Here is a 61537-nt window from a genome sequence, read left to right as displayed (position 1 = left end):
GAGGGTGAAGGGATCCTGGCTGGACAAGTGCTGGGTGCTCAGGTAAGAGCAGAACCTTTCCTCTACCTGGGGGAGAGGGAGCACCCACCCTCCTTAAATGAGGGAATGGGTGGATTTGGGGGAAGGACTGAGCTCTCCACACCACTGGAGTGGCCTGAAGACAAGGAATTGGGACAAACAGCTGGGGTGCCCCATGGCTCACTCTGGGTTTCTGCACAGTGTGGGTGCCCTGGGGACGCTGCTGGTAGGGGAGGTGGCTGGTGCTGCCCTGCAGGACCCATTGTGGGGGGGCTGCAGGAAACTCAGGGGGAAAATGTCATGGGCTCTTGGTCACCCCTCATCCCACAATGAATTGCTCTTGAAGTGTGATTTTGGGGGTAATTTCCTACTAATGTAAACACAGCAGTAACCCAGCCTGTTCTCAGTCACACTGGTCTTACTCCATTGGCTTTGGCAGTGTTACTCCTAGTTTACAACCAGAAAAGTCACGTCCCTGGTAACTTTAGGTTCCCAGCAGGGCAGTGATGGATATTGCTGGGTTTCCCAGTGGTCCATTCCACACTGTCTACCAACCCATCCTCAGCTTTGCAGGGTAAGAGCTGCCCTGGCTGGACCCAGGCGTGTCTGCATGGTGCAAATGACTTCCCCTCCATTTTCTGTTCATGAGGTGGAGGCAAAAGAAGCAGCTACTTTTTCTGTACAGGTCCTGGGTAATCCTGACTTTGTCAGGTTTTAAATGGGCAGGGAAAGGGAAGTTGATTGCCAGCAGTGTAAGAGCAGAGTCAGGCACCGCCCCCTGCCACCCCTGCCCAGGGTGGGTGTTTTGCTGACTGGCTCAGTATCGCTCATCCCTCCCAGCAAAGGCGAGTTGCTGGGGAGGTTGCGAAAAGCAGAGCTCCCAAATATGTGAAAGCATTCTTGACTCTTTGCCCGGAGCCCACCAGTTCCTTTTGAAGATTAAGATAGGAGTGATGAAGGCAATTCACCTCCGAGCAAACCAAAGGTCGTGTGAAAGTATGAACCCACTTGTGTTTTGTAAAAAGTTCAGCTTGACAAATGGGAGCAGCTTCCTCTGGAGCAGGGGCTGCTCCTGGCAGTCAGCAGTTGGGTTTGTGCTGACTCCAGTCAGAAACACTCAAACTGTAAAGTGTGGGCACACACACACACCATGGATGTGGGATGTGTTCTGCAGCTGCACCAAGGGTTGATGCTGTGGGGCAAAGCCATCCCCTGAACCAGGAAGTGGCAGAGCTGCAGGATTTGCCCACTCTGCCCTTCTAGGGTGTTCCTACCCAAGGGATGTCCCACCAGGATAACCTCTGCTAGGGACATGCTCAATCTCCAGCACCTTTTCTCTTTGGTTTGCCAGCTGAAAACACCAAGAGGATGTTGGTGGGGTTTTGGGGTTGTTTTTTTGGTTTTTTGGGTTTTTTTGCAATGGCCACTAATTGTATTAATAATTCAATATCTACAAAAAATGGAAGCTTTCCAATCAACTCTAGCTACTGATCATCTTTCAATACACATTACCAAGTTCTGCTGATTACCAGCTGAGCCAACCATAGCAGGCTGGGAACAGGACTGCCTGCTGGGAGGCAGTGTGTGCTCTGCAGGGTTTGACCAAGTCCAGTTTGAGGAACCTGTCCTGATGTCTGGGTTCTGCTGCTCACAGCCCTGGGGTTGCTGTATATGGAGGGATATTTCCCATGTGCCTTGGGTAAACAAGCACCTGCAATGATAAAGATGCATTTAAAAAAAAAGAGGAACACAGCAGGATGTGAGCTGAGTTGTGCAAGAGCTCTGGTATCCCCAGCACTGGGTGGAGGGCTCTGCTCTTCACTTTACAAATAACACCCAGTTTCTATGTCTTTATTCATGCTTATTCATTTCTTGCATCATCACCCAAGCAGCTGAGGATCTCGGTGTGTGGTGTGGTTCTGTATCACTATCAAGGGAAAAACAGCATCCTGTGTTTTGTTAGGACACCCACACATTGTGTTTGGAGCTGCCCTGGTGCTGGATTGGGAATCAGAGAGGATCAAGACAGAGGAAAATGAAATTCTGCCTGTATCCTGGCAGTGTGAGAAGTTCTAGTGCAGTCAGTGAAGGTCCCCTCTGGCTCAGCTTTCTCACTTCTTGTCCTGGCTTGCGCCAGAATAAAGGTGATTTTCTGTCTTGTACTTTTGCTTTCAGCTCAGTCTCTTGTAAGAGACACCTATTTCCTTGGTTAGTTCTTTGGATTTGTATAACTAAATTTCTGTATAACTAAATTTTGTATAACTAATTTCAACTGATGAGACTGGTGCTAAACCCCTCAGCCTGTGTGAATGTCCTGCTGTTATCAGCTGGCAAATGTCCTTGGCCACAGAATTGGAGTTTAGTGCTGCCATGTGTTGTGCAGAGATTTGGAGCTACCTTTAGTACATCAGGGTTGTCTTGCCTTGTACCTTTGACTGTGATCTCTGTGCAAGGGTTACCCAGAGTCCCTGGAAACACAAACCCATGGCTCCAAAACAGCCCAGGCATCAACAACTGCTGAGCAACCATCCTTTGATAGAGCTGCTGCTCTGTACCAACCACTGACTGATTTAACTGGGAAGTATTTTGTCTCCCTGTAGTTCTGCTCCTTGTGGTGTTGGACACAACAGTTCTCAACATGTTGTGTGTTCCTGTGGGCAAAGGACTTGAGTTGCCTCTGAACTCATAACCAGGAGTTTTGATCCAGTGGGATTTTCATCCCCTCTCTTCAGGCTAGAGTGTGAAGGGGATGTAGGGTTGGTTTTTTTTCTAGCAAGAGAGACTATATGGATGGTGATGTCCTTTTTATTGCATGGCTTTCTAATCACATTGGCATAAAAGATGAGAAAAATAGTTGAGTGAAAAATGTCATCTCTCTACCACCTGCTGAAGGTGTTTCTAGCTTATTCCCTTCCTCTTTAATTCAGTAACCATCCTGGGTTACCAACTCTGGGCCAGATCTTCAGCATGAACAAACTGGCCCAGCTCTGTCCCTTTAGCTAAAGCAGAGAGATTGATGTTGGCTGGGGAGCTGGTTCTGGCTCAGTCAGCAGAACTGCTTAAGGAGTTGTCATGTTGCCACTGCACATTACAAGCCCAGGATATGATCTGGATGTGGCTCCAGAAAAGCCCATTACCCACCCGTGCTGCAGCAAGGGCTCTGGGTGGCACCAACCTGTTCCCTCACTTGTCTGTGGCTTCTACAAAATCTGCAGCAGGGGAAGTTCAAACTCTAGAAATAATAGCAGTGTTGTTATTGTGTGCGCCTCCAGCTCTTCAGAGGAATCAAGAATTTTAGGAGAAAGAAACAGGGCAAGAAATATGAGTCTGACTAACTGAAAAAATAATGTTACTTGAACCTGGCAACAATGAGCCAACGGGCACCGAGGGACAGGATCCGCCCAGGCTGAGCTGAGCTCTACCTCCACCCCATGACAGTTCAGTATCCCTGCAGGAAGGAGCAGCTCAACACAGAGCGACCGCAGCAGAACCGGAGCTCTCCCTGCAGTTGCCTTTCTTTTATCCCTGCCGGTGTCAGAGCTCCTTGTGAGCTGTCACTTGGCTGTTAAGAAGTAGTGGAGCTGTGACCTCTGGTGCTGGTGGCAGGGTGTCAGTCAGGGTGGTGTGTTTAACCCCTTCCTCACTGAGGGTGGGGCCCTCCTCACCAGGCATTTCCTGCTGACAAACTCCAAGATGGTTTTTTTTCTCCCTTTTTCCTCAGCTTTAGGTCAGGGAAGCTCCAGTGAAGCCAGGGGGTGAAAGGACAGGCAGAGGGGTACAAAACCAAGGAGATAGTGCTGCAGGGCTCTGTGTCACTGTTCTCCAGCTGAGGACAGAGGCTCTGCTGTAAGAAGGGAAGCTTTGTGTTTCCTCCTCTCTCTCCCTGCAAGAACTCCTAACTTCTAATCAAATCAAAAAATACTGCAGGTGAAATGTCTGTGGTACCAGCAGACAGAATTATGTGATAGTTTTACACACACACCAGAACTCACAGAACCTGTTTGTCAAATGCACTGACAGTCTGTGATTGTTTGCAATGTCAAGGCCATTAAAATGGCTTTTTTCTCCTCTTGCCTTTAAAAATAATCTTGTAAAATATGGATGGACAAGTTGAATAAAGGGCTGGTAGGCAGCCATCTAGTGCTGCTTCTGCCACGCGTCTGCTGTGTGGCCCTTTGGAGGCCATTCAGCCTGGATTTGCAATGACATTGGACCTTCTGAAGGTGTCAGGAGACACCATGCTCTGCCCTGATAAGATTTTAGGCCTTTGGTGCTTATCATAAACTTACTGTCTCCTGGTCACACAAAGTCCTACACAAAGCCACACAAATGTCACCTGCTACAGAGTTAAATGCTTTTTGAGAAATGATGTATCCTCAGGTGTTCACATGCCTTTGCAGGTGGGCTCTCCTAATTTCTGTGCTTCATTGTTTTTCCTGGTGAGTGGACAATTGTGCTGTTTAGTCACATTTAGTTTTGCTGTCTCTAGTTCTGAGAACAATTCTTATTTTTACCTGTGACCCACTCCCTGTCCATCACCCTGTGTTTGAGAAAAACACAGCACTTCAGCAGCCCTTTGTGATCCTCGAGGTTACACTGCCCAGGTGAACCAAGATCTTTCCAAGGTGGGATGGCTGAAGCAGAAAGAGTCCAGGCTGTTAGGGGACAAAGAGATTTGAGGAACTTGTCCCACACTGATGGGGCTTTATGTCTGGAAATAAAAGCTGTGGTTTTTTGTTACGTGCCCTGGGGAGGTGGATGCTTTATCCTTCTAAGCCAACATCTTTGGGAAACAATATAGGGGAAAAAGGGTCCAATTGTAATGCCACAGCCTGCTCTCTTTATTACAAAAAAAAACAAACAACTTGCCAGTGGTTCAGCCTCTGTAGGGACCTGGCTGCTCAGCTACTCCTGAGCAAAATAACTCTGAAAAGACACCCATTCCAAGTGACTCCAACTGGGAGTTCCTCCCATTCTCTCCCACTGGCTGAAAGGGGAGGGGGAGCAGGGTCTACCCCGAGCAGTTGGGTGTGGAGGGTTTTTGTGTTTTCTGACCTTAGAGACTGGCAGATCTTCTCTCATATTTAATTTGCCTTTTCCTCTAGCCCTCTGTCCTCATCAAATGCCACTTGGCATTGCTTCTTTCCCAGCCTACAGCATCCCACTCTTTTTACAAAACCCCTGCTAGAAGATATAACTGCTGAGAGATGTAGTAAAGATATGTCTGTTGGGTAAGGAGAGCCATGGGCTTTCTCGTGTTCTCATTCTTCTCCATGGTCAGGAATTTATTGTTGATCTTAATCTCAGGCCAGGCAATGTCACTGCATGGTGACAATAAATTCACTTGAACAATTTGCTGATAGGAACATTTATTTGTCTTCTCATAAGGACACCAAGGGGGAAGAGGGCTTGGGAGGAGGCAGTTTCCTTTTGTGCCTCTCAATCTCTTTGAAACAAGCAGGAGGATGGAATAGGTGGGAATGGGAGTTCTGGCTTGAAGGAAGCACTTGAAAGGTTTACAAGCCTCTTTCCAGCTCCAGTTCCCAGCCTCATGCTCATGTTTTACCCATCAGGCTCCTGGAGCTGCTGCACAACCACAAGTACCCCTGCCCAGTGTGTTCCCAGATTTGACACTTTATGGCCAGTGTGCTCCCCCAGGGATGAGTTTAGGCTCTGGCAATGCAGAAGGAACACAGCCCAATGCTTAAAGCCTCTGCCTGGGATGTGCAGGAGCCTTTTCCAGGTCATGTGTGCTCTGGCTTCTTGCTCTGTACAATGGGGATAAGAAATCACCCCTACATCATAAGGGTGGTGCAGTGTTTAATGACTATTTGTAAATGTCTTGGAGATCATCTGATAAAGGTACCTCTGATACACTGCTCCAGGGTGTTAGCAACCCACACTCCCCTTCAAGGCAGCACACTGCAGCTCTTCTCCCTCTGGGCCAGTTCCTGTGTACCTGGGGCAATAGCTGGCCACGTTGGTCCCACGTGGGACACTGTGGGATCACTTCTGCTGTCTGGTGTTTTCATGTGTCCCAGAAAACTGGCACACCTTCCAGGCTGGACTTACCCAAAAGGAGTTTTCTTTGCTTCTGGTAGGTTTATGTGGCTGGTAGGTTGGAGGCTCTGGAGTAAATCTGTCCTTGTTAGGGCTCAGTGGGTCTTTGACCTGAAGCAAGATGGGACAGCCTTGAGAGACACAGTGAGGAAGGAATCACTGATGTATCAGTCACCTACAAAACAAAGAGGAAAGGGATGTAAATACCAAGCAAAGACACAACAGTGGCACTGAGGAAGGAGAGTGCATCAGTGGGTGAATGTAATAGAAGGAAAGAGAACTGGTGTAGCAGGACTGTGTGGGGAAATCACTGCTGGATTTGAAAAGTGCTGTCCTGGGCAGAGCTTATTTCAAGGGACACTGATAAGGCAACACTAAACTTTGTCCTGAGCACAGGAACAAAGCAGAGAAATTAGCAATTTTAAAGAATCAAACAAACAAGAGGAGAACTCACAGGTGGTATAACTTGTAAGATAAGCAACAAAGCTCTGTGGCCTCACACTCCAGGTCTGAAACCTCACCAGGCAGTGGGCCAGGAGGAGACTTCTCTTGCAGCTGAAGTACTGTGGAGCTGGGTACATTATGCACTAATGTGGCTTCTGCTGAAGCCTCTGGCACTTCCACTGAGTTGTGGGGTGTTTGAGTGATTCCTTAGGGCTACTCCAAACCGTCAGGATGGTTTCTGGATGGTTGTCTCAGCAGATTCCAAGGGACCTATCTGCAGCTCTTGGAAAGGAGGCTCTGTAGTGTCCTGACTTAAAGGTAACATCCCTTTCAGAAGTTCTGAGTGACCTGAATTTATGGGAGATGAAGCTCTGCACCCCACAGAATCAGAACCAAAACCAGCAACCAGCAACATTGTTTCCCCCAGCTCAAGGCTTATGCATGTGGAAAAGGCCATTTTCCATATGTTCACATGTAATCCTCTTGTGGTTTAGGACATAAACACTGTCAGAAACATTGCTGCTTTGGAGGTTTGTTTCAGAAAAAGTCAAAAAGGCCTTGTGAATGCCTTTGAATTGACTTTACCTGTAGGTAATTACCAGCAAAGGAAAGCCTACATTTAAGATCCAGTTGTCTCCATTGTGAGGGGCTCTAATGGGCTGTTGGGAGTACAAGAGCCCCGCAAAAAAACCCTATGGTGCCAAAGGCACCCATATGAGTTACCCAAAACCACAGAATAGATCCTTGGTGAAATGGGACAAAGGATTCTTCAGATTGCCAGGATGAAGCTAAACCTCCTGAAACATTCAACAGGATTTAAAGCTTTTTATTGCTGGCTGCTGAAATTGACTGTTTCTAATCGGGCTGTATCTAGAGGAAACATCTAACAGTCAAGGCTGATTCAGTGATGTGTTAGAGTCCAGTTTATGCACAAGAGTGAGAAGGCAGCAAGAAACTTGCATAAAAGATTCTGGCACAGTAAGAATGATGCTTTTTCCTTGCTTATTTTTTTTTCCCTTACACTTCCTGTATTCAGCTGGTGAAATGCCTACAAGAATCATGTTTAACTGGATTTAATTTAATGTTGGGTTTGGTCCCAGAGCTTTGGCAATAGTGTGGGATGCTATTTTCTTGTTTCTCATCCATTTTTGCTTCAATATTCATCAACTCTCAGTTGCTACTGCCTCAAAAGCAGATCCTCCAGTTACTAGACAGAAGTTCCTTTTGCCTGAGTGAGAGCAGTGACCATGTAAAGACTGCAGGATCTGGCCTTCTTTTTCTTCTCAGATGTCTCTTTGTCTATAGTAATAAATTATCAGACACTGCCATCTTTTAAATAGATAGTTTCCTGTTCTGCCTCTTGTAGGTTAGATATTATCTCCTACAGTAAATCATGAGTCAGTGATTAATTCAAGAAGGCTGTTCCCAGAAGCAAATTCTTACAATGTTAAAAATAATATGATGCGGATACATTAGAGTATGATATAGAAAATAATTATGGCCTGCAAACGAGTTTAATCAACTTAGGACATGCTGGGGCAGATCCTCAGTTGCAGTGAGTCATTATAAGAAAGTTCAGAGTCTTGGCATATGGGTTGTGTGAGTGAACACAATTACCCCACGTCAGCTGAGTCTGGGTAACTCTGTACCTGTGCTCCTTGCACACCCAGGCTGTGAGGTATGACATGTTTGTTTAAAACACCTTTGCTGATGTTTAAACTGTCTCAAATTACTTTATAAAAGCTTGAATTGCTTCAAGAACATGCATGCAGGCTGTTAAGATGTCTCAGCTGATGAGTGGCAACTTATTAAATTGTGTTGTCTTGGCTCTGTCTTGAAAAGCTTTGCAAAGTCATCAGATTTTGGGACGAGTCAGCTTGCTGTTTCTCACCACCCAGTGGATGTGTCTTGGATTCAGGTGCAGTTTCAAAGGGCACAGCTCACTAGGAAACAGCTGGGATGCAGAGGTGCTGTGCAGAAAAAGACAAAAACCCTCTTTAAAGAAAAACAAAACAATCCAGAAGCCATCACAGCTACAGTGAGGCACCATTGGAGGGACAGGAAAGTCTATTAGCAGTGTGTATATTATTATAAACTATCTGATGATTGTTAATAACACTTTGTGTTAATTCAATCTCCTGCATCTCAAAACAGAGGCTGAATTCCTGTGGACTGAAGCTTACAACACCCCAGTGAAGCCTGGTGACCATGGCACGGGTGGAGAGCAGCAGGCAGAGAACAGTTAAGTGCCTTACACAAGGGTGAATCAGCAGGAGGTTCAGGCACTGAACCTTTAAAGCTCAGTCCTCAGCTGATCCAAACTGGCACAGCTCCACAGCAAGTGGAAGGGCACAGACAATTACATCAGTTGTCTGCATGCAGAGCTGATTCCCAGCTCTGAGGTTGAGCCTCAAAACCCAGTGCCTGCTAGAGGTGGAATGTTCACCTGCCTTGGGCTTCTTGGCAGAAATTCCCTACAACCAGCCAAGGCATATCAGGTTTCTGGGATGAAAACTCATGGGATGCTCTGGGGGCTTTCTGTATCCAAGCTGGTGCTGTGAGAAGGCCAGGGCTGTCCCAGGGTTGGGGATGTGTCCATCCTCCCTTGGTGCTGATGGATGAATTAATGTGTGCTCCAGGTTCCCAACAGCTTGGGCACAGGATAGGAACCTGGCACAAAGCTGCAGCTCCTCACCAGAGAGGTTGGGTACAGACAGTTCCTGTGTCTTCTGGACCATCAAACATCACAAAAGTGCCCCAGACAAGCAGTTCCCCCTCTCCCTTGCAAATCTAACACAGCACTGATTTGGGTGCTGCAGTGGAGATCTCAGTCTCCCTAGCAATGGGTTGTAGAGTTTTCCCTGTACATCCCTGCTCTTTGTATTTCTTGGCACAGACCAAAACAGAACAATTCTTTTAGGAATAACTCTGAGAACTGTGAACCCAGAGCAGAGCAATGGTCTATGGAGTCCTCAAGTGCCCATATGGACTGAAGGAACTTTTAAACCCTGCTTGCTGGGTCTTACTGGGTTTTCACAACTGCCAGTCCCACAAATTAATTACTATTAATATTTTTCTTTTATTTCTCTCTTTGTGGCTCCAAACAGCTTTCATGGTAAATTACCATCAAAGTTTACAAATTTGGACAATGACTTCCTTCTTTTAAGCTTACACTTATTGATTCTGAAGTTTATGCTGATATTCTGGTTTATACAATAGGGGTGAAGCTCACAATCTCATTTTTCTTAATTATCTCATACATTTCCAGCCATCTTATTTGCCTTCTCTCTAAATTAGACATCTTCAGTGTTTTCAGTCTTTATTGGGACTCTAATGGGCTTATTTCTAAATTAAGTCTATTTCTGTGTGTCTATTCCTTTCTTTAGAGTTGAGGTGGCCAGAACTAAACACAGCATTCCAGCTGAAGGTGTGCCAGCAGCATAGATGATGGCATTACTGTGTTTCCTGGATTGTTGTTCAAACCATCACTTGCACCCCCAAATTTTATGCTTTAGCTGTAATTGTGCATTGAGGTTGATGTCTTCATTGTTTCAAAATGACAATCTTTTAATGCAAGGCTCTGGTTGCATGGAAAACTTGAGTATTTCTGAGGAGGAGGAAGATCACATTTCTCTGCTGTCTACATGGCAGTTTGTATGGACTGGGAGCCACAGAAAATCTAAAATGTCACCTGGGACACCTGAGACAGAGCTAATTAATTCAGTGTGTGGGCAGAATGCATTATTTGCAGTCACCACACCTTTCCTGATTCTGTTCTCTTTCTGGGCTTTTCAAAAAGAGGATTGGGCAGAATTCTATTTATAGAGCCAAATAAATCATAACCTGCCTGTGTCATACGTGCTGTCTCCAGCTTTTCAGGTATTGTGCAATGAAGTGCTGAATGCCTTTGGTAGTATTCCCTACTTCTGCCAATCCCAAAGAAAAAACAGTGGGGTTTGGGAAGTCTGGGACCATACAAGGTGAAAGACATAACTTTGTACTAGCATAAATGTGAAATTATTCCAGTATGGGGGATGAAAAGAGCTGAAGTTCATGATTTTTGAGAGCATTTTACCACTATGTGAACCTCATTAATTACCTTGTCTGAGAGTTACCTATGGGAAATACTCTGGAAGTTACTTAGTTCCTGTTCTGAGGATTTGAGAGCTGGATTCTGACAATGATAAGATGCCCCCCCAAAAACCAGCACAGACTCAACAGTGAGAGAAAGACACTAAGATACATGAGGCTCAAAGAGCAAGGCAATGTGGAGTTGAGAGTAAAGAGAGCTGTTTGGGCATTATTCCTCTCCTGGAAAGACACAAGACTGAGCTAAGCTTTTGCAGGATCAAGAAGGGGCATGAAAGATGCAGGGTTAAAAGTGGGGAAATGGAAGCCTGTGTAGGACAAGTGTTGGGCTGATTAAAAATCACCCTCCAGACAGACCCTGTGCTGATGGCCACAGAGCAGCAACCCTGGAGTGACTTTGTCTTCCTTAAGAAACTACCAGAAGGGAGAAGAATGGAGGCTTCTTGCTCTGCTTGGTCTTGCAAAAGAGTAGACTAGACAGAGAGGAACTGGTGGGAGTGGGCAGGCAGTGCTGTCTACTGGAAAAGATGCTGTTGATTTATAGTGAGATCATGGGCAAATCACTTCACCAGTCTCTTTTTCCACTGGAGCTGAACTGTTTCCTGCTACATGCACAGGCAAGTGTAATAGTGCTCCTGCAGTGGTAAAGATAATGAAACCCAAATATCTGCCACTTCCATGAAAACTGGGAGAGCATTGCAAGGAATCAGATCCCAGATCTCCAGTTCTTGTTATTTGAAGGTGTAATCCTTGTGGATTTGGCCTTCCCCATGAAATTATAAAGCAGATGGTCACAAATAATCATTTTCCATATATTTTTGCTTTGTAGGAGAATGCTTCAGGACAACCCAAAAACTGAGGCATGGGATGAAGCTTCAGCAGAGCTGCTCTGACTTACCTGGTGTTTCAAGTTATCCCCTGTGGGATACTCTTGGGATGCCAAACTTAGAGATGGAGATTTCTGAAGATGGGGTTGGAGGGCTTGTGCACGTGGAGAAGGCAGAGATTCTGAGCTATTTTTTACCAACTAGAAGCAGAACAGCCACTGCTCTGGTCTTCAGCCTGCATCACCAAGTGTCCCTGCCATGTGGAAGCCCTGCCACATGCATGAGGTTCTCCACCCTGTGCTCCAGGGATGAGAAGGTTGTGCTGAGGGAAGCAAGATTGGGCCAGTTTGCTAGAACTGGCTATTAAAGTTGCAGCAAAGCAGCTGATAAAAAACTGCATCTGCAAGCTGCATTCCCTGTTGCCCAGGCTTGGCTGACCAGCCTGCTGAGGCTTGGAATGCATCCCATGCTCAGCCCTGCTCTGTAAAGAGGAGTCACTCCTCTGGCAGCACGTTCCTGATGAGCACCTTCCAGGAGTGCACGTGTCAGGGAAACAGCTTCAGAGCCCTTCTCCCATCCTGTGCATCCAGCTCAGGGTTTGGCATGCCCAGCATCACCTCAGTGGTGTTGAAAGTTATTGGAGATCAGACATCTCCACACCCTTGGAAATTTACCTCTTGCTGAAGTGACTACACACCTCTGTGCCCTCTGAATGCTTCGAGGTGCTGAGTTGTGAGGGAAGTCCAACAGAACCACCTTGCAAAGTCCCGTGGTACCAGAATGGATGTTTGAAGACAGTGGTAAACTTTGCAGAGTTACAGGAGTGGGTCAGCTCAGCTGGTAGGTATTCTAGGTCAGGCAGTAAGGAGTAAATAAGCTCTTTACACTGCCTAAATTACAAGTAGGTAACCTTGACTGACCATCCTTCAACTATCCCTGACTACCCTGCTAAAGGAATGTGTTCCAAAATGGCCTCTGCTGACACAGTCAAGTGCTTTTGATGGAGGCAACTAAGTCAGCAGCCCCCAAACAGTCTGGTGTTAATGGACCTAATGCTTCCCCTCCCCTGCCTGCTGCAGCAACTTTTCTCTAGGGATAAAGCTTTAAGAAAGAATCAGCCAAGCCCTTGTGTAGCTTGTGGTTTGGCTCCCTGCCTGCTCCGCCCTTCAAGGAGGAAATTCTCAAAGGGAAGGGAGTGCTTTGGGAAGCCACCTTAAGACTCTGCCTCTGCTTTTTTAGTCAGAACTTAGCATCAGGTCATTGGGAACTCCTGGAAGCTGACCAGACAGACTGATGGCGCCTACAGAAGGCATTTAAGCAACTTCTCTACCTTGATCATTTTCCCTCATCTTTTGTCCTTTATGTCCTTGATTGCTGTTATTCAATCCTGAGATAATATTCTCCTGATATCACTGAGATGGGAGAGACAAGCAAGGAGGAAGAGATCAAAGGCAGGAGAAGAAAGAGAAGATGCCACAGGCAGAAGAAAGAGGGAAGATGCCAAATGCTTCCTTGATTTACCTGCTTTACATACCCAGAGCACAAAGTTTCAGGAATTTTTCGTGTATATAATTTTCAGAGTTCTGGGGCTACCACGTAGTCTCCAGACAGCAGGAGACTGCTAGCAGGGACCATGGGTTCCTCTTTCCACCAGCAGAGGAAGCAGCTGGAAGGCTGGATCCAGAAAGCCCAGGAGGCCCTTGGCACCTTTCAGTGTTGGCCGGACTTAAAAAAGAAACTGCTGAGTGCAGACTGGAGAAAGTCTGGTTTTAAAATATCTGTCTGCTCCCCTCTGCTGGCCAGACCGCAGAAGTACCAATAGAATTCCTACAAATCTGGGAATAATCAGGGAAAACAGCAGGAAAGAGAAGGAGTCATCCTGCACCACCACTACACACCCATTAACTCCGCTGCTCAGACTGAATTTGCTCCAGATTTTCAGAAGAAATGCAGTAGAAATGTGTCCTGGGGAGCTCAAAAAATGGGGCCAGGGCCACAGCTGTGTGGGTGAGAGATGGGGAGATCGTTCAGACAATCCCTGTGGAGCAATTTCAAGGTTTAAAGCAATAATATACCTTGACTGGTTTTTCTCATCCTGTTCCCAGTCGTGATTATAAAGTTGATTTAGCAGCCTTGACCTAAACTTAGGTGCTATCATTGTTACCAAACAAGATCATTATGAGTTGCAAAGAGATTCAAAGCAGTGTTGTTACTCACTTGGCTATACTGAGATCTCTGAGAATTAAATCCCTTTTTTTCCTGAGTTTGAGATTACTTCCCTATGGTGTTTATGAGGACTGGAGGAAATCTTGAAACCTACAAAGAAATGCCAGTAATAATTCTTAAGTATGGAGACACAGGAAAGAGGCAACTACAATGGCACTTTCATTTTATATAAATTGTGTAAGATAAAGGCAAATTGACATTTATGCAGTGTTCAGCAGTCATTTCTGCACTTAATTTCCCTGCTCAAGAATCAAAGGTGAAAAAAAAAAACAGTCCTTTGAAGGACTGCTGTTTATGAATGTGTTGTTAGGGTGACTGCTATTAAATCACTTCTGCATGTTGTCCTTAATTACTCAGTCATTTTAACAACTCACTCCATGGGACTCACCCTCTCTAAACTGAAAATCCGAGGGAGGACTCAGCACCCTGTGGTGAATTCCGGCCGTGGAGCTGCTGCTCGGTGCTACCCAAGAACCGGAGGCTGGGAATCAAAGCCTGTGTCTGGGACATGGCAACAACCCAGAGTTGGTGAGGTAGAAGCTACGACAGGTTTTCAAGTTTTTTGTTTCCACAGACACACCATGACAAAACCCACGGCCCCTCAGCTACTCAAACTTATTGCCACCAGATGCACAGGTGGAACGGGTTTGTTTTCTCCGCGCAGTCCCCTGAAGCATCCCCCGCCAGCTCTCTGTGCACAGGACGGGTGCTCGGGGGTCCGAGAAGGGGTGACAGGAGGCGGGAGGGGAGGGAGCCTGAGGGGGGAGCCTGAGGGGGGGAGCCTGAGGGAGGAGCCTGAGGTGAGAGTCTGAGGGGGGAGCCTGAGTTGGGAGCCTGAGGAGCGATCCTGAGGCGACTCCCGCAAGGGAGCTGCCGGAAGTGCGTCACCAGCCCGCCACTGGCGCGGGGCATGCCGGGATTGATGAGTGCCTCACCGACTGAGGCAGCGCCGTGCGGCCGGTACCGGGCTGACCCTACCGGTACCGCGCTCACCCTGCCGGTACCGGGCTGGCCCTGCCGATGCCTGACCGTGCGCATCGGGACGCTCCGGTCTTCAGTACCGGCGGCTGAGGCAACGTCCAACCCAGCTGCCGCCCAATGGCTGCGCCTGTTATTTTGCCGGCAGGCGCCCAATCACAGCCGAGCTCTCAGAGCCGCCGGTCGCGTCCTTTGATTAAGGTGGCGCCGAGGAGTTTCCGTGCGCATGCACCTTAAGGTGGCGGCGGCGGCGGGGACGACCCCACCGGGGTCCGGTGCGAGGGGGACGGGACGGGGGATGTGCCCCGCCGGGTGAGCGGGGGGTTCGGCCGCTGTGCGTGGAACCCCGGGCCGGGAAACGTCCCCTCCTCTCCACAGCACCGAGGCTCCGGGAGCGACACAGCCCCGCCCGCAAGGAGCGGCGGAACCCGGCTCCTCCCCGCGACCCTGCGACGGGTTCGGCCCCGAGGCCACGCCCGGCATCCCCCCCGGCAGCCATTCCCCGGTGGCAACCGCTGCCTGAACCCGGAGTGACAGGGCTGGCGGCAAATCGCAGGGGCCGGGCAAGGAGCGAAGGCGACGCTGGGCCGAGCCCCGGAGTTGGGGGCCGAAGGTGCGGGTGATGGGGGCCGAGCGGCGGGGGCGGAGCGCGGGGGCCGCTCCCTGAGGGAGGAGGAGGAGGTGAGTGCGGGGTTCTGCGAGGTTTTAATCGGGAACAAAGTGGTGCTGAGATCCGGCCCCGGGTAAGGCCGCTTGAAAGTCCCCCGGGGACACCCTCAACCGGGCTCGGCACTGCCCGGGAAGGGCTTCCTGAGGATGGAGGCGGCTTTGTCCCCCGCCTTCCCCGCACAACGGGGCTGATGATGTCCCCCGAGCCTTGTCCCCTCGGTGCTGGAGCACTGGGACAACCTCGGGGTTGTTGTAATAATCCCTCGTTGGCCCTTGCAGTTCGGGAGCTGAGCATGGGATGGGGGTTGCTACCTGAGGATGTGACCCCAGACCTGCTGAGCCCCAGCCATTTCATCTCTCTTTGAGGAGACCCAAAAAGACACTTGATCACACCCCTGCAGTGTTCACACCAACATCTCCCTCTGTACTGAAGGGTTTTTCCACCGGGATCCATTGCTGGGGGTCCTGGAGGTCTTTGGTCAAAGGAGCCACTCCAGTTTGTAAGGACCTGAGATGGGTTTGCTGGGAGCAGAGCTTTCCAGACACCTCCAAAGAGTCTGGCTCGAAGGATTTGTGCTTCCAAACTCTTCTTCGCAGCACTTACACTGAAATGACCTCAGTTTGCAGGCAGAGCAGCACTGGCACCCCCAGCACGTGGGGATGGTGTGACTGCTGTAATGAATGCTGTGTCCTGAACAGAGAAATGTGAAGCAGGGCTTGGAGGGCTTCAGAGGCTTTTTGATAAGAACTTTCCAAATGGCAAGGCCTGATGTTAAATGCCAGCTGAAGATGTCATGCTTGGGGCTGAGCCAGTGTGTAAAGCAAGGTCTGTGTGAGTTCTGTGATTCAGACTTTGGTGAGAAAGCATCTGAACTTTACTTTCCCTGCTGATATGTGCAGTGGTCAGTTTGATTGCAAGGACTTTTCTCCTTCAGGATTTTATTGCAAGTTTCAGACCATTGCGTTCATTTGATTTAATTCTTTTTTTTTTTCTCCCTCCCCTTAGCATCACCTTGGAGGAATTGCTGCCCCACTGATGGGCTGGAAATACTGTCTCATCTAAACTGCCAGCAGTGCTTGTCCTGTCTCAGTGCAGCCTGCTGGGGGGAGAAAAGCAGCAGGCAGGCTACAGAGAATGTTTTTTTTGTGCTTCACTGAACAGACAAAAGGAAATGGATATGAAGAAGTGCTACCAAGTTTCAGATGAGGTGGATGCAGCAGGGTTCAGGTCTCTTTAAAAAGAAGTTTCAGCATCAAAGAAAAGCAAACACGCCAATCAACCAAAATGGAAGGAGGCAACAGTCCAAATCTGCAACTTCAGCAGCTGCCATTGGCCACAGCAGCAGTTTCTGTGCAGCCACACACCGACTCCTTTTCTTACAAGGTCAGACCCCAGTCTATCCCTAGGAGGCCATAACTATTCCAGTGAGCTGAAAATGCCACTGTATTTTGGTTAATTTTTCTCAGAAAGTGTGTACTGTCTGTGCATTTATCCATGCCTGGAGATCCCAGTGCAATACATGCTGTGTATATAAGCAGTTAAAGAAAGAAAGAGAAATTTTGTCTCTGGAAAAGGCAGACAAAGTGCAGAATTCTGTTAGGAATTTTCAGACTAACCCATACATCAGTAACTAAGACCAGATGGTCTGGGCTGCTGCATATTCAGATGCTTTAATCTCAGGTGGCTCAGCCCATGGTCCTGCAGGGAGCCTGCAGCTGAGGCAGGATGTGTTGCTGTAGTTCCTCCCTGTGCTCCAACTGGAAATGGAGCCATTCCCAGACCAGGCTGTACAAAAGCTGATCCTGAATCTGGGCTGTACTCAGGGGCTTCTCAGCTGAGGCACCAACTCCTCTGAGTCTCCTGAAGTCCAACTGCTGAACCAGCTGCTGAGCTCTGGCTACATGTGTGGTCACACATTTTTCTGCCAACTTGACTGCCTGTTGTGGGAAAACAACTCGTGGTTTTGACTGAGGCTGCTTGGGTGGATCTTATTTTCATAAACCCTGATAAAAAGCTTCTTGTTCCACTGATAAGAACTTGAAACTTTTAAGTTCTTTTCTTACCGTGTATGAGAAAGTCAAGACATACCTAGTGTGGAGGGAGGCATGGGGATGTGAGCTCAGTTCTCCCAAATAAATCAGAGGGAGTACTTAGAGAAATGAAATGAGAAGTGGCATCTGATGAGTTCAGGGTGGTTGTTGGAAGAACTCAAAGGCTAAATGGGCTGACTCCTCCTCAGGCTCTTCTACTCTCTCCAAATGTATGCTTCCTTTGTGACTCAGCCTGCTTTACATCTTTTTTAATTCAAATTCTGTCTTCAGTGAGAATTCTTGCTGAGGTGGGAATGCTAATATGGAAGGGGTTGGGAGCCTGCTAGGAGGTGCTGTCAGTTGCCTTTTGCTTGGAATAACTGGTTGATATAAAAAGCAGCATAAAATCTGGGATAGTCAGGCTGCCTCCTCAAATGGGCTGAATTACCTCCTGAACCAGCAGATGCTGTAAGTGAAGAGGAGCAGAATAGTTCTTAAAATGTGACCCACAAGATGCAGAGGTTACTGATCCACCCTCTGCTGGATTTCAGGGCAAGGGATGTTTTATGAAAAGAGTGTTTCAGAGGGAAGAACAAGTGAACCTGTCATTGTGTTTAGCTTTATCTTTTTCCCCTCTGAGAAACTGCTTGGAATGCAAATATATGCACAGTAGTTTCTCTTGTAGAAAGTGTCTGTTAAGGAAGGGTTTGTCTTTCACTTGTGTTTCACAGATTTGGAACACAGCCCCAGGGAACTTCACTGAACTGCCCTAGATCCCATAGAAAGAGACAAAGATAAACAGATTTTATTGATTTAGGAGCTGTTTTGAAAGACTGCTCTTTTCCAGGTTGTGCAAAAAGCTCCAATTTCCTTCAGGGTTCAGTGGCTAAATTTAATACCTGTGTGTTTACTTTGTTTTTCCAGGAGAACTTGATTGGTGCATTACTGGCTATTTTTGGCCATCTTGTTATCAGTATTGCACTCAACCTCCAGGTGAGTATCATGAAGCAAATATTGATCCTGCCTCAAGCATCCTGCATTAAAAAGCATCAAGCAGACCAGAGATTCTTTGCCTTTGTTTTGTTGTTTTTTTTTAGAAATACAGCCACATCCGACTGGCAGGTTCCAAAGACCCCCGAGCCTACTTCAAAACCAAGACATGGTGGTGTGGGCTGTTCCTGCTGGTGCTGGGTGAACTGGGAGTGTTTTCCTCTTATGCCTTTGCTCCTCTTTCACTGATTGTGCCACTCAGTGCAGTCTCAGTTATAGGTAAGGCAGAAAGAGGGAAAAGTCTGTGTGTGTTCCAGTGTGTGATTGCTGCTCACTGGACTAATACACAACTCATTGTTTCTCCCCTGTTCCCCCCCTTTTTTTTTTCATAGCTAGTGCAATCATAGGAATTATATTTATTAAAGAAAAATGGAAGCCCAAGGATTTTTTGAGTAAGTTTCACAATTTCTTTTCATTTTTCCCTCTCTGTTTACAAACTGTCCAACACTTAGCATGGTCTCTCAAGAGCCAGAGGGATGGCAGGATCTCCATTAGCTATAGTACCTCTTCAAAGAAATGTAGCATTTCATCCACTGTTAAAAATGGATTTTGTGGGGGCTTTTTTTTGACTTGTAGCTGAATCTCCCAGATTTTAGAAATATGTGGGAATGGTTTGTTTGCAGGATTTGAGAATCATGGTTCTCCAGGCTGAAGCTGCAGCCTAGGGCCTTGAATGCAAGTGAACCAGCTGAATTTTATACATGGACAAGTATGAGCTGAGTGTGTTCATTCTCCCATTTCCTAGAAGATGGGTTGTGGGCAGTGCCAGGCAGGAGAAGCCCCAGATCTAGAACTTGTAGCTCCTGGCTTTTTAGCAGATGCTACCTGGTATGGGCTTTTTTATTTTTTTCCCTCAACTTGCAGCACACAGATTGCCTACAGCCTTTTTTGGTTCTAATATTTTCAAAGTGGGGTGTGAAGGGCAGAGGAATGTGCACAATGTCATTCATGGTGATCTTAATTCCTTACATCCACACTAACCCACTGACTTTGTTCTCTCTTTTTTCTTCTCCTTTGCTTGCCAAAGGACGTTATGTTTTGTCCTTTGTAGGCTGTGGTTTGGCAATTGTTGGAACTTATCTGCTGATAACATTTGGACCTAACAGTCATGAGAAGATGACAGGAGAAAACATCACTCGGCATTTAGTGAGCTGGCCATTTCTGTTGTACATGGTAAGATGGCCCATAAAGCATGGGACAGTTTTTGTCCTCTATGCCTCCTTGGGAGTTTCATTTGGAGCATTATTTTTCCTTAGGTTTATTATCAACATTCCTTGGACTTGCTAATGAGCCTGTGCCAGCTTTTTCCTGGGGTCACTCCCATGCTGCATGTACGATGTGGAACTCTCCCATTCTTATCCTGAATTATTCTGTTAGGACTTAAATATCTTGCCCTGAGAAGTTTTAAAATAGGTTGCTCTGTCCCTGCTGTGGCAGCAGTACTGATGGAAGCTGAGAGCAACTGCTCCAGAGGTGTCCAAATTCTGTGCTTGCGTCTGGGCTTTTCCTGCTCTGACTTCCTCTGGAGCTATCAGTCTCTCATTTAAGAAGACTATGAGAAAAAAAAAAGGCAGAAAAAATTAGTAGGATTTAACAAACATCTTTAAGTACTTAAAGTGCAGCTTACAACCAATTAAAGACCTCATAAACATGAGAACATAAACAAGATCAAAAAATTCCTGCATATTATAAAATGATTTGCCTTAGAGTGGCTTCTGTGAAGAGATGAGCTATGCTTTGCAGCAGAAAACATTATTCTGTAAAGGCAACTGCTCCAGAGGTGTCCAAATTCTATGCTTACCTCTGGGCTTTTCCTACTCTGATTTCCTCTGGAGCCATCAGTCTCTCACTGAAAAATCTGTGAAATCTCTTGGCTTTTACTGGAGATGAGTTTAGCCCTTAAAGATGTGTACTGCAGGGATCACTGGAAGAACCTTGTTACAGGAAATGGGCTGAGGTCTCTGATGTGAATATTCAGTCAGGATTATGTGAACTGCAGCTTTACTGTGAATGTAATGTCAAAAGTGTCCCACATTTCCTGTTCTGCAAGAAGCAACTGAATATCTCATCTGATTATAATTTAAGATTATGCAGAACTTGATCTGTGATTGAGTGAGATCCTCATTTACCTTCAGTTTGCCCTTTTGTGTAGTTCTAATGTTTGACTGGCTCAGAACCCCATTTATTGCCAACCCCATACATGCTGCATCTTTTAATATTCTCATTTCTATCTTTTGTAGCTTGTGGAGATCATTATATTCTGCCTGCTACTGTATTTTTACAAGGAGAGAAATGCAAACTACATTGTAGTTATTCTGTTGCTAGTAGCTTTGCTGGGTAAGTTGATATGAGCTTCTAAGATGTAACTCTGGCTTGTAGGAGTAAACTGAGTCATCTGTGGCTTATAGGGAATTATATTGACCTGATCAGTGTCATAAAATGCACCAGTCCACTCCAGAAATGGTACTACAAATTAGATAAAGCTAATACCTTGCAGTGGTGTTTAGTATCTTTGCAAGTGATCTTTGAGCAATGAAGAGTTATTTCCCACAAGGATGATGAACCTACAGAAAGTGCAAGGTATTTATTAGTGTTCTAGATTTGAAGCTGTGCAAGCAAAGCATGGGATGGTGTCTTATCGTGTCAGTGGATGATTTGGTGGCTAAAAGAGAGAATTTGACCTACAAGAATCTTTTTGGCTCTGGGAAGATTTGCTGCATGGCTAAAGAAATGAGAAATACTCTGCTATGCCAGCATCTCCCTCTTTAAGTTGGGAGAGCCTCTGGGCATGGGGTCAAATGATGCTTTTTGATGATTTCTTGAAGGTCAGCGTGGTGAAGTTGTTGGGAATAAAACTGGCAGAGTTGGGGCTGAAGTATTCAGTTTCCATCCCTTGTTTGCCCTGGTGAAAGAAGGCTTCAAGTTCTTGCAGATCTGGGGTTTGTTTGCAGAGTTCCTGTCCCATGAGCATGTGTCAGTGTTTCAGCTGCATCTTGGGGGCTGTTCACAGGTTCCATGACTGCTGTGACAGTGAAGGCTGTGGCAGGAATGATTGTTGTCTCCATCCAAGGAAACTTACAACTCGACTACCCCATATTTTACATCATGTTGGTGTGCATGATTGCTACAGCCATCTTCCAAGCAACGTAAGACATTAACTCTCTTTTTGTCTCTAAGACCTGGCCCTGGTAACTGCTTCACACTGTGCACATCCTTCCCAAATCAACCTCTTGTCTGTTGTTATATTGCAGGTTTTTAGCTCAAGCCTCCCAGCTCTATGACTCCTCTCAGATTGCCAGCACCAGCTATATCCTGTCCACTACTGTAGCCATCACAGCAGGTAAGAGTCCAGAAAAATCAGTGTGCTGGTCCTTCCTGAAGGCTGAGCATGCTCTTAGATGGACCTCTGGAAGACAGAACTTGAATACACAGCTACAACTTCTCACTGTGTAATTTTATCTAAATTTTGTTAGAAGGGTTATAAACACATTTGCTTCCCCTGTACAGAGGTGTTACAATTCTCTCTTCCTGATAGTCTAGCATGCAGCTACTATTTTAGACACTTCTCTTTCTGAACAGTTTACTCCAATGTCAACCCTGCCCACACAGGAATAGTTTTGTACAAAGATGAAGCATTTTAACTTACCTTAGGCTTCAACCCTGATGAGCAGCCTTTAGAAGGCTGTTCTAGACAGAGGAGCAAAACTGGGAAAAACAAACAAAACCCCCAAAACCTTAAGACAGAAGAAAGTGCATCTGCTTGACAGTGACAAATATGAGCTGTGTAAACAGTAATGCTCTGTGAGGTATATGAGGGCAATAGCTTCCCCTCTAAATTACAGATTTAATGCTCTTCAGTGTCATCAGAGTATGACCTGCTGTATGGCTAATGGTTATTTCCAAGCTGTGTGCTACCCCAGTGTGGAAAGATTTGCTGTGCTGCTGGACAAATTTTCTTGCATCTGTGTTAGTTACACAAATATAACTATTATATTTAACATAACTATTATATTTAATATAAATATTATATTTAATATAACTATTATATATATTGTCGCTTTATTCTGGTAGTGAAATTCTCAAAGATCTGTCAATAGTGTTAAAGTAAAAACCAGGTCACCATTTCCTATTTTAAGATTGTTAAAAAACCACAAAGGTGCTGACTATAAAGATAGGAATTTGACATGGTTTGGTTTGGGGGAGGACTAATGCTGGAGCTGTAGCACTGATGGCTCATATAAGTTGGGAAGAATGGTGTCATGAGTTTCTTTTTAAGAAAGCAACTGTTTTCTGTTTTCTTTTTAAGGAGCAACTTTTTATTTGGACTTCACTGGTGAAGATGTTCTCCATATATGTATGTTTGCACTTGGGTAAGTGTTTCAAGTTTCTTTAATGGAAAGCTAGATAGTATTACTTCATATGACTTAAATTTTTAAAAATACCTACCTGTCACTCAAGATATATTGGAGGTACATATTGTCTTGGAGAGGAGGACAAACTTAAACCACTTTCTCTGTTAGACAATGGCCTGTAGAGCTCAGTCTTTTATCTGAGTGATGATGGATGCTCTAGAGGAATTGTGTAATGCAAGGTTACACATAATTGTACAACGTTAAACATTAAATCCCTTACTGCCTGTACTGGAATCCTGTTTCTTAGGGCATGGGCACTCACACAATGCAGATATGATCAGTAAAACATGGGCTGTGTAATTCAGTATTGAATCCTGGTACAGTGTCTTGCTGTGATTACCTTTTCATAATCATGGGACATTCTGAAATGTCTTTCAGGTTAGTACAGGAAAAAAAAAACCACAATTGGGAGATTAATGTTATGAGCTGTGCCTTTCTCTGTCAACATGCTGTAAAAATCAAGCTTGACTGTTAAGTGTTTACCTATGGGAAGCCTCTCAAAAGGTTAGGCTGCTATAGCCTGGAAATTCATCAAAGAAAACCAACTTTTGATTTGCTTCCTTTCCCTTTTAGCTAGTCAAGGTTAATTAATGAATGTGAAAACTCTTTGTTTTGATAAAGATGGAACTGATCTGATGACTGGGTGGATTTCAGTCCTGTAGAAGAGGGTTATTCAGTTTAGACAGTTCCCTGTCAGTTTGACTTCACCATTCTTTTGCTTCCAGTTCTAAAATTTCTCTGGTACTACATGATGGGCACCTAGAAGAAGCAACATCCAGTATTGGCTCCTCTCCCTTTTCACAGTTACCTCAGTGGATCTTGTTTTCTCTCTCAGGTGCCTCATAGCATTTCTAGGAGTCTTCCTGATCACAAGAAACAGGAAGAAACCTGTACCATTCGAACCTTACATATCAATGGATGCTATGCCAGGTAACAGAAAAGCTATGGTGGATTTTCAGCCTTTCTCTTGTAAGTGTTGGGCTTCCCAGTGGAAGGTGAAGCTTTGGGCTCTGTTAAGTTAATCCAGATGTCTCAGTCAGCTGTGGTGGTTTCTGGTTTTCCCTTCTCTTGTTTGTTTGTTTGTTGCTTGTGAGGGATATGTCCCTGTTTTGCATGGAGCAGAAATGGGGTGATGTCCCACTTAGATGTCACTTTATCCTGGTTCCTCTGACACCAGGAGGATGTCACATTGTGTCAGAACAGACTTCTGCAGTTGGCTGCTGTCTGGGAAGATGAAGCAGTTTTGAGCCTCAGCTTGGGCTGGGTTCATCACCCAGCAGGAAGAATTGATTCCTGGGGAAGGCTGAAGTATGCAGCAAGAGGTAGAGTCAGGGGGAGCCCAAATTTCTTTCAGGAAGTACAGCTAGTCTCTCTCTTTTTGGGGAACTGTGTAGAAATGTGCAGCACTTGAGAAATAACTTGCTGCCATCCCTCATTCACTTGAAGCTTATTTCTCCATTAGTTGATTTAGTGCTAAGCAGAAAAACCATGATGCCTTTCATTTAACACTCAATGAGTTGCATATCACAAACACTTTAATTTACTGATTTAACAGAGTGCAGGAAGAATGCACTTTTCTTCCTAAGCACTGAATCTCTGCTTTTGCTCTTTTCAGGCATGCAGAACATGCATGATAAAGGGATTGCAGTTCAGCCTGACCTCAAAGCTTCTTTTTCCTATGGTGCCCTAGAGAACAATGACAACATGCCAGAAATTTACACTCCAGCTACACTGCCCATCGTGCAGGAGCAGCATGGTTCCAAAGGAGTTTCTGCTCCACCTTACCGGGTGCTGGAGCACAGCAAGAAGGAGTGAGTGACCTTTAAGGAACTGATTTGAATCAGCAGAAGTAGGACCTTTATTTATTTCCCCATTAAAACATAAGCCAGTGTAAAGCCAACCTTGATACGATTTAAAGCTCGTCTCAAACTTCACTTTCAAGGCTGATTATTAAAATAAACAACTCTCTACAGTTGAGAAGTTGAAAGAAACACTGAATAACTCACAGTTCTCCATTGAAAGCTGCTGCCTGGAAGCATGAAATGGTGAGTGCAGCATCATGGCAGCATGAAAACCCTGAGATCACAGAACTGTGGGAAGAGAAGTGACAGTGCAATTTTCAGTCCTGCTGGGAACGAGTTTGATCTCCAAACAGTTTTTTTTAAGAGTTGGTCGCAGAGAGAGGAGGGCAGGATTGAAACCTTTCATCTACAGAGACTGTGGTGGGTTTCCAGAAATGCTTTCAATCCTCCTGTCTCTAGTGTGACCACCAAACTACCTTAACATGGCAATAAATACAATAGTTTTCAAGCATGAGCACTGACACTGTGTCTTTAGAGCAGCATAATTGATTAGAGTTAGCAAGCTACATTATTCCTTCAAAATATGAATCTTGGGCACTTCCTTTACAACTTTTCTCTAGCTAGTGTTGAACATCTTCACTGAGAATGGGAATTGTTCTTCCAGCACCACTGGTAGCTGAGAACAAAGCTTATTTGCTTGTTTTCTGGTTTCATAGCAGGAGCTTCAGGTTGGATTAAATGGTGCAGGGGGAACACTGTTAAGTGTGAGAAGAAGAAGAAATGAGAACTGTAATGTGATTGGTAGCTGGTGGAATTTTTTGTGGTTCTTGATGAGGTCATAATTCTCTGTCACTTATTTTCTTACTGGTTAAGGCAGGATTTCACTAACTTTGTTTAGTGGTCTTAAACACTTAAAGGTCTTGACATTCCTTAGGTTAAAAGTTTGGTCTAAATGGTGTAGGCTGGGATCCCCTCCCTTTTTTTTTCTTAAAAAAGGATACTAGTCTGACCTAAGCAAAAAAAAAAAAAAGTGTGCACAGTCCAGCACTCAGTGAGGACTGTAAGAATAATGGGACATTGTGTACTTATGATATTTATCTTTCCAGCTTCCAAGAGATGGCTTGAAGCTGATATGAGGGGAGAATAGACACAAGGGAGGGGAACTTGTCAAATGAAAAGGGCAAAGTACAACATTTCCTGGCATATGCAAGTTATGCTGGCACTTGAGATCATCTTCTCCAAAAGCTTTTATTTTGCTGGGAAACAGAATTTTAAGTCTCTTTGGTGTGTTTTGGACTGTATGGGTAGTAGAGTGTCTCCTGAACTTTAGGAGACTTTGTTTGAGATGAATAGTGCTTGTGTTCTGTGCATTTTTAAGTGGCTGCTCTGATACCAAGGCATTTAGGAGGATTTGGGGACTTGTAACAGTGGCTTTTTACATTTTTATTTATTTATTTTAAATTGACTTAGGGCCAGTTTCTGTTCCCACTACCAAAAATTCCCAAGAACTCAATTGATTTGTATATAGTTACCCCAGGTTCTTGCTGTTATATATGTCAACAGGACTGTTCTTTTGCAGATGTTTGCTTTGCCAGCTGTGAATAATAATTTAATCTAGAAACAGCTGAGATGGCTTTAACATTTTTGTGCATCTTAGAAAAATCAGAACCTTTCCCCCTGCAAAGAGGAGATGCCTGGTGTCTGTATGTGGACCTAAATGTGAAATTTCTTCACCAATCTGGCATGTCTGCAAAATCCAGATCTTATCAGGGGCAGCTCATACACTGCAGCTTATGAAACCTCAAGAAATAACAGCTTTTCTTTTCCCCTCAATACTTTTTGTGTTTAAGTAAGATAACAATGCTAATGGGCTAATACTGCCAGAACATCCATCTTGTTGGAGTTGCAGTGACACTGATTTACTACCTTTTGGTTTTGTATCCCTGGCAATCAATTGTGAATTTATGTGCAGCTTTTGTTCATTAACAATACAAACCAAAGCACTACAGGGGAGGTTGAATGGGAAGGGTACAAGAATGCTGGCTTGCCTTATCTCTCCCCTTTTAATCAGTGAGGCAGTGGCTGTTTTGACCTATTAGCTCTGAAACTGCAGAAACAGACTGATTTAAAACAAGCTGTGCTAACCCATGTATTGCTACAAAATCCACTTCTTTCACAGCAGTAAGAAGTGTGTTTAACTATTACAGATGTTGCTGTAGCATTTAAAATCTGCCCTTGACTGACGTGCAGGCTTTATTGCCAGGAAGTGGTTGTTCAGAGCCATCCTGAGAAGGGCAGGGCACAGCAAACAGCAGAGTGCACCTTGATTTCCAAGTGTGCAGCATTAAGAGCTGAAAAAGTGTGCCCAAAACCCAACTGACTTGCTGTCTCCTTTACTGAACTGGTAGGATAGCTCCTTGACTCTATCTCCCAGCTTCCTTATCAAATGTGAACTGACATCTGTTGCCTCCACACCATGTGGCTTTTCAGTGCACCAGAGCACTTAATACCTCCTGAGTGTCTCTCTTACATGTAACTTAATGCTGTGGAATACAACTCCTGTGTTTGGCTGAATGTACAAAACAATCTGCCCACAATGTTCTCTTGTTCACATCAAAATGTGTAAATAAATTGAGCTTTACAGGATTGGATCATAAGGAAACCTGCTTAATTTTTCATGAGCACTGTTGCATGTCTATTCTATTTGTCTTTTAGGGTAAGACCTTTGGAAATGAAACTGAATAAAACATTTTGGTAAAATCTATAGAATTCTGGCCTGCTCCATACTCTTGGTTATAACTTTCAGCAGATGTAAATATCTTGAGAAAAGTTAAGGCAGAGTTTAATTTACTACCAAATGTCCTGTGTGCATTTGAAGAACTTGTCTTTTTAAACAGGATGCTTGTAAATGAAGAACAGATTGCTACAACTCATGTCTGGGCCTGCAGCATTACTAATCCTTGCTGTTTTACCTGAGTCTCCCAAGTTTTTGCTGTTGGTTTTAGGAATCATGCAATTTACTTTAAAAATCTTAGTTTTGTGGGGTTTAAAAAAAAACAACAAATCTTAGCATTCACAGTTTCGGGGAAGAGATTGAAGATGTGATCCAAGTATAGGAGAGGGGGATGATGATCCAAGATGAGCCAAATGACAAACCCAAAAGCATTATTCTCTTGGTGGCCTGACTCATGATTTTTGCATGCCTGCCAGCCAACTCACTACTGAAAGTGAGACACCAGCACCTTTCTGAGACAGCAAAAACCTCTCTTGTTAGTTGGGAACACTACACTGTAGGGGCTGTCATCCTTCAAACAGAGGATCTCCCGTCTTTGATTGCAGGAGCAGACAGCTCAAAGGCATTTCCTAACAATGTCATTACAGCATACAAACAGCCATAAATTAAGAATACTGATAACCTGGCTTAATCGAATGCTTGCCAACCTAATTAACACTCAGCAGATGGGTTTCAGGCCAGGGGGATAAGCAGAAGTTAACCCCCAGGATACTCTTAATTAAATGTATCTCTTGGGGTCCCAAACCACAAATGGAGAAAACCCAAAAGAGCAGTTTTAACACCAAAGTTAACACCACAGATGTCCCTGGAAATGAGTATTAAACACTGACTTGCACTTTCAGCAGCAGCAGCATACCTAAACTCCAGAGGCTCTGCTAAATGTAATATTTTGCTAACATACATCATTTAAAGGTTAGTTTGTTGTAGGAGACATCTGTGGATGGGAAGAGGTGGCAATCAAGGCAGCTGTCAGGGTCATTACTAAGATACATTTTACAGAAGAGGTGCTACTACAAAAAGAGGATTTAAAATACCCCTGAAAATGGATACAAATCTTGGGTGCTTGTGATATTGCAATATATTGCTGGGCAGGGGGAAAAATGTGGTATTGACGATCTGAAGTATGTGATTGCAGCAAGGAAAGGCCAAGGTAATTGAGCCTAATCAATTCTTTTCTAAATTTGCACTGTATCTAAATCACAGAATCTCTTACCCAGATGAGTAAGAATCACCTTACCTTTCTAGAAATTAATTCTGCTGTGTCCTGTTGTCTTATGAGGGAAAGATCTGCAATGTGAACAAATCACAAGCCTGGTAAATGTCACCAGCTTAGTGTTACTTTCTGCGTTTTTTTCTCTACCTAAAATTCAGAAAAAAACCCACATTTCAACCACAAAAATGTATTTATGTCAAAAATTCTGCCCTCTGGCTTTCCACGTGAGGACAAACCTGTTGAACTAAATGTGTCAGGGAAATTCAGTAGAAGTTTGCTTTCTGTGGTAATCTGACTACGACAAGAACAACAAAATAGGAGGTTGGTTTGTGCTTTTTTTTTGGGGGGGGGGGGGGTGGTTTTTTTGTTTATTTTGTGCTTTCTTTAGCTGTAAGTGCAGAGCAGCATCTGTTTATCACACAGCTCAGATGGCCACTGTCTCAAACCACTGCAGCGCTGGGTCAAGAGACGATTTACTCAGAGGGACACAAAATGTCATCACTGTCACCGCCCCGAGCCCAAATGCGAAGTAAAACCGATTCAACTCCAGCAGCATCCCAGGGCTTTTCCCAGCAGAAATCCCGCCCGGCACGAATGGCACCAGGGCCATCCCCATGTCCTCTCCTCCGCCTTGAAGGTCACCCGAGCGTCCTGCGGTGACACCGGGAGCTGCTCCTCCCTCAGGGCTCAGGGAGCCTTTCCCACCTCTGTATTCGGAGCAGGCTCCCGGCTCGGCTCTGAGGCATTTCCCAGAGCCATTTGCTGCTTTCCAGTCGATTCTCATCTCGGAGCTCTGGCCATTCCCAGGGGGAAAACCCCAGGAAATCCCCCCTTTCCTGGAGGCCGGGCAGTGGGTGGCCACCTTTCTCCTTGCTGCAGGATGGATACGCGTACAACAACACCGCTCCACTCCCCAAAACGCTTCGTGCCCTTTGCCATGAAGATCCCCGGGGGCCGTGGGGAAGGAGGGGGAAGGCGGAAGACCCCTCACACCCCCCACCCACCCCCCCCCCAGAAAGCGCGGGGCGGCTGCGGGAGGGGAGGCGGATGGCGGGAGCGCTGATGGCGGGACGCTCCTCACACCCGGGGGCTGAGGCGATGGCAGCCGCTAGCCCACCTCGGAATGGGGATGGGAAGGCAGATGGAAATGGACGTGGAGATGGGAGATGGCAACGATGATGGGGATGGGGATGAAGATGGCGATGGGGCTGACGCATGCGCACCGCGCACCGTCCATCCGGGCCACCGACACCCCCCCTCTCCCCGCAGCACCCAGAGGTGATGCGGGGCCGCGCACGCAGCCGCGTTCCCGCCGCTCCGCTCCTCCCGCCGCTCCCCGTTCCTCACGGCCGCCGGCGGGCACTGCGCGCTCCCGCTCCCTGCGCCGCGCCCTTTCTCCGCCGCTGCTGAGGGGATCCCCGCCGAGGAGCAGCAGCAGCAGAAGGACGGTGAGCACATCCCTCCCCCTTCCCCACCGCTGGCCATCTGTTGCTTCCCCATTCCCTCAGCCTCCCCTTGCTCGGGAGTCCCGTCCGGAGGAAGGGGGGGTGGGGAGGAGAGGAGAGGCGGCGAGGCCCAGTCCCGCGGAGCAGCGCTGAGCACCGCCCAGGACCTCTCAGCACCTCCCGGTGCTGGCGGAGGGCGCGGTGGGGCCTGGCCGAGCCCCCCCCACCCCCGCCCCGGTCCTGGTCCCGCCGTGCGGCTGCTGCTTGAGCCCTCAGCGGCTGCCGGGCGGGGCGAAGTTGTTTTTTTCCTTTAGCAGTTGCTCGTTAGGCAGATACAGCGGGTTTTGGGGTGTTTTCAGAGCGGGGTTCAGCCTTCCCCCCCCCCCACCTCCTGTCTGTCACATCCCGGCTTCTCTTTGGACTCGTTGTTGCTCCCCCTTTCCCCGTTCACTCCTCCGGGATAGATTTCTGGGGGTTTGCGAGCTTGAAGCTGAGTTTAGAAAATCCTGAGAGCAGGTTTGAATCTTCAGGTGGAAATTGGTGTTCCTGCTTCTTGTATTCGGGGTTTTGGGGCAATCGATGCGATAATGTCAGCTGCTGGATGCTGGGAAGGGGGTCCAGACGGTGGGAAGGTGAAAAAAAGAACTTGAAGCTGCGTTTCTGCACTTTGCTTACATTTCCGAAGGCCTCAAGCTTTGTAGGAAGTTGAAGAGTTTGTTCTAGGTGTTTACAGGCAACTGTCACTTGGTGTTTAAATAATAAGCAGGTATTAATTCTCAGAAGAAGGGACTTAGTGAAAGGTCTTATCCAAGTGGCTTTAGTTCTTGGCATCCATTCAGTCCTACTGTGTAAGGCCATTTCATCTAAAAATCTAAGAAGGAGCAAGTGACCAACTACCCTGCTGATGAGTATTAATTACACAGTGAATTTGCTTATGATTTTGAATTGTTTATTGAAATTGATGGTTGTGACTTTTGGGTGATAGTAATAAGTTATTTGGCATTTGTGTGGTTTCATTTATCTCAGGCTTGCCTTGTCAATAGGTTGAGAGGTCAATTGGCTGAGAGCTGGGTTGTTCAGCCTGGAGAAGAGGAGGCTCAGGGGAGACCTCATCGCTGTCTACAGCTCCCTGAAAGGAGGTTGTAACCGGGTGGACGTTGGGCTCTTTTGCCAGAAGACTTTCAACAAGACAAGAGGGCAGGGTCTCAAGTTGTGCCAGGGGAGGTTTAGGTTGGAGATGAGAAAGAATTTCTTTCTGGAGAGGGTGATCAGGCATTGGAATGGGCTGCCCAGGGAAGTAGTGGATTCTCCGTGTCTGGAGCTATTTCTAAAGAGCCTGGATGTGGCACTGAGTGCCATGGGCTGGGAACCACGGGGGGAGTGGATCAAGGGTTGGACTTGATGAGCTCTGAGGTCCCTTCCAACCCAGCCAGTTCTATGATTCTATGATTCTAGGTGTTTGTCACCTTGCCAAGGAGGTAAGAGAATGTCCCTTTTGCAGAGGGGAAACTGAAGCAGAGCAGTTTAACTGTTGCTTTCTGATCATTGCACAGGTAAAATATTTCTACCTCATCTGCTAAAATATCACTTCCCACGGTACTGTTTCCAGTAGCAATTAATTAACAATCATACATTAGTCTTAGCTGTCTCATCCTTATGTCATGGAAGCTATTACGTATTCTTGCATTGCTCATTAACCGTGGTGTTTTGGTAGTGATTTGTGTGAAAAACATCTGAAAAAAATACAGAATTATCTGTGTAGCTTCATGCTTAAAAACCTAGAGCTATGATGCATTCTTAAAAGAAAAACAAACAGAACTGAAGTAGCTTTTATAGCTCAGTGCTTCCTACAGAAGCTTTTCAGGTTTGTTTTTTTTTATGCTAACAATAAATACCATAGTATAAATTATATCTTATATATATAAATTGTTGATTTTGCTGCTGAACTATTTCCTTAATTTTGGACTATGATTGCTTCCTCTCCTTGCAGACTGCTTGCAGGAAATTCAAGAGAATAACTGCTTTGTTTTCCTGCAGCTTAATAATGTTCAAGTTTCTCCTCTTGCTCTTTAAAGGAGCAGGACAGTTTGTGGTCATTCCATTTTTTTGCTAGTTGAGGAAAAAAACCCAAAACATTCTACTTCATGGTGTTTAAACTGTCTAATCCATGGGATGTTTAAAACTGTCCCAGCTCTCCAGTCTCATTTACACACATCATTTGAGACCTGTTTCCTTTTTACAGGGCAGAAAGTACTTACACTGAAGCATTTTTTGTTGCTGTATTTAAATGCTGCAGCATGATGAACCCACAGGCAATGAAACTTGAAGGCAGTGAGAGTTTGCTGTGTGAGTGGTAGGTGCAGTCTGTGTTTTCAGTCAGGATTCTTAAAATTCTTCAAAAATCTGGATTCTTAAACTTCTTCAGAAATGCTGGAGAGCACCTCTCCTGTGCAGCAGCCCATGCCTGGGCAGAATCGGGTGTGTTTCACAGCACCACAAATTGCTGTTGAACAAAAGCAGCATTTTCCACATAGCAAGGCTATTTATGGTCTAAAATGTTTTACTGGGAAGATTTTTTTTTGTGCTGTACAGAAGGCCAGGAGCACCAGGGCTGTCATCTCAGCTCTGTCCTGCTCAGAGTCTGGTTTAATCTGTGTGCATTTTGAAGGTGGGTATACAGTGGTAGTTGTTGGTTGCCTGTTTCACAGTATAGGAACTGCAAGTTTAATTTTTTTTTAAATTTTAAGATGCTAATGAGACAGTTTTGCTTACATCTGTTGAGCTCTTCATGCCATCACCAAAATGGTAGTGACCTTGTAGCCATCACTTTATCTCTGTCTGCTTCCTAGGTTATTGGAATTGTTTGATGTTATATAAATAAAATCCTGGAAGAAGCTAGATCCTGGGGTGGGGGGTTGTTGGCTTTATTCCTTTCTTTTTTTTCTTCCATCCTCTCTTACAGTAGATGAGGTTATCCATGGTATCTGAGCTCCCTGGTGTTTGTTTGCAAACATTTTATTTGTTATTGATCTCTCCAATTTCTATGTTATTTTAGCAAAGACCTCTTCTTAATTGTTTTGTTTACCTGGCTATCATTCTTGCCTTTTTTTTTTTTTTACTACTTCATCTTTGTATGTTGTCATCTTTTCATTTATGAAATCACCCCCATTCTGCCTACACCAAACAGGCATGGAAGTACCAGGGATTTCTTTGGTCCAGAATATAAAGTAGCAGATTGTGAGGGGTTTGGGACCTCCTCATGCTGGATCTTGGAACTCAATTCTTTGAATCCTTTGGCAAAGGAAGGAAGAACTGGGATTTTTTTTCTTTTTTTTTTTCCTATAATGCATTCTTTATGTCTGTAAGTTGATATTTAGCAAGTGTCTTGACACTTTTTGTTTTGGTTTTTGGGAATGGCAGATCCCTGCTAGGAACTGGAACATAAAGAGGACTTGGCTTTGAGTGAACAATGCTCAGAGATACTATGAAGTCCTGGAGTGACAGCCAGTCAGACCTCTACAGCAGTGATCAAGAAGAAGAGGAACAGATGATTTTGGAGAAAATGAAGATGATTTGGAAGAGATGATGGATTTAAGTGACTTGCCTACCTTCTCTTTTGCTTGCAGTGTTCATGAAGCAGTGTTTGAGGTACAGGAAGAAAAGGTAAGGTAGAGAGGGGCATATTTGGGGGCATAGTATTAGTATAGATACAGATGGTGACCTTTTTGATTGTGGGGGGATTTTCAGTGTGCTTGCTGCATATTGTGATTGGAGGGAAAAAAGCAGTCCAAAGTATTTAACTGGTAAGCTCTGATCAGAATGAGTACAGTTACCAAAAGAGGCAGATAGTTCTACACTTCTCTGACATTTGGAATTTTTTAATTAGATAGACAGTGCTTCTACTGTGGAAAAGCTGTTCTCATTTTGGGGTTTTTTTTGGTCACTATCCAAGGTACAAAATCCAAGGACAGGTGTAAATAACATCTAAAAGGAAATTGAAAGGACAAAGAATTCTGTTAAAAGAGCATTGGTAACTTTGCAGGGTGGTGTGTTCTGACTTGAACACCTTTAAAGTGGCTTATAAAGACCTTGTAATAAACTAAATTTCCCTTAAGCACCCAGTACCTTAGTTTATGTAATTTAAAAACCTTAAAGATTTTCATAGTATTTTTGGAGATGCTTGGGTGAAAGCCATGGGCAAGGACCAGGATTCCTGGTTTTATCTGCACTTTCAGTAACTGTCGCTGGGTGGCAGTTTGTGTGTAAAGTTTCTCTAGTCACACCACTACACTTGGAACTTCGGATTTAGTGAGGAAAAGCAATACTGCAGCACTGGATCCAGACTTGGAAGGTTGAAGATAACCCAGAGAAGTTTGAAATTTGCAGGTTTAGAAGGTGATGAAGGACACTGAAAGGACCTGGGAGAGGGAAATGTGCTTTCACTGAGTGCAAATGTTCATTTTGTGTTTGGAGAATCTTTGTACTTTCATCTCTAGGAAAAGATTTGAAGCACTTTTCAACTGTCTAACGATAACCAAGTTACATTCCAGTTGTTTAAAAAGCTTTCGAAGAGTGAGGATAAACTTCAGCAATCCAGAGGCAGCAGCAAGAGCACGGATAGAACTGCATGAAACAGACTTCAGTGGCAAAAAGCTGAAGCTGTACTTTGCACAGGTATTGTGTTGTACATCTGCCCCTGTTTCTTCTTTGTTCTACATTTGCCCCTGAGTTTCATTTGTAGCAAATAATCTGAAGTTACCTTCAGCCTTGTTCTTCCCCACTGAGGGGTTCTTTTCACTCATTGAGAAATTCAGGCTTTAGGGGATAACTTTGCTTTTCAGCTTGAGCTCACAGAGTTGTAATTAATGTGGAACAGTCACTGAGTAGTGACAGAGATTATCTTCCCACAGCCATAAACAGAACTGTGCTGAAAGAAAATCAGTGAATCCAAAGATTTCTACAGTAGATGTTTGACAGATATATTTTTGATGATTAGCAGCTTCCACATGTCTCATGCAGCTGTGTTGTCAACATTTACACACACCAGTTTCTTCCCTGAAGGATTTCCCCAAGGTGTCACACCAAGAACTGACAAAAGCTCCAATACTTTTATTTTTAAAGCTAGGGTAAATTAAGCTTCACTAATACATGGGCATGAATTGTGGAAGTAGACTAAGTAAAAAGAGAATTAATATTTGTCATTCTGTACCTCCTGGTTTTTGCCTTCAGGTGCAGGTATCCAGTGAAATAGGTGACAAGTCTTACCTCCTTCCTCCCCAACCTGTTAAACAGTTCCTGATATCTCCACCTGCATCTCCACCAGTTGGATGGAAACAGAGTGAAGATGCAACTCCCCTGATAAACTATGACTTGCTTTGTGCTGTCTCCAAGTTGGGACCAGGTAGGAATAGTGACAAACAAACTGCTTTTGTTGTGCTCAAAACTTCAAGAATAGCTGTCAAGGCAGTTCTTCTACTTATCTTTGGTTTGTGAGAAGAAGCTGATGTCTTCAGTGTTCCACAAGAACTTTTCTACAATACTTCTTCCCTCCCTTTAAATGTCAGTAAAAAGGTTGATTGTATTCCAAGTATAATCTATTAGAAAAGGGGACTGGTTTAAAACTCTTGTCAGGTCTGGTGAAGCGTAGAAGTCGAGCAAATTAAACATGAGATGGGAATAAATTAATTTTTGCTTGATTTACTGATGGCATGAAGAGTTTTTGAGATAAAGTGGCTTAATGCTGTTCCTCGAGGCTATGCTCAGTGTGTCTTTTGGTTTGATGCTCCTCAGGGGAGAAATACGAGCTTCATGCAGGAACAGAATCAACTCCTAGTGTAGTTGTCCATGTCTGTGAAAGTGAAACAGAAGAGGAAGATGAAATAAAAAATCCCAAACAGAAGATCCTGCAGACCAGGCGCCCAGAGCCTCCTGCAACCATTCGGAGTGAATCAAAAGCCTTTGATTGTGGCACTGGAGGTAGGGGGGTACCATGCACTGTTAAACTCTGGGATGCTCAAGGTAGTATCAACCCCCAGACACTTCCTGAGTCCCATGTGTTGATGTCTGTACTGCTGCTAATGTTCTGTATAGCGACAACAGATTTACTTGTAGTTGTCTCTCATGTTCAAGACTTTGGGATGCCAATGCTCTGAAAAGCACTTTAATTTTAGGGACTTGTCCCCCAAGCGTAGCAAATCCACCTGACTTGAAGTAGTGAAAAAATAGGAAGTCTGGTTGTGTTTTGTTTTGGTTTTTAAAAGCTGTTACCCCTTTTCTTTGTACTGTACAGTGTGATGTACCAAGTGCTGGAATAGTATCTTTACTCACTGTCACAATTGGATTTAACAAAGTTTCATTGTACAGCATTTAAAAGTTGATCTGTACTGGTACAAACAGCTTCCAGTTTAATAGAGTGTTAAGTGCAAGCAAAACCTACTCCTTCTGCTAAAATTCCCCCTCAGCTAGTGATCTTCAGAGGTGAGAATAATCTTTGCTTTTAGAAATGCCAAGTGTGTGTTTTTAATTTGACATGAGGCACAAATACATGTATGGAACTGAATTCCAGTAGTTTTCATGACTACACAGGGAATATAATACAGGAGGAAGAACTACAGGTGGCTGAGCAGACAGACTCCCTCTTGTCTCCAGCACTACTGCTGCTGTGAGCTGATGAGGGTTCACCAAAAGGGACAAGGTGATGGTGCACCAACAGGACAATGGTTTTTGCACTGACACTTCATTAGGAGGGAATTATGCAGAGTGAAATGTGGATACAGCTATTAAATGTGTTGTCTGTGATCCTCTCTGAAACTATAACATTGTTCCTCTACAGTCCGCAGAGATGGTCTTCATTTATAATAACTCCAGTGACTGCTAGGTTATGATTAAGTTATTAAAGAGATAAACATCTAAGGTTAACTTCTGACTTGTGCACCTAAACTTCTTCAGTCTGTTTGGGATTAATTTTAAGACAATCAGTTGCCTGGCTCAGGCAGTTTTTATGCAGTTCAGCCCTCGTTTGCTGTTTCTCATTGAGACTTTTTTCTGTGTGGCATCCTGTCCTGTCTGACAGAGCATCTGCTGCTTCTGAGACCTGGATGCAGATCTTTCATTTTGTATCTTGTGTTAAGTGTTTTAGGAGGAGGAATACATGCCTCAAGCAGAATGACACAGGCACCAATGCTTTTATGCTATTTTATAATCAACCTTTTTTAGTGTAGACAGGTTCTTCTTTTTTCTATTAAAAAAAAAAATTATTTGTGAACAAACCAGGCTGCTGAAGTTTATATAAATAAATCACTCAGAAATTGGCCTTTTTCAAATTCATTTCAGTGTGTTTTCAGTTCTACATGATGTGCTTATTGAATTTTAGAGTGTGTTTTCACTTGATGAAGAGCAGAGAGAAACAGTAATGATGGATTTGCTTGGGCATAGCAGTTTTCAACTCTGTGTTGTGCCAGCTTGTGGATCCCTTCCTGCCACCAGCTTCAAGCTGCAAAATTGGGATCCTGCAGGCAGGTCCTTGTTCCAGAGGCAGGAACAGAATATATGAAAAAAGGAGGAAAATGGGTTTGTCTCCACAGATGTGATACTTATGTATCTCTTCAGGTCTGCAAATCACTCAAGTCTGACTTCTCTGTCTCATTGCTCCACATTATTAAACAAAACCCAACAAAAGACTCTTCCATCAGGCTTGTGCATTTTCAAATTTCCAGAAGTCCATTTTGGATTTCTGTGGTGTTTATATTTTGTCTGTGGTTCCGTTTCTACCCTGTTGTTAGAAGTTGTGAGTAGGAGTAAGTGGAAAACCTTCAGAACAGTTTTATAAGGCAAATCAAGCAACTAGTGTTATCATGTATCTTGTGTAAAACCTGTAGCAACTTGCATTCCAACATCTCTCATGGTGTAAAGACATTTAAAATAAAAACAATGCAGTGCCATTCATTATGTGTTGGTTTGTTTTGTTTTTTAACTGTATTCCACATTGCCCCAAGTTTGATTTATGAGTTTTCCAATGGTATTGTGTCGTTGTGCAATTGAGGGAACAGTCATAAGTGTAGTTTGTGGTTTTCCATAAGCAAATTACTGGAAAAATAGTGCTGAAGAAGTTCAGCAGAAAAGAGCTGGGCTGAAGGAGGACTGAGGAGGTTTTTGTGCTGGTTTTGGTGCCTGTCTGTCCTGGTTGGGCCAGGATAAAGGTGATTTTCTGTCTTGTGCTTTCAGCTCAGTCTCCTGTAAGTAGTTGCACTTGCTGAAATTAACAGCAAGTTTCTCAGTCAGTGTGTGCTCTGGGACTGATAACACTGATGTTTGGAGTTACTGCTAGAGCCTGGTGTGCAGAGCCAAGGACACTGCTCAGCTCTGAGGAAACATTTTACCCTCCATGAGGAATAAAGAGGTCCCACCTGCAGCCTCCTTTGGGGAGGAAGGGACAAGAGAGATGCCAGAACTGACCAAACAGACGATTCCATCCCATACACCTCATACTCAGGATAATTTGAGGCATCACAAGGGCCAAGCCATGCTCCCAGCCTCCTGCTCTTCCTGCCTTTCCTGCTTCCCTTCCTTCACCTGGCATCCTGGGAGGATTCCATCCCTTCCTCTGCCTGTGCTCCTGATCCATCCCAGCCCATATCTGTGTGTTCTGCCTCCAGCTCCCAACTGCTCCTGACCCCAGGATTCCAGCCTGGACTTTCCCAGGGCTGCCCTGCAGCCTCGGTGGTGACGTGAGAGTTATTGGGGGAAAGGGGGAGGAATGTGGTTTCCATTTTCCTGTATATTTGTATAGATTTAGTAATTTTTCCTATTTATCATTCCTGTTTCATTAAAGTTGTGTAGTTTAGTTTCCAACCCATCAGTCTCTCTCCCTTATTCTCTCTCCTTTCTTTATCAAGGAGGGAGACAGAGATGACCAGAGAGCAGCTTGTCACTGGGTTTAATTCCCTGGCCAGTGTTAACCCTGACAGTGTCACAGCACAGTTCTGTTGGGATGTTGTGAATTTTAATGGAGAGTTTGACACCTGCTTCAAGTCCAGTCTGGGTTTGCTGTATGAAGTTCTGTGAAGTTATTTTGAAATAAAGAATGACTTGTTTTCAAAAACTCCAAGGTCCCTTTTGACAGGAAGGAAATTGTGAGGCTTTGGTACAGACATCAGGCTTTGTTCAGCATCCCAGTGGACATCAGCTCCTTGTGCTGCTTGTGCTTTTTTACCCTTCTCTTTCCCAGATGAGACAAAGCTCAGCAGTGTTTTTCTGTTGGCCAGTAGAGGGAGGCTTTGTGCCCTTTTCCTAAGACGTTGGGGCAGTAGAATTGAAGCATTTAATATAATTAAAAATCCCATTCCTTTACTGTCTGGGGAGCTGTGGAGCCTCCTTTCTGTGACAGTGCCTGGGGACCAGTGATGGAGATCAGAAGTGATAGGACTCCACTTCCACTCTGTCCATAATCTCCAGGGTGACAGAGCCTTCCTTATAAAATGAATGAAATTCAAGCTTGTTTTAATTATGTGATGATTCAGTAATGACAATCAGCACCAGTTTCTCTTTATCACTGACCTGCTATTTACTGGTGTGCCATTTTTAGAAGAGGCATGCACAGAGGCACCAACTCAGTCCTTTCTGAGCCTGTGCTTTGTATAAATAAATATCCCAAATTCTTTAAAGCATTCTTCTGGGGAAGCAGCTGAAAAATGTGTGGTCTTTTCTTTGGGTCTGTGTATTCTGAAAAAAAAGTTGCTGGGGTGTTTAGGTTTTATTTTACAATAGTGAAGAATGGGCCCTGTTTTTGCAAGTCCTGTCATTACCCCTTCTCTTTCTACCTTGTTACTCAACTGCTTCCTTCTAAAAAGACCTCACACCTGAAATGTCTCTTCCTTAATTTATTCCCTGAAAGGCCTAAATTTTCCATTTTTGTCTGGTTTTGAATTACTGATCTTTTTTTAGTTCAGAACAGAAGATTGTCTTATGAATCTTACCATTTCTGTTGTTTTTTTACTTGCTCTGCTTAATGTATAAAACTTTCTAGGAGGTTTTCATGGTCCAGTGTGCTTTAATGTGGAAAGAGAGCACAGCCAAGCCTCATTTCCTTGGAGAAAAATGCAGAAGTATTTCCTTTCCTAAACCAAGCAGGAGGAGAGCACCTGGCTGGATCTGTGAGCCTTTGTTCCTGTGTGGGCTTACACAGCACCTGCAATACATCATGCTGGGACTTCCTCCCCTTCTCTACAAGCCAAGGTCAGCACAAGGGGGCAGGGGGCCACAGTGGAGCTGGGTGGTGACACAGGAGGGAGTTGTGGTCCTTGAACCTCAGAGGAACGTGTTCTTCTGCAGCTGGTTACCTCTGTGCTTGTGACAGCTTTGTTCTGAGCAAGATAAAATACATTTTTTTTCTCCTGTAGCTCTTGACTGAGCTGAATCTGAGTGTGACTGTGGGGCTGTCCCCCTGCCATCCACCATCCACTTGAGGAAGGTTTCCACAATGGATGTGTCCATGCTCTCCACCTAAAGATGGGAGCTAGAGACATGGTGCTGGTATCACAGTTCCCATCCCCGTGGGGAGGCAGGTGGCACACTGTGCTTTGGTCATTGAGGTATTTTGTCTTCAAGTTGTTTTTGTGCTGAGTTGCACTAGAGAACAAGCAGTATTTCCATCTTAACCAACACCTGAAATCCTCTTCTGAACAAAGCTGCTTGCACTGGAACGTGCTGAGGCGTGCAGAAGGGAATGTTTGATTCCCTTGGTGAAGCCAGCATATCCCAACTATAGCATCAGGGGAACCCAGGTGTCAGCAGTGCTGGGGTGAGGCACAGAGAAAGATACAGGAATCTGTTGTTTTGCTGTGTTACATGAAATATAATTAAATCCTGTATCCTTCCTGACCCCGTGGCCAGTGGCCGTGTTCCTGCTCACATCTGGTGGCACAGCAAGCAGGGACTTGAGGTTTAACACGGCCAAGTGCCGGGTCCCTGCACTTTGGCCACAACAACCCCATGGGGAGCTCCAGGCTGGGCACAGAGTGGCAGAAAAGGACCTGGGAGTCTGGATTGCCAGGAAGCTGAACAGGAGCCAGCAGTGTGCCCAGGTGGCCAAGAAGCCAATGGCATCCTGGGCTGGCTCAGGAACAGCGTGGCCAGCAGGTCCAGGGAAGGGATTCTGCCCCTGTGCTCAGCCCTGGGGAGGCCACAGCTTGAGTCCTGTGTCCAGTTCTGGGCCCTCAGCTCAGGAAGGAGATTGAGGTGCTGGAGAGGGTCCAAAGTAGGCAACTGGGCTGGTGAAGGGATCCAGCACAGATCCTGTGAGGAGAGGCTGAGGGAGCTGGGGGTGTTGAGGCTGGAGAAGAGGAGGGCTCAGGGGAGACCTCATCACTCTCTCCACTCCCTGAAAGGAGGTTGGAGCCAGGGGGGGGTTGGGCTCTTTTCCAGGCAACTCTCAGCAAGACAAGAGGGCAGGGTCTCAAGTTGTGCCAGGAGGAGGTTTAGGTTGGAGATGAGGAAGAATTTCTTTCTGGAGAGGATGATCAGGCATTGGAATGGGCCTGCCCAGGGAAAGTAGTGGATTCCTCCGTGTCTGGAGATAATTTGCAAAGAGCCTGGATGTGGCACTGAGTGCCATGGGCTGGGAACCACAGGGGGAGTGGATCAAGGGTTGGACTTATGATCTCTGAGGTCCCTTCCATTCCCAGCCAGTTCTATGATTCTATGATCTATGATTCTATGACTGGGGACAACAGGAAGGGACTCTGGTGAAATTATGGAACTTTCTCCTCTTTCCACATCACTATGGGCTGCCTGACCAGTCGCTGGTGTTTCCCTTTCTTGTACTATTTTAAATTTATTAAGGACTATTACTGTAAATGTTATTATTAACTGACATGCAATATTTGCACTTCTTCCAAGTTGTGAGTGCGTGCTGTTGAATAGAAGCCCCTTCTACTTCAGAGAGAAATTTACAGCCCAGGGAGAGTCTGTAACAGGGAATACCACTCCTCTTCCCAGAACAGATCCTCATGTTCACTCTTGTTTATGCAGGATGAGGCAGTAATTGGTAAAGAACCCATCAAACAAAATGTATTCCTTGAAAAGATGAATGGTGAGTAATAGTGAGGCTGTCAAGACTGTGGTTTTAAGGATCTGTGATACCTGCATGGGGTTTTAGTGTGATTGAGGCAAAGGAATTGAGTTGGAAGTGACAAATGTGGGTCTTTGGAGCCATACAGAATTTTTTTGCTAAGTAATTGGATCTTGAGACTCTGAGAAAGTGAGAAAAGCCCTATGGTTTTGTTCTGTGGGGTTCACCATAGAAACCAGTCCACTGTGAACAAGAACCTCAGGAGAACACAAATGTTTCTTAAGGAGGTATTTGTTTCCTGCACCAATGGTGCTGTTTTGTTTGCTCCTCACCATCTTCACTTGGATTTGAGTAGTGGCTCATAAAATGGGATGTGTGGCTGCTGCTGTCTCTGCAAGCACCAAGGTGACAGGCACCAAGGCAAGGCTTGGTTTCTCTGTGACATCTTTTATCACTGCCTCCCAAGTGCTTCACATGGTGACACTTCTGTATCTGCTCAGAGTTTATTTCTCCTCCAGAGGAAGGTGAGTGAGCTGTGGGTTGTAGATGTGTTTGCTGCCCTTTCTTTCCCTGCCTCTTCCAGAACACCTCGAATAAGCAACTCAGAGAAATTCCATCTATTCAGGAGTGTTGAGCTCTGCTGACTCCAGCTCAAAGCACCAAGAAACCAAAGATGCAGCAGAGCTGCAGAGACCCAAATGCCTGCCTGGTTCTGGTCTGCCACTTTCTGGTGTTATGTGTGTACCCAGATGAAGAAGCTGAGATGTAGGACAGGGGAAATGTCTTCTGCACAGCAGTTCAAGCACAAACCATTAATTGAGGCCAGACCAGAGGGCTTCTGATTTCTGGTGGGAGCAGTGTCAGGGGTCAGACAGGGGTCAGACCTATTTCCTAAGTGTGAGTCGTGCATGAAAAAATGCAAACAGGGACTGTGGTCACACGCTTCTTCCCCACATCATTAGTGGGAAATGCAGAATAAAGCCAACTACAGGTTAAGGGCAAGAATTCCTTTTCAGTCTGATGCTTTCGATCCTACTCCTGAGCAGACAAAACCACTTCTGGGGACTTTGGGCTCTATGTGCTTGGGATTTATCTCGGAAAGTGCCTGGGAGACCTTTGGGGCATTTGAAGTTCTCCAGAAGTCTGGATGTTTTCTCAAAGCTTTGGAGATCCGGTTGAGCCAGGAGCCCGGCAGGAACTGATTAGGTTCTGGCTCCATGAAACCACTCAGCAGTGAGGAACTGAGTCCCAGCACTATCAAGCCACACAACTGTCCCAGGGACAAGATGGGTTTTTCAGAAGGCAGCAGCCGTCGTCTCAGCTCCGTGTCCCTTCCCCCTCTCTGCCCGCTGTACCTTGGGATGATTTCCCCACCTCAGAGCCGGGCTGGAGCAGCCGCTTTGCTTCTCCAAACCTCACAACTTCCGAGCCGCTTCCACGTCAGAGCCCCTCTGCCCCTTTTTTTCTTTTTTCCCCCTTTTTCAGCCCCTCCGGGAGGCGGGTGCCTGCGGGGCCCACCCGGGGCTCTGCCGAGCCGGGGAGGCGGTGCTGGGGGCCGGCTTGGGCGGTTCCGGAGACCCACCTGCGGCTGGGCTGGCTGAGCCGGGATCTCGGTACCGGCTCCGGCTGCCCGTTGGCTCCCCCCGGGCTGGCTGGGAAGGAGCGGGACGGCGGGCGGCTTGCTCCGGGAAGCAGGGGTGGGGGGGACCCCGTTTTCCGCCTCCTCTGCGGGACATCGGAAGGTGGTGATGAGGTCCTGAAGCTGCAGCATCCCCCCGTGAGTAGCTCGGGCAGCGGGAATGGGGGGGGGGGGGAGGAGAAGCTTTGAGGAGGGCTGAGTATCCACGAGTTGTATTTTGAATTGATATGAATTTTATTTTCCTGCTCCCCGTTGCTTTCTGCTGCCAGCGAGATGGCTGTGAATGGGGGTTTCATGGGGTTGCTCCGGGTTTAGGGGCAAATGGTTTGTACAGAGGTGCAGGAAATGTGCCTGTGTGCAGCCAAGTTCTATTATGGGTAACTCGGAGGTTTTCTGCTCAGGCTGCTGCTTTAGCTGTTGCTTCGTTAATTAGAAACCTTGAATGTAAAGGAACTGGAACTGATCTGGGAAGCTGTTTCCTCCCAGAGAGAAGTTTGTACATCTGCTGAAAGATTCTTCTCTCCCTGGCAGTGTCCTGGGGATGTGCTGAATCTCTTGTCCTGACTTCACTCAACCCCAGCACCACAAATAAGATTTGCTGGTGGTTTGGTTTTTGGTTGGGTTTTTTTGTTGTTTCGTTTTTTTTTCTTTTTTTGTCCTTTTCTTTATTGGTTTTTTTTTTCGTTTTGTTTTAACTCTGCTGAGCAGTGTGTTGGGAAGGGCTGGCAGACTAATATTTAACAGGAAAAAAAAAAACCTTGGAGGGTTGTGTTCCAGTTTGCTGAGTGTCTCCAGCACAGAACAGAACTCGCCTGCTCTCAGGACTTGGCAAGAGGCTGAAGTTGCTGACAGATTTGAGCTGTGATTTCTGTTTTTTCATGGTAATTAATGCACTTAATGCCCCGGGAAGCCCTTGCTAAAGGAGGCAAAGTATTTTTGTAAGCGATTTTAGCTGATATGATCCATCATGGAGCCTTTGGGGCAGCAGGGTTTGGTTCTTGCAGACAAGGGCAGCAGAGTGACAGTGACTTCATGGCCCTGGGACAGTGGCTGTCAGGTCACCAGGCTGTGGATCCAGGTTTGAACAGTTCTGGAGGATCAGGTGTAAAGTATTACACAGCCCCTGAGTCTGCCTACACAGTGCTCTTAGAAGAGGGGAAGGTGCCTCCTGGATTCACCAAGTTATATCTGCAGTGCTTTGAAAAATCTCACACTGCTTTTTTTGTTTTTTTTTTTTTCTTTCTTCCTGCTCTCTGCAAACTGTAAGGAGCTGCATTTTCTGTATTGCTCACAGAGTTCTCTCTGTATTTTTGAAGAGAGAAAAAACCTGAGGGTTACGAAACTCGTGGAGGTTCTTACAGCAGTATTGGGATTTATGTCCCAGTAATAACAAGCTGTGAATAAACAGCTTGAATGGCAGGAGATCCAGCCCAGTAGCTGGGGGAGCCCATTGTACCCCACACTAAGCTGCAGGCAGAGGACAAGAGTCCCAAAACTCCAACCCACAACTGGCAGTAGATTTGGCTCCCTTGTGGGCAGTTATTCACGAGGGTTTCCAGTCCAGCCTTGCTCCTATCTGGCTGCTGCTGAAAGTGTGACTTTTAATTAGTTACACTAAATTCTTCTTCTAACTTTATGGCACTGAACAGTGAATTGGTCAGGATTTAGTGAACACAGGGAGCTGGAGAAGCCTGTGAGTGGTATGCCAAGCACCTCCACCTACAGCTGCTGTGCTCATTGGGGTAAATCCATGAATGCTGAGCACCCATGCAGGGTGCTGGCATCTCCCCAAAGCAGTCCCTGCTCTTTGGGATGGCACCTCAGGTGCTGGGTGCTCATGTGCTGGGATCAGTGCTGCTGAAGAGCAATGTGCTGAGAGGGGGTTTGGTTGGGGGCTGGTGAGTGATTGACCTGGCCTGTTGTTGGGCATGTAGGAGAATCAAAAAAGTGTGGTGGGGATGACTGTGCTGCCTTTCTGCTTTTCCTGAGTCACAAGAATTGGGAAATGCAGCCAAAAGCCATGGTGTTTGCTAAGCTTCTTGCAGGGAGAGATGATCAGAGGCATGAATGGGGATCACAGATGAGGAAAGCAAGAAAAAAAAAGCTGCTGGGATGTCTGAGTCACCCAGTTTCCCACTGCCATACATAGCTTAATGTTTTCCCAACCACCCCTATGGAGCAACAAAATTATAACCTCATTTCCATGGGGCCTGGAGTCAGGATGCTTTGGATGGAGACAGCCCCTGGCCCAAACACACACCTGGAGTCATCCCACCTAACATCAGCACTTAACTGCTCCTCTTGCAGAGAAGGTGCTAAATTTAGGGTAGGATTTGGCAGTGCTCAGGCTGAGGAGGGTGGAATAACCCCAGCACAGCAGCACTAGGGACCTTGGGCTGCCTGTCCCTGCAGAGCTGAACCACCACAGCTTCAGAGCAAAACAGAAAACCCAAATAATGACTTGGAAAGATGAAGTTCCCTATTTCTTTCACCATCTGTAACAGAAGTCTCAAAACTCTTGACCTAGCAAATGTATTTGTCTTTAGAAAAGCTACAAGAAATGCCCAGCAGGTAGGAGCTGTGTGGATTCGAGCTCTGGGGTTTGTGCAGAGAAACTGTCAGAAATTCTCTGACACAGAAGGCAGCTGCTCTGGGTCACCCTGTGAGCTCTGGATGCTTGTTCCATGGGATTCCCTTCCCCCTCGGATTGTTCCTGGCATCTCCTGCCCTTGGGTAAGTGACTGCTCCACAGGCTTCTGAGAACAGCAGGGACTGGCCAGGGAGGCTCCAGCTTTACAATAAATGGCAGCTCCAGCAAGGTGCAGAGTCTGGAGATCATTTCTGCAAAACCACTGCTGAGTCTGCAACGTTTTGGTTTTTTTTTTCCTTTAATTTTCTTTAATTTAATTCGAAAAGCTGCAGACAATTTTCCAGAGGGATTGCTGAAGAGCTGAAATGAGCCCTGCAGTAACAGCTTTTTCTAGAGCTTTACATGCACAAAGCAGGGGGGAATTTCTGCTGCATGGAGAGCAGCAGGATGTCCTCAAGGGTGAGGTGCTTTTTTTTTCTGTGTGTTTGTATGGTTTATTTGTCCAGATCCCCTCAATTTACCACCAACATGCCATTTGCTGGGACTTCTTTAAACATTGAACACAAATTCTCAGGTAGTGTGATTTGAGGGCTGCATGAGATGATGCCACTGGTGGCTGCCAGGTTCCAGCCAAAGGTTCAGCTCAGATGAATTTTCTTGCTTTCCCTCTGAGTGCACGTGTTGCTGGTTTCTAAAATTTGTCACCTTGACTCTCAGTCACCCTCCCTCCTGAGCCTCCCTGCCTTGAGATTCATACAGGTGCCTGGAGGCATTTGAATCATAGAATCCTATAATGGGCTGGGTTGGAAGGGACCTCAGAGATCATCAAGTCCAACCCTTGATCCACTCCCCCCTTGGTTCCCAGCCCATGGCACTCAGTGCCACATCCAGGCTCTTTGGAAAGATCTCCAGACACGGAGAATCCACTACTTCCCTGGGCAGCCCATTCCAATGCCTGATCACCCTCTCCAGAAAGAAATTCTTTCTCATCTCCAACCTAAACCTCCCCTGGCACAACTTGAGACCCTGCCCTCTTGTCTTGCTGAGAGTTGCCTGGGAAAAGAGCCCAACCCCCCCCTGGCTCCAACCTCCTTTCAGGGAATTGGAGAGAGTGATGAGGTCTCCCCTGGGCCTCCTCTTCTCCAGCCTCAACACCCCCAGCTCCCTCAGCCCTTCCTCACAGGAATTCTGCTGGATCCCTTCACAGCCTCCTTGCTCTTCTCTGGACCTGCTCCAGCACCTCAATCTCCTTCCTGAGCTGAGGGGCCCAGAACTGGACACAGGACTCAAGCTGTGGCCTCACCAGGACTGAGCACAGGGGGAAATTTTGTCTTCTTTCTGGATCATTATTTTTTTCCTGGATAATATTTAACTGCTAATTACACATCCTTCCCTCCTGTGCTCCCCACCTCCCAGGAATACACAGGGTGTGAGGGACCTTACTGGTGTGTAGTGGATTAGAGCCACCTTAGAGTCCAGAGTCTGGAGTGGGTGGTGTTTGGGATGCCCAGGTGGGATCTGGGCTGCTCCCCCTGCCACAAGAACTGTAATGTTTTCAATGTGTGAGTGCAGGTGGATTTTCTTCCCCCATTGCTGTGGTGAATCCTGTGATCCACCAGCCTGCATTTTTCATTCCCAAATCAGAAGTTAAGTGTGTTGCCAGGCACTGGTGGGAGCTGCTGCTCAGAAACCTGGTTCTGCTAAAACGTCTGTGCATGGGAGAGGGCTTCCAGCTCCTGCTGAATCCAGATGAGCTGGGACTCAGCCTCAGGCTTAGTTCTGGGCTCTGAATTGGCTGTCCCTCATGTAGACTTTCCCAGCTGAATTGTGTGCCTGAGAACTGACTTTAGCACAGACACAGCATTTCTGGGATGTGCTGGTATCTCTATACCAACTTGCTGCAAAATGTAATAACAGAAGTGCATCCAATCCCTTCCAGAAAGTGTGGGAGATATCCCAGATGTGCAGCCACACTCATGCAGAGTCAGAAAAAGCTTTCCTGATTGCAGGGACAAAATAAGAGAGATTCCTGACACAGCCAGAGCCTTGGAGAGCACCCCATGGACATGGAAATCAGTGTCCTCAGTCTCTGTGTTATTTTGCTTGAAGTCCTGAGATGTGGTTCTGTGTGGTTGGAAAGTAAGGAATCCTTTCTCCAAAAAAAAAAAAAAAATAGACCAAGCAGTGTATCCCATCTTTCCCACTCTGTTATATGAAGGTGGATCCCATGAGACTTCTTGTTTGCCAGCTCTTGATTACACCCCTCAGAGCTGGTTAATTTAGCATCTCATGTGTGTACACACATAAGTTAAAAAAAACAGAACAAGAGCCTGCTAATAATAATTTTAAAAAGGTGACAACCTTTTGAAAGAAAACCTCTAGCATTCCTTTCAGAAATAAGCTGCAAAATTGCTCCCAGGTCTCTCTATCTGATTAATTAATTAATCAATCAGATGATATATCTATCTGCTATATCATCCGTGCATTGCATGTAAATGACAGTTTTGTTTTAAAAATGTTATTCCATTTCTGAAATGAATCATTTCAGATCCAGGTACTGAAGTAACTCCAGGTTCTGCAAGTGCAACCATTGAACCAAATGGTTTGTTGTAGTTTTCCTTCAAGGAGCTTTGCTATATAATCACAGCACATTAAACAGAGCAGTTTTTATTTGGGGTGATATATTAGTTTAAAATCTCAGCATTTAGGAGTTCTGGATGGAATGGGTTTTATAGATCCCAGTTTCCACAGGTCTGCCTGGAAACTTAGACAAGCAGTGAAGAAATCCCAGACAACCAGCTGGTGGGAAGCTCTAAATGATACATCCAATATCTGTCAGAAAAAGAAGGGGATTTGGGGTGCTTGAAAAATTAAAAAATCAACAACAGGCATCTGAGCTTAACCTGACAGACTCACTGAATAATTCTGGAAGAAGAGTGGAGGTTTTGTTGGAGCAGAGCAAGCTTTGAGCTGCAGGAACTTCAACAGTGTGGAAGTGGCATGGAGGTTTTTTCCATTTTAAGTTGACATCCTGATTCTGACATGTACCTAACAAGGGTCTAAACAAGTCCTCTAATCCAAGTGTCCCTTAGATCCTGGCCTGTAACCAGTGGGAAAATACCTCCAGCTTGTTTTGTTTCCATATCCTGTCTTGTCAGCATGGACAGTCCTACCCTGAAGGATCTGGAGTGGTTTTTAGGATGTGAATGCACTTTGCTGAACGTGGTGCAGTGACTTATTCCCATCAATAAGTGCATTCACACAGAGGGAGATGAGAAACGTGTGTGGCCCAGAATTTTAAGGCAGAAAATTAGAAAATTGGGAAATCTGCAGTTCGCAGTGGGGTTTAGACATTGCTTCTGGGCAAGCCAACAACAAAATCTCTCTGGTTCAAGTTTCCAGGCAGGGCTTTCAAAACAAGGACATTTCTTTCTGGGGACCTGTCTGCACTTCCTCATTTCTTGTCATCTGGGTGAGCTGAGGGGTTTTAGCCCCTCTCAAGACATAAGCCACGCAGGTAGAAATGTGTTTTTTTTTTTTACTTGGTGCTGCTACTGTGCTGAGCTGCCTGCATTTTGTGTAACTGTCTTGGCAAGGAAATGAAATGCTTTGAGTATGTGCTTTAACAAGAGTGAAACCTGGAGAGCTCGTGCCAGAACCTGAGACAAATGCTTACATAAAGGTTTGGAGCAAAGGTGGGACCTGACCATGGCTGGTGGCTGTAAAGGTTTGCAGGGCTTGGCAGCACAGTGTCACCTTGCACAGGGCTCCTGATGCTCTTGTTTCCAGCTTTGGACCCTGCTGGGCAGTCCTGGCCATTCCCACAGTTTTCAGTTCAGGAGCCTAAAATGGCTCTCCCAGCTCTTGTCTGCTTTCATTTGTCTTGTTCTTCCCCTCAGGATGACACCAGGTCCTGCTGCAGCTGCCTTCCCCTTGCTGCTTTTTTAAATTTAGTTTGTAAAGGACAGTGAGTCCAGCTGGGAATGCCCAGCTTTCTGCTATACTTGAATCTTTCATAGAGGGGTTAAAAAAAAAAGAGCAAACTCAATGGAAAATGAGACTTTATGTGCAGCTTCTGCAGAGCAAGTTGTAAATTAAACAATGCAGTAATATATAATGTTTCTGGTTCCAAACCAGCAGGTTTGACAGCAGGACACAGGCTCCATACAGAGCTGGGTTGTTTTCCTGAGCCCACGTTTCTGCCTTCACTCCAGCCAGCCCCGTTTGGCCTTGGGGTTTCTTTTTATTTTTTTTTTTTCCCTCTTCCTCCCTCTTTAGAGCCTCACAGGGTAAATTCAGGCACATCCAGGTCTCACTGAAGCACATTGTGTTTTTATTACTTTCTGAAATTACAGCTTGCCTCAACCCCCTGGTGACGTTCCTGCTTCTCATGGCTCATGGAGCTGCTGGAAGGTGAGGGTGGGAGCGTGAGGCTGTTTGGGTGGAAGGTGGATGGTTTGCCAGTTCACAGAGAGCTGAAGCTGAGTTTGTGACTTAAATATAACCCTGCTGCCAGGCTGTGCTATGAAAGCCTTGACTGATTCTCTCCTGCTGCTTGAAAACAGCAATGAAAGGTGCAGGTCCCAACCACTTGGTGTTTGCTGTGCTTAACAAGGCAAAGCTCAGTGCAAAGAGAGGGCAGGTCAGGCTGCTTGGGTGGAGACAGGAGTGGAGCAGAAACATCCATCCTCTTCCTCCTGGGATTGCTTGCAAGCCAGGTTCTTGAGTCTCGTCACTTTTAGGGAGAAAGAGAAACTCCAGATTTAGGATTAACTTCTCCCTTGGATGGGAGTTAGTTTGCTGCTCAGGGTGATGTGGGTGCTGAGATGAGATGCTTTGAGCTGAGCCTCCAACAGGCACATCCTAGCACTGAGCGCCTTGGCAAAGTGGAGGTGGGCAGTAGCTGGCTCCTCAGTCCCTGCTTTTGCAAGAGAAAGGGTGGTGATGGGTCTTGGATGTGGAATTCTTGCAGGAGAGAATGAATCTGAAGTTCAATCAACTGCCAGGACAACCACATCTCACCTGGTAGGAAGATCTTCCCCCCTCTTAGTTAGTAGGATCTGTCTCTTGGGCTTCTAGGATGACATCTTGGCATTTATTTACTGGAATTAATGCTTCATGTCTCTGAGGAGCTGCATCTCCTTGTACAGCTCCTGCACCCTGGTAGTGTTAATGTTAAGTTCAGCCCTCAGTGGCCTTTTGATCATATAAGACTGTTCTGGGAAAAAAATCACCTGGTTTTCAGCCTGTGTTTTGCCACAATATAAAATGAAAATATTATCTGTGCAGCAGTGCAGCTGACAGGATTTGTTAATTCTCTAATTGAGCCTCTGGGTCAACACCAGTATTAATGTTACTACTGGAGAAACAATAGCTGCCTGTGTCTAGTTTATAGCCTGCAGCACAGCTTGATGCAAAGACCACCTTTTTTTCTGGGTGGCAAAGCACTGGATCTCTGTGTCTTCTTAACCAGCACCTGCTTTCCCTGGCAGGGAGTTGGCTCTCCAAGTCCAGCTCTCCTGGAAAAACTCAAACAAACCCTTCTGTTCCCTGTTGCCCCTCTCCTGTAATTGCCAGGTGCTGCAGGAGCTGCTTGACAGATGAGCTCTGATCCCCAGCTCGCTGGAAATGAGCTTCAGCTCCAGCAGGGCAGCAGGGTTGGATCAAAAGGGGCATTGCTACCACTTGCCAAAACAACCTATATGCTCTATCTGTGAAGGTGTTTGAAATGGAAACATGCCCAAAGCTTCACTTGATGGAAACATGTCTAGCCCCATCACAGGGGGATGAAAAAGTCACCAGCAGTGTTGGGCCTCCACCCCATGGCTCAAGAACTGAATTTGTGGCTCTCAGAACCCCCGGGCAGGTGTGTGTGCAGAGGGTGTGTCATAAAGAAAGAATGTCCTGTGATTGCTGTATCAAAGTCCAGCTCTTCTCCCCTCCTGTGCAGCTTTTTTGTGAGCACCCTTGTTTTTCCAAATGTTTTTTCTAAAGAGAGCAGGATCCAGCCTGCAATCCAACCCTGTAGGATCCAACCCTGGGTGGGTTCCTCTGGGTTTTGCTGTGTCCCAAAGGTTTGTTCAGGTGTAACCCTGCTGCTTCCCAGGGGAAGAATGGAGCAGAGGTTTGGTGTAGGGAAAGCAGCAGAACCAAGGTGCAGAATCAAGGACTCCCACCCCAGCCTGAGACACAAAACCTGAACCTCTTCAATTGCTTCACAATGCAGGAAAACCAAAGAAGAGATTGGGTGGATTTTTAAAATTGCAGCTTAGATTGTTACACCCTCTTGGGTAAAGGAAGCCTTCTGTAAATAGGCAGTTTCACTGACAACAATGAAAATATTTTGGTTCTAGGTGACTCATGTTCATCACTAGCAAGGTGGAGGTTAGTAGGTATGAATATTACATGGCTTAATATTGAAATTATTCAGCCTTTTTTATTTGGGGTTTTTCTTTTAGTAGCCAGACAAGGAGCAAAACACTCCTGTAAATCTGGGATTTGTCCTCTCCAAGCCAGAAGCACAAGGTACAAGTCAGATGTGGCTTTTTCTGAGCCATGTCCATAGTCAGAATACCTGCTCAGCTTCCCCTGAGTGTGTCCCTCCAGCCTCTGGTTGTCCACTGCAGGATTTTCCTCAACGTAGTTTCAAATGGATTTGTGGGGGAAGGGATGGTGACAGAGCCACATCCCAACTTTGGTGCCTCTCACATGTTCCTCCAAGGCTTGTGTAAATCTCTGCTATACAATAAGGCTGAGCAAACCCTAAAGACAAAATATTTCTGTCAGCATGGAAAGATCTATAACTACAGTTGATCATGTTGCTGAATTAATTTGGCCCCAGCTAAACAAAGGAATCATTCAGTCGGAGGAGAATGACCCAGTTACAGATTCAAGACAGAGTTATTTTTGTTTTTCTAAAGAAAAAAAAAATGAACCAAAAACCTCCAACCTTCTTAACTTGAGAGGATCAGAGTATTTGATGAATCGACCTGGCAATTCTGACCCTTCACACCCAGGCAGACAGGGACTGTTTCCCTTCCTGCTGGTTTCTAATCTCTCATTTCTCACCCATCCACTCGCGAAGCCTCCCAAGCACACACCAGGTCTTAGAATCATAGAATCCCAGAATGGGCTGGGTTGGAAGGGACCTCTGAGATCATCAAGTCCAACCCTTGAACCTCCGTTGCAGTTTACTCTGGGAACAGTTTTGGGAGGGCCTGGTTTAAGGCTGTGACTTGGTGGCAGTCCTGGGGAGAAGCACAAAGAGAGAAGGACAAAAACCTTCCCATCTGTGATCAGTTCCTAGACAAGAGTAACTCTTCTCCCTGGAGGCCCCAAAGAGCAGTTACAATAACTTGACTTCCAGTTGGACTGCTTTACAAACTGGTTGGAATCATAGAATCATAGAATGGGCTGGGTTGGAAGGGACCTCAGAGGTCATCAAGTCCAACCCTTGATCCACTCCCCCCGTGGTTCCCAGCCCATGGCACTCAGTGCCACATCCAGGCTCTTTGGAAAGATCTCCAGACACGGAGAATCCACTACTTCCCTGGGCAGCCCATTCCAATGCCTGATCACCCTCTCCAGAAAGAAATTCTTTCTCATCTCCAACCTAAACCTCCCCTGGCACAACTTGAGACCCTGCCCTCTTGTCTTGCTGAGAGTTGCCTGGGAAAAGAGCCCAACCCCCCCCTGGCTCCAACCTCCTTTCAGGGAATTGGAGAGAGTGATGAGGTCTCCCCTGAGCCTCCTCTTCTCCAGGCTGAAAAGGTCTTGACTCAGCTCCTGGCCTCCCCACCCCAAAACAGCACCCTGCCTGCCAAGAGCCACCAGAGCTTTGTCCTCCTTGCCTCCCAAAGCTGTACCCTGCCACTAGATGTGTTTTATTTATGTGCTGGATGCTGCATTGCAGAAACTTGGAGGAAAACTTAAATAAGGAGGCAGGGAAGGGAGGCTGCATTTCACACTTCCAGTTCTTTTTATTACTGACTGATTTCTATCCACTCAATAATTTGATCCCAACGGAGCATAACCAAGTAGAGCAAAGCTCTCACTGGTGATACTGGGCAACAGATAAAATGGGAAACTCAACTCCCATATCAGGTGTTGAAGAATAATTTAATTTGCAATGAGGGTATTAGCTCTCTGAAGGCAGGAGCTGAAATGGTTTCAGAGGTTGGTTTGAAGTGGCATTCACACCCTTCTAGGACTGAAGGAGTCTTTTAATGGCTAAGGTTACTGGTCACATTTAGAAAACATTTGGAAAACTCTCATAAAATCAGTAACCATACAGGCAGCTCTTTCTAGGTCTCCAGTTTTACCCTACCAAACTGCAGGGCCCAGCATATTTCCAGCTATTCCCTTTCAGTTCCAGTAACAGCCCTGGAATGACACTGGGATGAGCGAGGAGCTGCCCTGAGCTTTCTGTCTGTCCCATTGCAATGTTTTTTCTGTCATTGGATCACTGGTGTTTGTCATGGAATTCTGGAGTTTCAGGTTAGGTGGTTAAATTTTTTTCTTTCTCCATGTTAGATGAATGAAGCTACTTTAAACTCTATTGTATAAATGAGATTTTAAACCTTTCTGTGTTGGCTTTTCCTTAAGTGGATATTTCCCACACACTTGCTCAGTGATCTGAATCTCAACCTGAAATGATCATCTAAAATCCTAAAGCATTTTAAAATATAGATTTATTCTAAACTTCTATACCAGCAATAATACCTAGGTAGCAGTGCATTATTGTCTTTATATCTTATTTTTTTGCCATTAATACTCAGCAGTGTGTGTTTTAATGCAAATTGTTCTGGACTAGATTGTAGCAAACTTTCCACTGACTTCAGCAGGGCCAGGTTTTCACCACTGTGAGGTACCCCCCATTCACTGAGGGGTGACACTTGGTGACACTTTGTTAGCTCAGAATCGTTAATGAGCACTGTCAAATTTGGGTTAATATTTTATGAACTCATTCTTCTTTTTCCCTTCTGTAGCTGAATCAAGATGACGACAGCCACACCACCCATCTCTAACACTCACTTCTCAGTAAACGTGACCACAGAGTCTCAAGAAGAAAGTCTCTATCAAAGTAAGAACTGGGGTGGTGGCTTTTTTTTTTTTTTTTAAAGTGGACATTGAACTTTGCAAACTTCAAACACTACAATGACAGCTTTGCAAATAAGATTTGGGTTTTTTTCTGCTTTCCTGCTAGGTTCTGGAGCAATAGTTGCTGCCATTGTAGTTGGAGTCATTATTATTTTTACAGTGGTTCTGCTTGCATTGAAGACATATAACAGGTATGTGGCAAAGTTCTGTTCTTCATTAAGACAAGGCAAGATAAATTAAAATCCCTGGGAGGTGCACTCTGACCTAACAGACCATTTCACAGAATCACAGAATCACAGAATCCTTGGGGTTGGAAGGGACCTCGAAAGATCATCTAGTCCAACCCCCCCTGCCAGAGCAGGGCCACCTAGAGCACTTCGCATAGGAACGTGTCCAGGCGGGTTTTGAATGTCTCCAGTGAAGGAGACTCCACGACCCCCCTGGGCAGCCTGTTCCAGGGCTCTGTCACCCTTACAGGAAAAAAATTTTTCCAGATATTCAACTTGAACCTCCTGTGCTCCAATTTACACCCATTACCCCTTGTCCTATCACTGGTCACCACTGAGAAGAGCCTAACTCCATCTCCCTGACACTCACCCCTTACATATTTGAAAACATTGATGAGGTCACCCCTCAGTCTCCTTTTCTCCAAACTAAAGAGACCCAGCTCCCTCAGCCTTTCCTCATAAGGGGGATGTTCCACTCCCTTCATCATCTTAGTAGCTCTGCGCTGGACCCTTTCAAGCACTTCCCTGTCCTTCTTGAACTGAGGGGCCCAGAACTGGACACAATACTCCAGGTGCGGCCTCACCAATGCAGAATAGAGGGGGAGGAGAACCTCTCTTGACCTACTAACCACACCCTTTCTAATGCACCCCAGGATGCCATTGGCCTTCTTGGAGAATCCAAATTATGATGTGCTTGATTGAAGTGTCCTGAATCTCACCATCAGTGTTCTCTGATTGAGTTGCTAGGAAGCTGAGAGAGGTTCTTGCTGGAGGAGGCTTGATGGAAGCTCCTCTTAGGGATTCCTGTGTGCATCAAGGCTGACAAAGAGGAGACTGAGTTCCCATTTTTCAGGGCATTGAGTTAGACTTAGAAGCTCTAAAAGCAATGCCCCACCATTTGGCACTTTTGGGATGAAACCCTGGCTAGTATTGACTGTTCAGTAGATTTATGATGTAACCTGCCTCTAGAGAAACCTCCCCAGTACTTGCCACAGGAAAGGCCCCCAGAGGTGTCAGCAGCCTTGGTGACCATTCCAATCTTTCCCTTTTGCAGACACATGAGAGTGAAGAGGGAGCTGGAACCCAAAGCCACCAAACCAGCAATGCCTCCTGCTCTGGGACAGAACAGCACCAGCCTGTCCCAGCATCCCACAGTGACTTTCATCCCTGTGGATATCCACATGCAGAACAGATAACTGGGAACACCCACCCTCCCTGTGGAATTCTTATTTACCATGGGAGACCTCAGTAAAGTGATGCTGCAGGTGGAGCAGTGATGATGTCTGTAGATGGTTAATTCCCACCTACCATCCTGCTTTCCCTCTTTGGGAAGAAAAATAAAAGGTCTGGGCAGTTGTCAGATGACTGAAGGAAGCATACAAATCATCAGAAGCCTCTTACAGAGCTTGGGGTGTGGAGAGACCAAATAAATCAAGGTTGGAAGAAAAGATGCATGCTCAGATTTTGTGGAGCTTTTGCTGACTCTGACAGTTTGGGCTTTTTCTGGTTGACAATGACTGATGAGAAACTGGAAGAAAAATTGGGACTTGCAAGCTGCAGCTCAGGCTGAACCTGAGTTTGTTGTGAGTGATGTGAAACAGGTTTGTACTCCTTTTTCTACATGATGGATAGTACAGGAAGTATCAAAACTGTATTTATCTTTACCCAACTTTTGTGTTTCTAATGCCACACACGTATCTTTGGAGATAAAAAAAAGTTCCTTTTTATTTTCAAGTATTTTAAAAATCCCTCTATAAACTTGCTAACCTGTCCACTTCCAAATGAACTCAGTATCTGAGGGTTTTCACTCTCATCTCAAGAAGGGCTTTAGGTTCATTACTGGGGTTGTGTTGGAATGCCTCATCCTACACAAAACCTGTGAAATTCTTTAATTGAAAAACAGAGCATCCAAAGGGACTGTAAAGCTTTAGAGAGCCACTTTTGTGCTTTTCACATCCTGAAATGCTTTGTTCTCTAATGCTTCAAGTATTTTTAGAGGGTTTTTCATTCTAGAAAGTAACTAAAAGTGATGTTGTATTGCAAGCCTGATGCTGGTGGGTGTACAGTAATGCAACAAAGAAATTCCCAAGGGTATTCACAGCCCACTGGGAGCAAACCCACAGCAGCAGTGTCTGGCATCCAGCAGCAGATTGTCTCAAGCATGTGAATCAAAGCAGCCCTGATAGGGAAGCACAGATAACGAAGAAGAAACCGAGGAGTTAAACTCTTGTTTTTACTACCTGAGCATCTGGGAAGCAGCTCCACTCTTTCCCACACACGTCTGGAATTCTTTGGAAGCACTCACATGGATGGCTGGGCAGAGCCCTCTGGATTAGTTGTGTCCCGGGTGTCTGCTCTGAGGCACTGCCAGGACATCAGAGGGCTCCATCATCAGCAAATTCACAGATGACACCAAGCTGGGGGGAGTGTGGATCAGCTGGAAGGCAGGAGGGCTCTGCAGAGGGACCTGGACAGACTGGAGAGTTGGGATGATTCCAATGGGATGAGGTTCAACATTCCAAGTGCTGGGTCCTGCACTTTGGCCACAACAACCCCATGGGGAGCTCCAGGCTGGGCACAGAGTGGCAGAAAAGGACCTGGGAGTCTGGATTGCCAGGAAGCTGAACAGGAGCCAGCAGTGTGCCCAGGTGGCCAAGAAGGCCAATGGCATCCTGGGCTGGCTCAGGAACAGCGTGGCCAGCAGGTCCAGGGAAGGGATTCTGCCCCTGTGCTCAGCCCTGGTGAGGCCACAGCTTGAGTCCTGTGTCCAGTTCTGGGCCCCTCAGCTCAGGAAGGAGATTGAGGTGCTGGAGCAGGTCCAGAGAAGAGCAAGGAGGCTGTGAAGGGATCCAGCACAGATCCTGTGAGGAGAGGCTGAGGGAGCTGGGGATGTTGAGGCTGGAGAAGAGGAGGCTCAGGGGAGACCTCATCACTCTCTCCAACTCCCTGAAAGGAGGTTGGAGCCAGGGGGGGGTTGGGCTCTTTTCCCAGGCAACTCTCAGCAAGACAAGAGGGCAGGGTCTCAAGTTGTGCCAGGGGAGGTTTAGGTTGGAGATGAGAAAGAATTTCTTTCTGGAGAGGGTGATCAGGCATTGGAATGGGCTGCCCAGGGAAGTAGTGGATTCTCCGTGTCTGGAGATCTTTCCAAAGAGCCTGGATGTGGCACTGAGTGCCATGGGCTGGGAACCACGGGGGGAGTGGATCAAGGGTTGGACTTGATGAGCTCTGAGGTCCCTTCCAACCCAGCCAATTCTAGGATTCTGTGATTCCAACCAGTTTGTAAAGCAGTCCAACTGGAAGTCAAGTTATTGTAACTGCTCTTTGGGGCCTCCAGGGAGAAGAGTTACTCTTGTCTAGGAACTGATCACAGATGGGAAGGTTTTTGTCCTTCTCTCTTTGTGCTTCTCCCCAGGACTGCCACCAAGTCACAGCCTTAAACCAGGCCCTCCCAAAACTGTTCCCAGAGTAAACTGGTGAGGCACTGGGGTGAGAAGTTGATCTAATTTTTTTTTCCCCAAGGTCATTTTTACTAGCTGGTATTTGTGTGCAGTAACCAAATTCAATTACTTTGCGATTTTATTTTTTTTTTGGTCTGAAACTGGAGCAGAGTTTGAATTCCAAACTAAATATTAAGACAGCTGTTTCTGAAGTTTCTAAATCTTGTTGTAAATATTTTACTTGTCCTGGTTGTTGATTGGGATTTTTTGGGAGGAGGGTTTTTTTTTGTTTGTTTGTTTGTTTGTTTGTGGGGGTTTTTTTTGTGGCAGGAATAACATATAATAATTCACAAAGGACTGCAGGTGCCATTTTTCATTTTTTTTCCTAAAAATGTAAAGGAATTGTCTTCCTGTTCTTATCTCTGGACAGCTAGGGATGTTTCCTGAGCATGTTCCACTGCCTCAAAATCAAGATCTTTAGAAAAGATAAACCCCATCTTGCTGTTCTATTTTAACATCACCAGCCAGACCTGCTCCTAGTAAAACCTTCTTCACTCTCTGCAATTCAAAACAATGTTCATTTTCTTTCACTGAAGCAGAATAAGCAGTTGTAGCTTGGTAGAACACTGGGATTGGCAGGAGATTTGCTGCCTTGACCACAGCACCGTGGCTCAGCCTGAAAAATCCAAAGTGTGCTGTTTTACCAGGGAAATCTGCCTGATGTTGGCTCAGCCTGGGAGGCCCCACTGAGCCACTCTGACTCCAGTCAGCAAAACCCAGAGCTTATGCTGACCAAGCAAAATCACCTTCTTGAGGAAAAAAAGAAAACAAAACCCAAACCACTTTAATTCCACTACTCAACCACTGTAAGGCTTATTTAATTTGCTATGTATTTAACAGTTTTCCAGGAATGGTCCCATGCTGTCCTTGCTCTCTAACGATAGCTGCTTCAGTGTTTATTGGACCTGATCTGCACTCAGCTTCCCCTTTCAGCCCCCCAGTTTTGGAAAAAGCTCTCCTTTTGGAAAAAAAAAAAAAAAGCTCTCTCTTTTGGAAAAAGCTAAAGCTGCCTTTGTGGGCAGGGACTTGCTATCAGGTAAAACCTGCTGGTTAAAAAAACCCTAACACCTGATACTGCAAATTATTAAAGATATCCCTGACCCTTTGGAAATGAAAAGCAATCTAACAGCATTGACTGATTGATGCAGATTCATTAGTGATGATCCATGAAGCTCTACAAGTTAATACCAAGCTGAACACCCAGAGGCACAGTGCCCCAGAGCACCATTCTGCTGCCTACAAGTTTTTTCTACACCATACTCGATATTTATTCTGCAGTGGGCCTTCCAAGAATTAGTTTTTTTTTTATCTTGTTCCTTGCCTTCTTACTGCAGGTTGTCTTTGACACTGGCAAATACCTTAGTAAAACGTTTGGGTTTTCACTTCTCGGTGAGTCCTGTTCACCTAGAACTTTTTCGAGGCAGCTTTCAACCCTCCTGGGTTCCTCACCCACTTGATTTCATCAGAGCCCGGAGCTCCACCTGGTGTCCTCCTCCAGCTGGCAGGCTCGGGTGTTTCTCCTGCCATGAAGTGGCCAACTTTACTGCATTGCAGGAACTTACCTGCCTCGTCCTCCTTGCTCTCACTTTGTTATAAATTTAGGTCCTAAAAACTGACCAGGACACGCCAATTAAAAACCAATTAGAATTTATTAGCCAGCGACAACAAGCAAAAACAGCGCTGGGTGCTCGGGAGTCTCTGCTCTGACAAGACAGCACAACTTAAAGTTACCTTAAAGTTTCTTAGGTATTTATTGTCCTTTATGGCCCTGTGAGCCCCATGTTGCTGGGAAAGCTCGAAATCTGTCAAGGACGCCTCCTCTTCTCCAGCCTCAACACCCCCAGCTCCCTCAGCCCTTCCTCACAGGACTTGTGCTGGATCCCTTCACAGCCTCCTTGCTCTTCTCTGGACCTGCTCCAGCACCTCAATCTCCTTCCTGAGCTGAGGGGCCCAGAACTGGACACAGGACTCAAGCTGTGGCCTCACCAGAGCTGAGCACAGGGGCAGAATCCCTTCCCTGGACCTGCTGGCCACGCTGTTCCTGAGCCAGCCCAGGATGCCATTGGCCTTCTTGGCCACCTGGGCACACTGCTGGCTCCTGTTCAGCTTCCTGGCAATCCAGACTCCCAGGTCCTTTTCTGCCACTCTGTGCCCAGCCTGGAGCTCCCCATGAGGTCATTGTGGCCAAAGGAACAGGAACAGCATGGAACAAAGGAACAGCGTGAGGAGAGGCTTAAGGAGCTGGGGGTGTTCAGCCTAAAGAAGAGGAGGCTCAGGGGAGACCTCATCACTCTCTCCAACTCCCTGAAAGGAGGTTGGAGCCAGGGGGGGGTTGGGCTCTTTTCCCAGGCAACTCTCAG

General features: G+C 45.8%; 3 protein-coding genes across 11 annotated transcripts; all 3 read left to right on the top strand.

Moving 5' to 3' along the window:
• Nucleotides 1-14580: 14580 nt before the first annotated feature.
• NIPAL3 (NIPA like domain containing 3) lies at nucleotides 14581-27364 on the top strand. Of its 6 annotated transcripts, none has more exons than XM_030464411.1 (12): nucleotides 14581-15323; nucleotides 16318-16695; nucleotides 18267-18335; nucleotides 18440-18611; nucleotides 18725-18784; nucleotides 19420-19565; nucleotides 20633-20729; nucleotides 21403-21538; nucleotides 21644-21732; nucleotides 22699-22762; nucleotides 23640-23734; nucleotides 24420-27364. In XM_030464411.1, exons 2-12 carry the CDS (start codon nucleotides 16597-16599, stop codon nucleotides 24617-24619), a joined length of 1227 nt encoding a protein of 408 aa, XP_030320271.1. In that variant the 5' UTR covers nucleotides 14581-15323; nucleotides 16318-16596; the 3' UTR covers nucleotides 24620-27364. The 6 variants fall into 6 exon arrangements, with proteins under 6 accessions (XP_030320271.1, XP_008499789.1, XP_030320272.1 ...); XM_008501567.2 differs by having other exon boundaries at nucleotides 14971-15255; nucleotides 16474-16695; XM_030464412.1 differs by having other exon boundaries at nucleotides 14971-15255.
• Nucleotides 27365-28971: 1607 nt separating this feature from the next.
• On the top strand, nucleotides 28972-36461 carry RCAN3 (RCAN family member 3). 3 transcript variants are annotated; one of them, XM_030464538.1, is made up of 5 exons: nucleotides 28972-30061; nucleotides 33685-33721; nucleotides 34609-34732; nucleotides 35288-35459; nucleotides 35849-36461. In XM_030464538.1, exons 2-5 carry the CDS (start codon nucleotides 33690-33692, stop codon nucleotides 36208-36210), a joined length of 690 nt encoding a protein of 229 aa, XP_030320398.1. In that variant the 5' UTR covers nucleotides 28972-30061; nucleotides 33685-33689; the 3' UTR covers nucleotides 36211-36461. The 3 variants fall into 3 exon arrangements, with proteins under 3 accessions (XP_030320398.1, XP_030320397.1, XP_030320399.1); XM_030464539.1 differs by lacking the exon at nucleotides 28972-30061 and having other exon boundaries at nucleotides 33531-33721; nucleotides 34621-34732; XM_030464537.1 differs by lacking the exons at nucleotides 33685-33721; nucleotides 34609-34732 and having other exon boundaries at nucleotides 35351-35459.
• A 7304-nt stretch (nucleotides 36462-43765) lies between these two features.
• NCMAP (non-compact myelin associated protein) lies at nucleotides 43766-58081 on the top strand. 2 transcript variants are annotated; one of them, XM_030464398.1, is made up of 4 exons: nucleotides 43766-43902; nucleotides 55342-55436; nucleotides 55560-55644; nucleotides 56735-58074. In XM_030464398.1, the coding sequence occupies exons 2-4, from the start codon at nucleotides 55352-55354 to the stop codon at nucleotides 56874-56876; spliced, it is 312 nt and encodes a 103-aa protein (XP_030320258.1). In that variant the 5' UTR covers nucleotides 43766-43902; nucleotides 55342-55351; the 3' UTR covers nucleotides 56877-58074. The 2 variants fall into 2 exon arrangements, with proteins under 2 accessions (XP_030320258.1, XP_030320259.1); XM_030464399.1 differs by lacking the exon at nucleotides 43766-43902 and adding an exon at nucleotides 50710-50767 and having other exon boundaries at nucleotides 56735-58081.
• Nucleotides 58082-61537: the final 3456 nt, after the last annotated feature.

The sequence above is a fragment of the Calypte anna genome, chromosome 23 (assembly GCF_003957555.1).
Source record: "Calypte anna isolate BGI_N300 chromosome 23, bCalAnn1_v1.p, whole genome shotgun sequence".
NCBI classification, from domain to species: domain Eukaryota; kingdom Metazoa; phylum Chordata; class Aves; order Apodiformes; family Trochilidae; genus Calypte; species Calypte anna.
Note: the sequence above shows the minus strand (reverse complement) of the source record. Positions and strands in the feature narration are given on the sequence as shown.

What these genes read in the sequence shown, in the direction of transcription:
- NIPAL3 (XM_030464411.1), top strand. Translation starts at nt 16,597, where the DNA reads ATGGAAGGAGGCAACAGTCCAAATCTGCAACTTCAGCAGCTGCCATTG. An exon ending in CCGACTCCTTTTCTTACAAG is followed by an intron (nt 16,696 to 18,266) that starts GTCAGACCCCAG and finishes TTGTTTTTCCAG; the next exon opens with GAGAACTTGATTGGTGCATT. An exon ending in GTATTGCACTCAACCTCCAG is followed by an intron (nt 18,336 to 18,439) that starts GTGAGTATCATG and finishes GTTTTTTTTTAG; the next exon opens with AAATACAGCCACATCCGACT.
- RCAN3 (XM_030464537.1), top strand. Translation starts at nt 29,780, where the DNA reads ATGGCAACGATGATGGGGATGGGGATGAAGATGGCGATGGGGCTGACG. An exon ending in GCAGCAGCAGCAGAAGGACG is followed by an intron (nt 30,062 to 35,350) that starts GTGAGCACATCC and finishes CCTGTTAAACAG; the next exon opens with TTCCTGATATCTCCACCTGC. An exon ending in TGTCTCCAAGTTGGGACCAG is followed by an intron (nt 35,460 to 35,848) that starts GTAGGAATAGTG and finishes GATGCTCCTCAG; the next exon opens with GGGAGAAATACGAGCTTCAT.
- NCMAP (XM_030464399.1), top strand. Translation starts at nt 55,352, where the DNA reads ATGACGACAGCCACACCACCCATCTCTAACACTCACTTCTCAGTAAAC. An exon ending in AGAAGAAAGTCTCTATCAAA is followed by an intron (nt 55,437 to 55,559) that starts GTAAGAACTGGG and finishes CTTTCCTGCTAG; the next exon opens with GTTCTGGAGCAATAGTTGCT. An exon ending in GCATTGAAGACATATAACAG is followed by an intron (nt 55,645 to 56,734) that starts GTATGTGGCAAA and finishes TCCCTTTTGCAG; the next exon opens with ACACATGAGAGTGAAGAGGG.